We start from the raw sequence: 60,948 nt of genomic DNA on the forward strand, positions 1-60,948 counted from the left end.
AAGAATCCATGAAGGCCTGTCCACAGAGGATTGTCTTGAAACTCCTGCCATCTCCTCTCTAGGTCTTCCTGGAGCCTCTTTATCTTATCCTGGACAATCCCTGACTTTTTAATGTAGAAGCAGCATTTTTCCTGTAAAAACAAATGAAGACCCCCCCCTTTCCACAGTTAGCAGAACTAACCCCCTCCTATTCTGGAGGACTACCTCAGCCAGAGAGTCTAACTGACTTTGCAGGTCAAGAATGGTGCTGGAGATGGCCTTTACATCATCAGTTAACTGAATGGATAATTTTCTGAAAAGATGTGAGGAAGAGGCCTATCCCCACAGCTCCTGTGGCCATGCCTGCAGTTACTCCCAGGCCAACAAGGAGAGGTATCATTTGAATGGCCCTCTCAGACCTTCCTCCAATGTAATCAAAAGAGGGTACTGGAAGAGCTTCATTACCAGGGACCATATCCATGTCTAGGATCAGCATAGCAGGGGCACAAAGGCCTGTCTATGTCCCAGGGAGAAAGCTAAAAGCCATTCCACATACAAAAACCATTGTAGCTAGAGTTTTCCTGCCTGGCCCACAGTCCGGACAAATCTCTCTCCCCTGCCAGTCCCACAGCCGCTCAGACCCAACCAAGTAAACACAGAGACTTGTATTGCTTACAAACTGTATGGCTGTGGCAGGCTTCTTGCTAACTGTTCTTACAGCTTAAATTAATCCATTTCTATTAATCTATACCTTGCCACGTGGCTTGTGGCTTACCGGCATCTTCACATGCTGCTTGTCATGGCGGCGGCTGGCAGTGTCTCCCTCTGCCTTCCTGTTCTCTTAATTCTCCTCTCTGTTAGTCCCACCTATGCTTCCTGTCTGGCTACTGGCCAATCAGTGTTTTATTTATTGACCAATCAGCAACACATTTGACATACAGACCATCCCACAGCAAACCATTCCCATGGCGGGGGGCATACCTGCTTAGAGGGGGGTTAGTGTGGTTGCCAGCACAAAAGAAAGAGGAGACCTGGCCCACATCAACGGTGTTTGTACCATTTCGTGGCAGAGCCCAGAGACAGGAATTAGTGGACAAAACATGGAGGGGCAATTTCAGAAAATGTAAAGTTGGAATGGGAAACATTAACAGGCAATGCCAATGGTCAAGGTGGCCCTGGGCAGAGGCAGAGCCAACAATTCTTAGCAAGGGAGGGGTTAGTCTGATTGAGCATGGAGAGGTGTCTCCAGGACGGCCTGGGTAGCAGCATCGAGGTTCAGATCCCCTTTCTGATCAGGGAGGACTAAGGGGTGGTAGAAGAGCACAGGGAACTCAGCTTTAAGCAGTTGTCCCACTCTCTTTTGGATCTGCATTTCTCACAACTGGTCCTGCACTCCCCCACTGTTGGAGTAACCGATGGGGGCCTCCAATTCCCAGCAATCATGGTCACTGGGGTGGCCAAAACTGGGTTCAGTTCCTGGATGGGTGCCTTCCAAGGCAGAACCAAAAGTACATGAATGGCCAATGCCATTTCTGGTGGCGATCCAGTAGGTCTTATTATCAGTCTTTCTAATGCCTTCACGCACCACAGTGTAGCAGGTGGTATGCATGGATCAGTAAAAGGAGGTGCAGGGGCAGGGCCCAGGTTTGTCATCTGCCTTGGGTACAATCTTAGGCTTTAGCACACATACCCACTTGTTGGACCCAGAAACCTGGGACCCAGAGGTATCAATGAAATTATGACTGACTGATGGGAGACCCGCTTATGTATGAAATCTCAAATGTTTCCCCATCTCAGTCACAGGGCTTCCCCATCATCTGTTTAGGATAGCTCTGGCATCATGTGGGTAACCAAATCCTCCATCATTGGGCTGGACAATTAACATCAGCATCAGGACAAGCAACAGCATCTGCATCTTTGGTCGTTTCTGAGGAAGAAGCAAAAAGACTATCCTCCAGGGTGGAACACTCCCTGGAGCCATCATTATCATTGTCCCCTTGTTGGGGTAAATATTTGAGGTCTCTGGCTGGTACCCAGATGGGTCTCTTTTCATTTTGAGGAAAGACACATCCGAACCCTCTTCCTGCAGTGAGGAGTGGGTCTGGCCCTCTCCAGGCCCCAGTTAAGGGGTCCCTCCACTTGACCCAAATGGTACTGTAGGTAACTGATGAGGACCAATGTTTTTGAAAAGGAGACAAATATTTATCTTCCTTAGAAAAATTTAAAATATTTAAGGTTAATAATGCCTTTCTTAGTTGATCATGTGGGGGTAGAGACTCCACCTTTTGTTTTTGTAATTGGGACTTAAGTGTTTGGTTGAATCTTTCCACCATGGCCTGACCCCTAGCATTATAGGGGATGCCAGTAGAATGAGAAACTTTCCAGGTGTGTGGGAAATTTATAAAGGCTTTGCCAGTAAAGCACGGGCCATTATCTGTTGATTTGGCTGAGTAAACCAAGGGTGGCAAAGCATTGAAGCATATGGCTAAGAGCATGTTTGGATTTTTCCCCGGCGTGGGCTGATGCCCAACAGGCATGGGAGAAAGTATCTATGGAAAGAAAAACATATTTAAGTTTTCCAAATGAAGAATGTGTGACATCAATCTGCCAGAGATGATTGGGGTGAAGTCCTCGGGGATTGCTCCCCACCTTTTGGAGGGGAGGGATCTGAAGGAAGGGCTGACAAGACTTACAGGTCCGGACAATTTTTTTGAGATCTTTAACCGGTACCTGAGGAAACTTATGTTTTAGGCCTCTCCAGTTAACATGGGTAAGTAGGTGGAAATCTTTGGCCTCAGTAACAGAATCACATTGAGGCATAGAAGCCAGATGTCAGCCAGCTGATTTCCTTTGGAAAAAAATCCGGCAAATTTTGGTGGCCTCTGATATGTCATAAATAAATGAGATTGAGTCTATGTTTAAGTAAGGAGCGAGCCTGAATCATACGAGGAGAAATGGGGTTGGAATCTCATTTAATATGGACTTCAACCAGGTTGGGCAAAAGATTTACAACATAAAGGCTATCAGAGGATAGATTAAATGACTCTGGTATGGAATCTAGTACCATAACAACAGCAAACAGTTCCTTAAACAGTGTAGACCCCTCCACCTCGTGGGAGATTGTTTTTATAGGTATAGGTTCCTCTCCTCATCCAAGGATGGCTCCCAAATGTCCCCCATCAGTAAACACTATAAGAAAATCAGGGTTTGGACTCCTCCACTGTTGGTGGATATGCAAACTTATACAACCACTGTGGAAATCAGTATGGCAGTTTCTCAGAAAATTGGGAATCGATCTACCTCAAGACCCAGCCATACCACTCTTGGGCATATACTCAAGGAATGCTCAATCATATCACAAAGATACATGCTAAACTATGTTCATAGCAGCACTATTCATAATAGCCAGAACCTGTAAACAACCTAGATGTCAACTGAAGAATGGATTAAGAAAATATGGTGCATATACACAATGGAGTACTACTCAGCAGAGAAAAACAATGACAGCATGATATTTGCAGGCAAATGGATGGAACTAGAAAATATCATCCTGAGTGAGGTAACCCAGACCCAGAAGGACAAACATGGTATGTACTCACTCATAAGTGGATACTAGATATAAAGCAAAGAACAATCAGACTGCAACCCACAGAACCAGGGAGGCTATATAGCAAAGGGAACCCTAGGATGACTGTGGCTTATAATAAGTTTTGGTTTTACTCAATCACTGGGCAAGCCTCAGTGAAACATTTCACTATTAGGATAAGAATTTATACTGTATCAAGCTGATAATAGAAAAATTAATTAATTAATTAAAAAAGAAAAAAGAAAAATTTGAACTATTAAAACAAACAAACATATTTTAATAAAGTAAAAAAAGGGGGAACTAGGGACTCATCATTCCTCTCCACATTCTATTCTTTCCCTTGTTTTATATATTTTAAATTTTTTATCAGTGGATTCTGCTGGAGTATCCGCTGCAGATAAGCACTGGAGGGCTCCTGTTGTAAATCACCCTCTGGAATGATGGAAGGATCTTTCTACTGGCACTTGGAGGAGACCTGTTCTGGTGTTGGTGTGGGTTCTGTTTAATGTCTTTCCTCAGGACAATGAGGTTCCTTTTTGGATTCCTGAGTGCTGCATGCGCCCTGTGGCTGCTGCTGAAGCCCAACATGGCAGAGACCTATTGGGCCTTCATGAAAAACTCTCCCCTTCTGATGCCAATGGGGATTGAGAGCCCAATATGGCCAGCTTTGGCAAGCATTAACATAAGCCTAGGAACTGTAGCCATGCGGTTGGATTCTCCACAAGGTAATGTATGGTAACTGCTCTTTCAAGTATGTTTGAGAACATGTCATCCAGACACCTTAGAGATTAAGGATAACCCTGAAGGTCACTGACCTCCATTTGTTAACAGTAGCATGCCAGCTGAGCCTTTTCATTTTCACAATCCTCTTCAAGCTCGTGTAGTGCCTACTTTTCAGAAGTGGCTCTGTGCAACATTTATTGGCCTCCTGAAATTCATTTAGCCCCCTTTGAAGATACCTTAAAATTTATGAGCCTGAATGTAGCCATTATGAGACCATTAGTTCTGCTCCTTGTGTGCTGCCTGTCTTTTCTTTATGGTTCTTAGTTGTTCTTTTGCAGAGCTGCCAGCTTAAGTCGTGCTGGGATCAAGAAATATGGGCCTTGGCGGTTCGTGTTCCTGGAGTTGTGTCCATGCCAGTGGATGCCCACACGCTTTATCTGGAGCCACCCTAAAATTATGATCTTTTAAATGGTAAGGCAATTAGTGGTGAGGTCCTGAAGGCCCATCAAAGTGGGTCTTCCTAGAATAATATCATTCATGTAAATATAAAATAAAATGTTGGGGCACCCCATTAGGGAGGAAAAACTATATGACATAAAGTACTGACACATGGCGGGGGGGGGGGGGGGCTGTTAGCCATCCCCTGGGACAAAACTGTTCACTGGAACCTTAAGTCTGGGCCCTGGAAATTGGTAGAGGGCAGGGAGAATGCAAACTTCTCCATATCATCTAGATGTAATGGAATGGAGAAAAAACAATCCTTAATACCAATAATAGTCAGATAATAGGTATTAAGGATGACAGGTATCCAGAGAAGTCTCCTTTAGGGGGTCCCAAATGGGATCATTCTTTTATTGATTTTTCTTAAGTCGTGCAGGAATCTCCAGGAACCATTAGCCTTTTTTATAACAAAAACAGGAGAGTTCCAGGGACTGGTGGATGGCCGAACATGCCCCAAGGACAATTGTTTAACCAGAGTATCAAGCTGTTGTAATTTAAAGGATGGTAGAGGCCACTGCTCAACCCAAACAGGTTCCCCAGGTGTCCACTGAATCTTTGGCACCAGAGGGCGAGCAGTGGCCATTAGGATTATGGGTGAACCCAGGAAAAGTCTCAGCTGAGCTTCTCAAAACAGGGGTCATCCCTACAATTGGGGTGAGTTTCCTGCCCCTCCTCAAACTGCTGTTGGTACTCTTTAGTGTCAAACATGTCCTGATAAGGGGCCTTATGGTCTGTGGTGACAAAGACTTCCCTCAGCTTCCCCAAGGATGTCCTGGCCAAGAAGGTTGTCAGTTACACCAGGAACCACAAGGGAATTGTGGGAGCCTGTTCTCGGGTTCCTCGTGGCTTTACCCAGCAGGTCCACATAGAGGATGATTAGGACCACAGGCCTGAGTGCAGGTGTCTGAGATGGTCTGCACTTGGCTGTGCTGGGGGAGGAGGTCTTTTGCTCCACCCCTTGGCATCTCTATAAAAACCCTGGGGCAGAGACAGTCGGGGCCCATTGGAATAGGTTCCAGGCCCTCTTGAGGCTATCCTTTATTTTCTATCTGTTTATCTCCGTGATATTCTCCACAATAAATCCTTCTATCTAATATTTCCTGCTGCTTGCACTCAAGAAAACTCTGGGGAACTGTGGGGGTGGTGCGTAAACGCCCCACAGGGAATGCGTCTCCCTGTGATTACCATCTGGGCTGGTCCAGGACAACCAATTAGCTGTCTCCCATGACATAGAATAACCCCCCACACCAAGCACGTGGGATCCAGGAACCAGCTGCCGGAGGAGGGGAATTCCTCCTTTCGGATGACCGTGTAGTCAGCCCCAGTGTCTATGATAAAATTAAAGGTTTTTCTTTCAATGGTTAGAGTCATCTTGGGCCTTAATCCGGGCACCAAGGGTACGGTCCAGTGGGCTTTGACCACCTCTTTCCCCTTATTTAACAGGGCTGGGGATCACCCCGGGGGAGTTTAAAGGCACCTCTTGGAGGTTGAATTTAGATTTACAGTCCTCAGCCCAGTTGAATATCTTCTTACATGGAGGGCGGGGGTACGGGGCAGGCCTGAGCCAGATGAGGCCAGCGGAGTGCCCCTGGGTTGGTTAGGGCATTTTCTCTTAAAGTGATCTTCACCTCTGCAACAGAAACATGTATGATTTCCCCCTGCTCTTCAGCAGTACTAGCAGGGACTCCAAGCAGGATTTAGCTCAGAAGAAGACTACCCCATATCTTATGGGGGTACACTCACCCACAGACTGATTGGCCCGTCAGCATTCTTCATCACTCACCAGTCTGTCTGGGGCACCAGTCTGTAGGTCTGACTGACAGGTAGGGCAGAGGCAGGAACGGTCCAGCCAGTCTCTCCCTGGGACTGAGTGGGATGGTGAGTGTCAGACCCCCCCCCCCCCCCCCGCATCCCTCCCCCCACTCCACCGGAGAGAAGCACACTGGGCCAGAAGTCCTGTCAAAGCAGGAACTCCTTTTATTGTATCAGGAGTGAACTTATATAGGTTGGGGTGATGGGGGGGCGGGAAATGGGGTGAGGATAGCGGGCCAATGAGATGATGCCATCTCAGCAGTTACTAGGCACAGGCAATTCTAGGTCGGGTAGTGCTGAGTCACTCGTATGCAGAAGTCATGTCCCAGGACAGGTCGCCAAACTCGAGCTAGGCTCAGGAAGTTACACTGGGCCTCATGCCTGGGCTGAGAGTAGAGATGGCAGCTAATGGAATCTTCTTAAAGGTGATTGGGATGTTCGGGAACCACAGGGTTGTGCAACAGTGTATGTATGATATATGCCACCAAATGAATATTTGAATTAGGGGCTCATGTAGCCCAGGCTGTCCTGGCACTTGTCTGTAGCCCACATTGGCCTTGAACCCCTGATCTTCCTGTCTACACCTTCAGAGTGCTGAGATGACAGGTGTGCAAGGCTATGCTCAATTTAAAAACAGATTTCATATCCTCTGACGTGTGTGTGTGTGTGTGTGTGTGTGTGTGTGGTTTCGAGACAGGGTTTCTCTGTGTAGTTTTGGAGCCTGTCCTAGATCTCTGTAGCCCAGGCTGGCCTTGAACTCACAGAGATCTGCCTGGCTCTGCCTCCCGAGTGCTGGGATTTGAGACTGGCGACACCACCACCAAGCGGTTTGTTTATATTTTGACACAGGGTCTCTCTGTGTAGCCCTGGCTGTCCTGGAACTCGTTCTGTAGCCCAGACTGGCCTCAAACTCGGAGATCTGCCTGCCTCGGCCTCCCGGGTGCTGAGATTAAAGGCGAGCACCACCATTGCCCAGCATCTTCCAAGTCTTACTGTGCACACAAAATGTACAGCACGGGGCTGGAGAGAGACCAGAGGTTCAGAGTACTCGCAGCTCTTGCAGAGGACCAGAGCTCGGTTCCCAGCACTCGCAGCCACTTGTAACTCAACTCTAGGGGATGTGAGCACTCCTCCGGCCTCTGCAGGCACATCCCCACCCAGCCACAGACACTTGAAAAACTCTGACTCAAGCTGGCTTTCTAGTGTACTCTCAAGCACTCCCCTCCCCCCAAACAAAAACAATACACAAAGCTCTTGCTCCACTCTGTCCCCAGAAGCCCATTGTGGTCCCATTCGGGACCTGCCCCCATCCTCAGTTCCAGACCCTTTTAAAACCACCGTCCACTGGGGCCAAGTGCTCAGTGTACGAGTGTGTGTGGGACAGTTCACGGTCAAACTTCTGCCTCTCTGGGGCGAGGGTTCCGTGGTTAGAGAGCCAGATGCTCTTGAAGAGGACCACATCCGCGCTCATAGCCACCTGTAACTCCAGCTCTAGGGGATCCGACGCCCTCTTCTGGCCTCCTTGGGCACTGCACCCACCTCCACAAAGACAAGTATTTTTAAGTATCTTTAAAAAGCTCTCTCAGGTGTTGTCACAGTAGTGGGAAGGAACTCTGCTCATTATTCCTGAGAGCCACGATTGCTTTCACCACAGGACTGCTCCCTTCATGTGCCGTGATGCAGGTCCTTCCTCCAGGCTGGGCCCCAGTGTCTTCCTCCCCCACCCTTCTTTTCCATGAAGGCGTTCTTTAAAACCCCTTGCGGCTTCCGATCTCATTGTGGTCTCCGATGTGGGATGGGAACCAGTGTGCTCCTTGAACACGTAGTCCGGGGGAGGGCGTCTTTCATCTGTCAGCACAGGGAGACGGCCTTTTGGTTCACATTAGGTCTTCTCTCGGTGGACCCCAGCTGCATCGCAGAGGCAAGCTGTTGCAGCCCCCACAGCGTAAGCCAGCCTGCCGTCGTCACCTCCCGTTTTCTTTCTTCCAGGGCTCCATTTGGAGCTTTGCGTGCACTCCCCTTCCAACACGGTCCAGGCTGGGCAGGGAATAACACCCCCACGTCCCACACGGAGACCTTGCTCCGTGGTGTGCAGGTGTGCAGGGTTTTAAAAATCGTCTCCGGGAAGCTGGGTGTGGTGGTGTACACCTGCCATCCCAGTGGAGGCAGGGGTTGGGGTTCAAGGTGTGCGCATACAGGAGCCGCTAACGCCAAAGGGCCTCTGTGGACAGCGCTTCCCTAGTGTGTGAGCAGCCCTGGGTTCTTGCCCAGCCCCCGGTCCATCCAATCAGAGGTCTAGTCCAGGGTATGGGTGTGTTCATCGACCCGGGACTCCTTTGTCCAAATTATTCCAAGGCCAAGTATCTCAGCCTTGCTTCCTAGACACCCCGTAGTGTTCACCAGTGAAGTCCTACTAGCCAAGGGGCAAACCAGCAAACCCCACAGGACCATAGGAGGAGGGCTCAACCCCCTTTGAGTCCCAAGCACTGGAAGGAAACTTGTGTGGGATTTTCCTCCTCTCCTACTTCTCTCCACTTTTTTTTTTTTTTTTGGACAGGGTATCAGCTTGTAGGCCAGGGTGGACTCAGACACTAAGATTGAAGGTGTGCACCATGCCCCCCCCACTTCCGTAGTTGGGTGTCACCGGAGCTAGGCCTGAACTTCTGGCTTCATGTGATCATCTTGCCCAGCCTGTTCGTTTCTATAGCTGCAATATTGCCAAGTCCAAAACAAAGTCCGGACAAATGGCTATCTGTGGTGCCTTGGCACACCAAAGCGCATGCTGGCCTCCAGGCTCAACCCCTACCCTCAACTTCTCTACCTCACGGACTTCCCTTCCCCTAGTATCTCATTCCTAAATAATCCTGCCCCATTTCAACCACTCACTCCGAGACCCCTCTCTGGGTCTCCTTTGCCCACACTCTCTTCTCCCTCTCTCCTCTCATGGCCCAATTCAGTCTGCTGGCCATGTTTAGACTACTCTCTCCCTGCTCTGGAGTCTTTCAGGTGACCCTGGCTAGTCTCCTCATACCTACAGTAAAAACTTTCTCATTGACCTTATATTGGATGGTCCTTCTCACTCTATATATCTGGTGCTGAATTCCCACTTTATATAAATGCAGTGCTAATATGGGGCGGGGTGTGCACTCATGTCATCCCAGCATTTTTGAAGCTGAGGCAGAAGGATCAGATTCCAGGCCAGCCTGGATTTAAGAGAGCTCCGTTTTCATACCAATCAAAGGCAGCAGGAGCTGGGTATGCAGGGAAAGTGAGCCCTGGCAAGGTTGCTGGGGTGCAAAGACCTGCACTCTGCACACTTCACCTTCAGAACCAGGCGGCTCTGACCTCTGGGCCAGGATGTAAACCCACACTGAGCCGGAAGCATGGCTGCCTGCTATCACGACCAGACTGGAAAATATGCTCTGAAGGATTGAGCAATACAGCTCTTCCTAGGTCTTCATTTCCCTGCCTTCGAATGTGGTGGGCAGCTGGCAAGGCAGTGGTCCCCAAGGTGGGAAGAGCAGCAGTGACCAGGAGCCCAGTCCTGGGTCACTCCGTACCCTTGGCCAGTCTCTCTCCTTGCCACCAGCTGTGTGGTCCGAGATACTCCAGCAGGGCCTCAGGATCCAGCAGGGCCAGACACTGTGATGTCAGTGCAGGACTGTATGGACTGTAGGAGGGAGCAGGTAGTTCATGCTTCCCTCTCCCCTCCCCTAAGTGCCCCACTTCAGACAGTAGAGGGCTGGGAGTGGGGCATGGAGCTGGACATTAGGGAGGATGCCCCCGAACTGAGTCTTTATTCTACAGGCTTGGCAAGTGGGGCCAAATTGATGGCAGGGGCATGTGTACTTACTCTGTGTGTGGGAGCACAGGCTTAATCCCAGCACTCATGAGCAGAGGCAGATGGATCTCTGAGTTTGATGTTGGTCTACAGAGACTTCCAGGCCAGCAGAGCGGTGTAGTGAAAACCTATCTCTAAAACCAAACTAAGAGTCTGGAGAGATGGCTGTGATTTAGAGCACTGGCTACTCTTTCAGAGGACCAGGGTTTGATTCCCAGCAATCAACTCTAGTTCCAGGAGATCTTCCAGGAGATATGATGCCCTCTTCTGGTCTCCGCAGGAACCAGGCATGCAGGTGGTACATGTATACATGTAGGCAAAACACTCATATAAACTTTTTAAAAACACAGGATTTTAAGTGGAAAAAAAGTGATGGGCCAGGACAGCCCAGTGGGTAAAGGGGCTTGCTGCTAAGCCTCATGACTCAACGTTTAACCCACGTGCGAGAAAAAAGGGCTTCCCAACCTCCACAAGAATGTGGTGGCATATGCAGCCATATTCACTCACCACACATATCCACATCAATTTCAGTATGAGTATTTTACCTGCATGTATGTCTGTACACTGTGTGTGCCAGAAGAGGGCATCAGATCCCCCGGAACTGGAGTTACAGATGGTGTGCTCTGCCATGTGGGTGCTCAGCTAGTGCTCTTAGCCACTGAGCCAAACACTTCAACTTCAATAAATGGAATTTAAAAGATATTCTCAAGTGGCAACAAAATGGCTGTGAAAGTCTTAAACCTATTGTCCATGCAGCTGTGAATGTCCCCTGGAAGGTCTCTTCTGGCTCCACAATGGCCAACTATTCCCAAGGAAACACTCATGAGCTGCTGGCTGTTCCGTGTTGCTGGGGCTCACATGTCTGCCACTTGACTTTACGGATGTGGGAGGGTACCCTCCTGCTCTATTCTGATTGAATCTAGCTTGTTGAATTGGGGCCTCTGTGTAGGGTCCAGGATTCCCAGGTCAAGGGACCTCCCTGCTTCACTGTCCCAAGCAGTCATGACCGTATGTATGGCCAGAACACACAGCTTGCTATTTGAGTTTCCCTTTTCACGCTTCAGTCTATTGCTTAGACACAGCCTCAGCCTCCCTGGACCATGGAAGCCGAGTGAGGGGTGCAATCTCCTGTACGAACACATTTCATTACCACATGGCCCTACATTCAAAGTCACAGGATATGCTGGATAGTTATATCAACTTGACACAAGCTGGGGTCATCTGAGAGTGGGGAACCTCAATCAAGAAAATTTAATAGCATAGGCTGCTCTCCCAGAGGTCCCATGTTCAATTCCCAGCAACCACATGGTGGCTCACAGCCTCTATAATGAGATCTAATGCCCTCTTCTGGCATGCAGGCAAACATGCAGACAGAACACTGTATATATAAAAAATATAATAAATCTTAGCCGGGCGGTGGTGGTGCACACCTTTAATCCCAGCACTTGGGAGGCAGAGGCAGGCAGATCTCTGTGAGTTCAAGGTCAGCCTGGTCTACAGAGTGAGTTCAAGGACAGTCAGAGTTACACAGAGAAACCCTGTCTCAAAAAACCAACCACACCACACCCCACCCCCACCCCCAGCAAACAAAAAAAAAAAAACAAAAAAAAAAAAACAAAACACCTCCATAAGGAGGTTGCAGGCAGGCCCATAAGGCATTTTCTTAATTAGTGGTCAACGGGGGAGGGCCCAGCTCACTATGGGAAGTACCATCCCTGGCCTGGCGGTCTTGGGTTCTATATAAAGCAGCTGAGCAAGCTCTAAGAAGCCAGCCAGTAAGCAGCACCCCTCCATGCCTTTCGCATCAGCTCCTGCCTGGAGGTGCCTGTCCTGTGAGTTCCTGTCCTGACTTCCATGATGAACAATGCTGTGGAAGTATAAGCCAAATAAACTCTTTCCTTCCCAGCTTGCTTTTTGGTCATGTTGCTTCATCACAGCAATAGAAATCCTTAGACAAGTTGGTACCAGAAGTGGGGTATTACTGTGATAGACCTGACCATGCTTTTGGGAGGACTATGAAACTTAGACCTTTAATCTACAAAGGCCATTCAGAGTTGAGAGCTCTATGGGCTGTTCTGTAGGAGCTTGGACTATAAGAATTCTGAGGGTACAGGAAGCTGAGGCAGGCAGATCTCAGTGAGTTCCAGAGTGCCAGGACAGCCAGGACTGTTACACAGAGAAACCCTGTCTCAAAAAAGAAGGAAAAAAAAAAAAAAAAAAGAACACTGAGGGCAGCCAGGGTGGTGGTGGCACATGCCATTAACCTCAGCACTCAAGGGAGACAAGAGCAAGGCAGATCTCTGTGAGTTCAAGGCCAGCCTGGTCTACACAGTGTTTCAGGACAGCCAGGGCTACACAGAAATTTTCTCCAAAAAAACAAAAATACGTAGAAAAAAGAGAAGAGACCAGCATTTTTGAGGTGAAATCTTCTGGGAAGTACTTCCCGATAGCACATTTAAGCTGTGTTCCAGAGACGGTGGATCTTGCACCCTTGCACCTGCAGGTGAAGTTGGTAGTGTAAGAGAGACCCAGGTTGTACTGGTTCTGAAGACATGAAAGGGTCATGGAAAGCAGCTGAGGCTTGGCACTATGAGAGGCTATTGGTAAAAGTGTAGCCCAGCTGCAGAAGACCCCAGCATTTCAGACATGCCAGTTCCGTAAGACGACCATCACCAGCAGCAGCAGCAGCTATGGAGTGGAGTCAGCACCTAGAAGATGAACTGTGTGTGCTGCAGAGGGCAGAGTGGAAGGAGTCCTTTTGGAAGAGCCTGGAAGATCACGAGTGGACCCAGACATGGGACAATGTGTTGTTTACACAGTTGGGGAGTTTGGTTTTGCTTTGATTTTATTGTGACTGTGCCCTAGTTCTTCTCTCTTGAAGTAAGAAAATACTTTTAATTTTCTGGAGTCTACAGTTGAGACTTTGAATTAATTTTTTTTCATTTCCTTTTTTATTTTTGTCCATTAGTGTTTTGCTTGCATGTGTGTCTGTGTGAGGGTGTCACATCCCCTGGAACTGGAGCTGTAAGCTGCAATGTGGGTGCTGGGAATTGACCCAGAGTCCTCCAGAGGAACAGCCAGTGCCCTTCACTGCTGAGTCCTCTCTCCAGTCCCCAGAGACTTTAGATTTTAATAGAGGCCTGGAGAGCACAGTGGGCCTAGGAAGCAGCCACTGTCTGGCCTGGCGAACTCCATCAGCATGCATAAGAAACAGCCTATCAGGAGGTCTGGGATGCCTGTTACCATGGATGGGGCACTCACTATGAAGGCTGGAGATGTTGTCTAGGGACACTTGTTATTGGCTCTGGGTTGGCAGACTGCTGTCAAGGCCTAGAGATGTGTGCAGTCAGGTCTGGGGACATCTGCAGTGAGGGTTGACCTGGGGATACCTGTCATCAGGGCTCCAAATGCCCTTTACTGTCATTTAGACACCCGTCAGGCCTAGTCTGCACTGTGACCTTCCCTCCTCCTCACAGGACTGACTTTTTGAGACAGTTTCGTTCTGTGGCTCAGGATATCCTTCTACCTCAGTCTCCCTAGTGCTGAGATTACAGACAAGAGTCACTACATCCAACTCATTTCCTGTTCCTCCACATGCGTGACATAACTGGGGCTGACCTCAGACGACCAATGCCTCCCCAGGGGCCTCAGTGACTGCAGTGCAGGCCGGGCAGTGGGTCTGCTCCTCATTTATTCCGAGCACTCGACACGACAACACCATGACATCTCCGAGCCTCACAAACACAACAGCGCCCCAGTGTAACATCACCAGTGTTCTTCTGCGTTTTACCAGGGACCAGAACCAACCTTCGCCAAGAACTTCCAGGAACAGGAGCACGTCAGAGCCACAGCAGGCCAAGCCAGCACAGCTTTTGGAATCCATGGCCCTTGTGGAAGTGACCCTGGAACTAGAATGACAGGAGAAACACTGTGACAGGGACAAGGCCACACGAATGTGCAACAGATGTCCTCCACAGCCCTGCCCACAGAGCAGCTTGGCTGGAGAATAAGGTGGCCTCAGGAGGGTGAAGACAGCAGGGTGTGTGTGAGGAGGGTCACGGCAGCTCGCACGGACTGGTGTGAGGTATGTGCTCCCTCTCCCCTCCACCTGCCCTGTCCCCAGAAGAGCCCAAGAATGTCATTTCTCAGGTTGGGAGGTAGCCCCTGAAGGTCTCAGTTCCAGGAGTGACAGGAGACTTGGCACCAGGGCCATATACCCACAATTCCTTAATCATCTTGAAGACCCAATGGAACAGCACAAAATGCAGATGCCTGGAGAGAAGCTGGAGAGACAAGCGGTTGTGGGCTCCACCTGCGGAGCCCACCACGGACCAGGGTCCCCCTCCAACCCACAGCCAACATGAAAGCTGCTAGAAAAGTGAAAGAAAAGACCAGAGGACGAAGCTGCAGCCTGGGGTCCCTGATCTGTCAGCTCCCACCCTGTAGACTGGCTCAAGGTCAGACTGTGACCCAGTTGCAGTGCAGCATCCCCACAGCTACAAAGACCTGTGGGTTGCCGAGACAACAGAAGAGAGTCAGGTGGGCCTGGGGCTGCACCAGCTATGAAGAAGGGGCACAGTGGGGTAATAGAAGCCGAGGACTAACCAGATCCTCCAGCTATGCTCATGGCTGACACCAGACTTTCCAGACATCTGTAGGCACTGCAAACGCCCACTTGTGGTGGGGAAGCTGGGACCCCAGCAAGAGTGTCTGCACAGATCAGGGGCGGCAGGCACAGGCAGTCCTGGGCACAAGGAGGGCTCCAAGACAGCCATCCATTGCCCCTGAGCAGTGGCCCATCCTTCCAGAGGCCCCAGAAAGACAGTCTATGGGAAGAGCCGAGGAGTGTCACAGCACTGCTCTGCGGGAGCCACCCCAAGGCCAGAGGTGCACGGGTTGGGGTTTCCCTCAGGATACACTCCCCAGGGACAGAGACAGGCATGTGCTGGGCATGTAAGCTCCGCTGTATTAAACTGGGGCTAAGATTCTGAGAAGTCTTCCAAAACAGAGTCCTGCTACACAGCCAGGCTAGACTTTAACTTGCCCTAATCCCCCTGCCTCAGACTGCAGGGCTCTCAGACGTCTGTAGGAGCTGAGATGCCATTGCTCAAAAGCAAGAATCCACACCGCTCCCTCTCCACCAGAGCCTCTGTGTTCCCAGATAAGCTCCAGAGACAGCAGCAGGCAGGGCTGTGTGGAGAACGTGCAGGGAGCCAGGCCCTGGGCACTAAGGCTGAGAAGCCACCCTACAGAAGAGGAACAAGACGACAGACAGAGTCAGGAGCGGGAAGGCAAGCAGCCCGAGAGCGGCCGCTGCAGTGTGCAGTGGCGAGGCCTGCTGGAACCTGACCCGGGGGTGTGGAGCTGGCCGAGTACACACCGAGGCTTAGGCTGCAGGCGTCCGGGGCAGGGTGACGGGAAGGGCAAGGCTGCTTCGAGGCTTATCTCTGTCACCAGTGGCTCTGATCTAGTCAGGAAGAGAACGGCTGTTCAGAACTGAGCATGGAGCATTGTGGGAGGGAAGGTCAAGGACCAAGAATGAGGGCTGGCGATAGGGCTCAGTGGGTAAGGGGGCCTGCTACCAAGCCTGAGGACCCGAGTTCAATCTCAGGGTCCCACATAGTGGAAGAACTGACTCACAAGCTGTCCTCTGCCCTCCACACGGGCACCTCAACACACCTGCTTACACACATACACACAGTAAATATAAAAAAAAAAAAGAACCAAGAGTGGGATGGATGAGGCCTTCACAAGAACAGCACTGAAGGCCCACAGGAAGGAATGTGTAGGTAGGCTGGGCAAGGCCACTAATCATCAAGTCTGTCCTGGCTGCTTGACCCTGCAAGGACTGTCATCTTTAAGAGAAACCTTGAGCAAGAGCAGGCAGGGCCAAGGGTGGCCTGCTCCCATGACAGCATGCTCAAAGCCCAGCAGAGGCATTGGAGGTGAGATGGGAAGCCTGGGACCAGCAGGCGGCCCCTTTATGAGAGGAAGCTTCCTCCTCTGCATGCCTGAACAGGAAGAGGGGGCACATGGCAGCAAAGCCCTTTGCTTCACTCAGATTTTCTTTCTGATGACATCAGGTGCTGGTCCGGGTCCTGGCACGCACCTATTTGCTGGCCCGCTTGTGTCTGTACATCTGCATCATGCGCTGGCGGAAGACGTCAAACGTGTCTTCTTTCTGCTCTGGCCCATCAGCCCCCAGGCCCTCTCCTTCTGAGAGCGTCCCCCTGCAGAGCAGAGGCAACAGTCAAGAGCCAGGGTCAGGGGTCAGCCAGGGTGCACAGGGACATGGGACACAAACATGCAGAGAGCAAAGGGTCACAGGGCTGGGGCATGCTCAATGACAGGGTGCTCGCCACTGCACGGTGAGGCCCAGGGTTCTCTCCTTAGCACAGCAAAAATCAAACAAGGAAAAGACAAGCCCCAAGCCACAGTGGGAAAGAAAACGAAGGCTACTAGCTCATGGGAGCACAGACTACGTGGCCTTTCTGGGTAGTCATGGCACATAACTTGTGTGCTTGAGACACAGCCTTTTATGTAGCCCAAGGTGGCCTGTAACTCACAATTCTCCTGCCTCACTCTCTCCAGAGTTGGGATCACAGAAGAGTGCCAGGCCTGACTGGAGCCCTCTGTGGGTCTGTAGCCTGACCAGAAGAAGATACCTCACACAGTGGTATACTGGGACTGAGGGACATGCCCTCTGGATATATGAACAGGAGCTGAAGATCTGTGTCCCCACCCTGGCTGCTTGTAATGCCTTCTAGAAACATCTGTGCCATAACTACCCAGAAAGGCTGCTTAGTTTCCAGGGCCATGAGCATCAGGGCCAAGAAGCTGTCCAGAGGTCTACAGAGGAAGGAGTCGGCCACATCTGTACAACCGAATGACCCAGCTGTACACTGTGCCTCGCCCCAACAGAAGGCACCCAAGGGTCCCCCAGCCATGCCATACACGCTGACAGGCTCGCGGATGCCCTTCCCAAGGGAGCCCAGGCCGTGGCCTTCCTTCCAGCCCATCTTCTGCAGCATCTGGAAGCCCAGGTTCTTGTCTGTCAGTTTCTGCTGGGCAAACTCCAGGTCCTTGGGTTTCTGAGGAGAGAGAGGTGGGGATGGGTGAACCAGTCTTCTCCAGAGCGCACTGGATCCCCAAGTGCTGTCCTAACCCCAGACACCTGGGATGGTGAGGCCCACTCACCTCCAGCTTCCCTGTAACATCCCTGAGGGTGGGATTTCTTGAGTCCAGGTCCCTTACCCCAGGGTCAGAACTGGCACCTGGCAGTGGGGTGGCATGCTGCTGCCCTGTGCTGAGCCTGCGAGGGAAACCCTGTGAGGAGGGCGAGGCTCAGGCCAAAGGCTCAGCAGGAATGATTGAGCAAGAGACCTGTCAGGACAGTGGCCTCTCCTGTGAGTAGACAAATCACTGCTCTCTTGTGCACTGCACAGTTTATATTGTAGGGTCTGAATGGAGTCTCCAGCTCAGCCTCCTGAAGGCAGGGACATAGGCATGCCCATGCCTGGCTGCTATCTTGGGGATGGGGTCTGCTGTGATACCTAGGCCAGCCTAGAACTCCTACGCATAAGTAACCATCCTGCCTCATCCTGCCTCAGCCTCCTGAACACCTGGGACACAAGTGCAGGCTCCATACCCAACTCTGCAAAGTGCCTGAAGGCTCATCTTAAGCAGCAGCAAGTGTACCATTCTGATCGTGCACCTGCAAGGGTCGGGGGTGTCACTATGTAGTCACACACACCTTCTTTTTGGCTATGGGACGACCCCGAGGCCTGTCGTAGGCGATTCGAACTGGTTCATGGACTAGAAGACAAAAGGGAGAGATCTGTCCACACTGCACATTTGCCCCATGTCCATAGAGACAGACAGAAATGCTGCCTGGTGAAGACACAGTCCACACCTGGCAGCTGCTGGCAGCCGCTGGCTCCCCTCCCCTCTCCAGCTCTCCAATAGTCTGTCTGCTGCGCTGGGCTGTGAATGGCTGTGATGGAGCCAACAGCACTGTCTGTGCTAAGGGCATCACTCAACTGGAAAGTACTGCCCTGTACAGGGATCTGCTGCTTGGGCTGCTTCCTGTGGCCACAGGCAAGCCACAGCAGTACTGCACCCTCCTAGTTCCATCAAGAGCACATCAGAGGGACAGTTCCGGGAACCCTAACTATCAGTCAAGAACTCAACAACTCAGGAGAGCACCGAGCGCTCATCATCATGGAAGTCACTGAAGACAATGGCAGGGCTGTCTCACTGATGCCCAAGGCACCAAGGCATCCGACTGAGGTAAGACAGACATGCGCCTCCCTGCAAGAAGCATGGTTCGGCTCCCCTGTGCCCCAGGATACAGGACACAAGGGTCACAGCTGGGCCAACGGCCGTCCACTGCAGTGCTAAGGACACATACCCAAGGACTGTGGGGACGGTGTCACACAGGCCTGCAAGCCCCAACGGCTGCTCTGTCCCTTCTTCACTACAGTGTGGGATTTCTGGGGACTCAGAAGCTGCGTGTGCTTCAAGATCAAAGGTGGGAGGTGGAGGGAGACTGTCTAGCAGGGCCCAGTGGTGACAGAGCCCAGCAGATGAGAAGGGGCCCCTTGTAAGAAGGGCAGCTCCCCTTACTAGACATGTGGGTCTTGTGCTAACAACTGGGAGTGCAGTGCACATCGGTTAAAAATACTTTTGAGCCAAGCACAGGCCCAGGGCCCTGCAGCACTGGCTTACCTGGGCTCCCCTGCCAGCACCACACACCAAGGAGAACCTGGTCATGGTGGCACACCTACAGTCTCACCCTGAGGAGCTGGGCAGGAGCATTACTGTGTAACGCCAGCACAGGTCACACAGGCATGTTCTGTCTCAAAGAAAACCAAAACAAAACCCAAAAAGACACTCAAATCCTAAGTCCTAGGAGCAGAGAATCCTGTGCACTGTGCCAGGCACTTGGGGTCCATCTGCACACACAAGGCCAGCAGGTGCCAGAAGGCAGGGTGACTGGCTGTGGCAGGTACATCTGGGATGGCTACTGAGTGTGCTTCCTCCCTCCCCCTCCCCAGGACTCTGGGGGCACTCACCCTTTGACTCCTGGATGAGACACACCCTCTTGGGGGCAGGGATCATGCCAACTTTCAGTGACTTGCTGCTGATTCTCTTCCTGGGGAAGCAGCTGCCGGAGGAGGTCTGTGACAGGCCAGGGGTGCCAGCCTGGTCCTCCCTGGACCCCTCTCCAGGGATGCTGTCAGTCGGGGAGCTGCCCTCGGAGCCTGGACACTTGGCAGCTCCTACCTGTGGCCTGAGGGTGCAGGTCTCCTCTCCGCCCTCATCCTCCTCGTCCTCCTCCTCCTCATCTTCCTCCTCCTCAGGCAGCACCTCAGGGCCCTCCAGTGTAGCCTCCTGCTGGGGACGCCCCTCCTCTGGCTCACCCTCACCCTCCTTCCGGGCTGTGGGGCTCTGCACTGAGTCCCCCGCCTCACCAGTGGACTGGAAGGAGATGGATGGGCACAGTTCCAGCACCTTCTCTCGGTAGAACTTGAAAGCTGAGCTGCTCTGGTCGTGCAGGAACCTGAGGATGACATGCACTGCTGAGCTGCAAGAGTGTGAGCTCCTGACTTGGCCCAGAACACAGGCAACAGCAGGATATGACCTCCGCATTGCCCTGCTATGGCTTCACAGCCCAGCTAATGAGACAGAGCGTTCAGAACTTAGACTGGCTGAATCTAATAATCTTCCCTGGATGGGAGAAGATGACCCTGAAGTTCATCAAGACCAGATGCTCATGCAACATGCACGACCCCGCCCCCGATTCCATCCCTAGAACCCTAAAAGAAAAGTCTTCGAGGCAGCTCAGCTAGTAAAAACACTTGCTGCACATGCCTGAGAACGGAATTTGGTTCCCAGAGCCAACAGTCCGCTCAGACTGTTTCCACTGACCTCCACAAATGCCCACAGCGTGCGTGCGCGCGCGCGCACACACACACACACACACACTTAAAAAAGATAAATCTTAAAAATCAAACAAAACCTAAGGTGGAAAGGCAATTGGGGAAGGACATCCCAGTGTCAACCTCCGGCTTCCTTGTGTGTCCTCCATACAGGCAAGTGCACCAACACTCATGGACATACCCATCTGATACCACACAGGCACACACAAACACCAAAGTTCTAGCAAGTACAAAGTGACTGACAGTGACGAACTGCTGCCTGGGGATGTAAGAGCTGGCAGGCAGAAGCGGTAGGAAGGCACACAGGGTGATGACGGTCAGCTTGGCTGGTACAAGGGGATTTGGGGGGGTTTGGGGAGCAGAGCTGAGTGGCTGTGGGGCAGCAGGTGGGGAAGCCTGCCGCACACTGAGTGCATCTCCACCCAATGGGAACTCAGATGGAGCAGAGGGAGGAGAAGGAAGCCCGCTGGTAGTACACACAGGCTGTTCTGCTCCCTGGCCTCCAGAGGTCTGCTGTGCCTCTCGGCCTTGTCTCTAACTGGGAGAAATGAAGCCAGATTCATCACAAACTGAGACCTCAGAAGCCACGAGCCCAAATCAACCATCCTTCTTGCACGTTGTTTGTGCAGTTTTCTGACCCAGGAGAGGGGCAGGACCTACGGAGGTCCTGAGGTCCCCTTCACGAGCACAAAGAGACACCGTCACTGGACAGCACTGTAAAGGAGCATCATGAACGACACTGTAGGCTGGTGGGGACTCAAAGCCAGTCAGGAGGACAGATGCACAGGTGGGAAAAGGAAAGGCCTGGAAACATTTTTTGCAGTGCTGGGTTAGAGCAGCCGAGAGAGTGCTTGGCACTGGGCTATGCAAAGGGACAATGAAAGACACGCACACACGATGGCTTCCGGCTGCTGAGAAGCGTCAGTGGGAAAGCCAGACTTCTCTATGTCATTTTTACTTTAGAACAAAACTGAATTAAAAATTCCAGCTGGGTTGCTGAGCCATGGTGCTGCACACCTTTAATCTCAGGACTGGGGAGGCAGAGACAGGTGGATCTCTAAGTTCGAGGCTAGCTTGGTCTACAGAGTGAGTTCCAGGACAGCCAGGACTACACAGAGAAACCCTGTCTCAAAAACCCAAAAACCGAAAACAAAACAAAACAAACAAAAAAATGCAGCTGGGCATGATGGAGCACGCCTTTAATCCCAGTACTCAGGAGGCAGATGGACCTCTGTGATTTCGAGGCCAGCCTGGTCTACTAGTGAGTTCCAAGCCAGCTAGGGCTGCACAGTAAGACCCTGTCTCAAGAGTAAAACTCACATTTTTCCCACCACCCTCTCCCCTACAAATTCAAATACGGGGACCATCAAGATGGCTCAGTGGATAGAGACACTGCCTGCCTCCAGGCTGACAACCTGAATCTGGTCCCTCGACCTCCACGGCAGGAGGAGAGACAACTCCTCAAGTTGTCCTCTGACCTCTACACTTACACTGTGGCATGCACACGGCTGCCACAGATTAAATAAACAATGTAAAAGTAAACACATCCCACTGGGGTCTGTGTATATGGCTCAGTGGATAGAAGTGTTTGCTGTGCAGGAGCTGGAGTGCCAGAACAGCAAGCTTTCTTTTTAAACTGTAATCTTCACTGAATTGGAAAAAAAGCCCACTTAAGGGCCTGATATGAAGCATCTTCCAGCACAGGCCCAGGAGGCCTACGACAGCATCCCTGACAGTATGTGTGGGCAGAAGCAGGATGTGGCTCAGAGTACGGCACCCCGGGGAGCGGGAGTCAGCCTAGGCAGGTCAGTCAAGAGCCAGGACTGAGGAGTGCAGGACACAGCATGCACCCACCAGGCCCAGGCAGTAGAGCAGCATGCTTTGTTTGCACTGGACCCATAAGTTCTTTAAGACATGTAAGCCAGGGCTGGAGAGATGGCTCAGAGGTTAGAAGCACTGGCTGTTCTTCCAGAGGTCCTGAGAGTTCAAATCTCAGCAACCACATGGTGGCTCACAATCATCTGTAATGAGATCTGGTGCCCTCTTCTGGCCTACAGGGACACATGCAGGCAGAACACTGTATATGTAATAAATAAATGTTTTTAAAAAAAAAAAAAAAAAAAAAGACATGTAAACCAGCCTGTCTGCCTTCTGTTCATCCTGCCTACTTTCCATCCTTCCCTTCTGTGCTTTTTGAAGCAGGACCTCAAATTCCCTGTGGAGCAAGCATGACCTTGAACTTCCTGCCTCCACCTTCCAAGTGCTAACAAGACTGGTGTGTGACACCATGTAGCTAGCTCATGTGGTGTTGGGGACAGACACCAGGGCTCTGCATACCAGGCAAGAAGTCTACAAACTGAGCTCCAGCTCTGGTCCAAATGTGTACATTTCCAACTGTACTCCACTGCAGGAGTGGAGTGGAACAAGAACAGACCCAGGTCTCCAGCACCCAGCAAACATTCAACTGCATTTTCAGTCAGACCATGACACAGTTCTCCAGCAAGCAGGAGGAAGCCCAACAGTGCCAGGCTTGGTCCTAGGAACACATGGGAGATCTCACATGGCCTCTGGAACAGGCCAGGAGCGCACCATAGAGGCCTTCTACCACAGGATAGAGTTCCCTCAGCAGCTGGGGCTCTTCGGGGCTGGTTTCTGGGCTTTTCTCAGACAACTTGTGAGGCACATGCCAAAATGTTGTTGGTGTACCCAGTCTTTGTGTGAGGGCCAATGGAAAAGAGGGCGAGGCTTTCCTGATCTAGGTGAAGGCTTACCCAAAGGAACCCATCCTGCCTGCTCAGTGTGTGGCTATGGGGTGTGGGGGGGCCAAGGCACGTACCACAGGTCAGGGTTGTCGGTGCTGTTCTCTATGCTGAACTGCTCAATTTCGGGGCCCACCTGAGCCACAAATTTGGCCAGCTTCTCAGCGGTCTCCATGGTCTTCAGATCCACTACAAAACACAAAGCAGTGGTTGGGGCTCTTTAGACTGACTCAAGCTGCTTAACCTTGGTCCTCTCCTTGTTCTCATTAGTCAATAGGCAGACGGTGGCAGAAGCACCAACAGTCCCATGGACGCCTGGGCTGGCTGCCAGGGGAACAGGCACATGGCTGTCACCCTCATCACATCAGCCAAGAGGCTGCCAACCTGCTGCTCAGACTCTCACAACTCAGGTCAGCAGATACCCTGCCAGCAGCTCAGGAGCCAAGAAACATGGCTTGGGCACTGTGGAGTCTGCGCATGTTGCCGCTGCAAGCTACATGGGCGCACTGGGCAGAGCGACACAGAAGGCATCCAAGGAAACGCCACGTGGGCTCGGCTGCACGGACCCTGCACCTGTAGATTCGTCCAGGCCAGGCTGAAAACACCTGCAACGGCCTTGGCGTACAGCTTGGGGGTGAGTGAGTGCCTAGTAGGCCTGTGGCCCTGCAGTCAATGGCCAGCACTGCTGAACCCAGACAGACCAATGAAGCCACTTAAAAAGCAACTGCCTCTGTCCATACTTTACATTCTCAACACCCCCTAAATAATACACGAATAAATATTCCTGCAGATCTATTGTTGTTGATATTATTATTATTGTAACAGACATGGTCTTATATAGGTGAGGGTGACCTTGAAGCCCAGGTCCTCCTGCCTCTACCTTCCAAGTGTTGGGGAGACAGGTGTACTCCACATCAGCCAGCTTCATGTAGCACGGGTGTTGTGTTAGATGCTGTAAGCTATCCAAACAAGATGAAAATGTAGTAGAGGCAGGCACAGGGACAAGGACGGAGCAGGTCAGTGGCTCTAAGTTCCAGGCTAGCCCCAGCTATACAATGTGTGCCAGGACAACCAGGGCTAGAGAGCAAGACCCTATTATCTCGAACAAAATAAGCTCTTGCAGGCCATGGTGGCGCACGCCTTTAATCTCAGCACTTGAAAGCAGAGCAGGCAGACCTCTGTGAGTTTGAGGCCAGCCTGGTCTACATAGTGAGGTCCAGACCTGTATGGAGAGATCCTGTCTCAAACCTCTCATAACCACACCCAGAAGACAAGCAAAGCATCAAGAAGGCATGTGCAGGTTCTCTGAAAACTGTCCTTCTCCACAAGATTTCTGCCTCAGTGGATTCTGGCACATGTGAGGGTAAGGGTGGTAGGACGGAGGCCCAGCAAGGACCCGGGTCAGCTGGATCATCAAGAGTGGGGGGCTCAGGAGGAACATGAAGGACAGTGTGGCCATGTACCCATCCTATCCAAGTTCTTTTGGCTACTCCAGCCTGCCACCTGGCCTAGACTGCTGAGCACCTGGCACCCCGACTCCCACCACCTCAAAGGACCCAAATGAGCATGGTGACAGGAGAGTTAGTGGTGAGCACCTACCATCAGCAGAAGGGCAGGGAGAAGAGGCTGGCAGGGCTTCTGAGTCATCCCCTGTTGTTGGCCGAGGAGACGGGCCCAAGGCTCCAGGGCTGGAGGACTGAGGACAGGGTTTGGCAGGCTCTGGTGGGCAGTCCTGAGCAGCATCACTTGAGTCCCTTGGTGGTGGCTTTACCTGCAAGGAGCCTGCAGCCTGGCGGCCATGGTGTCTCTGCCGAGTGCTTGAGGACAGGGATGTGTGCTGGGCAGTGGCAGCTTTCTTGGCCTTCAGACCTCGAGGACCCTGGGAGCGCAGCAGCCGCCTGCGCTGCCATGGGAGGAGCCTGCGCTTGAGACTGCGCACAGCTTGTGCATACAGCATGGCACGCACTGCACACTGTGCTGGCGTTGGCCTCCGCTCCACAGTGGGCCAGCTGTGGTTCAGCCGCTGTGACTCTGCCAACTTCAGCTTGTAGTATTTATACTCCAGGCTGCTCTCATCAGACAGAAACCTGCCAAGCAGACACAAGGCAGGGCACTGGGAGAGCAGCACTGTGCTCTGCAAGACAGAGCTGCCCTCCTAAGTGAGGCACCCACTGCCCTCTGCTTTCCAGGTGCCCAAGAAAGTCAGGAGCTTTGATCCAGCTGGGTAGGGAAGCTTATTCTTAATCCTAACGATGGGGAGGTTGGAGCAGGAGGACTGCAGAGAATTGGAGGCCAGCCTAGACTACAAAAGGAGCCATTATCTTTTTATTTGTCTGTAGCCCTGGCTGGCCTGGAACTCACTATGTAGAAAAGGCTGGCCTCAAACTCACAGAGATCCACCATCCTCTGCCTCTAGAGCGTTGGGATTAAAGGTGTGCAACCAAGAATTGGTTGGATTCTTTGTCAGCTTTGGTCACAGGTGCTGAGAGTTCTGCATCCTGATCCGCAGGCAACAGGAAGAGACAGCCACTGGGACTGGCTCGGGATTTTGAAACCTCAAAGCCCACCCTAGTGACATACCTCCTCCGACAAATCCACACCTCCTAATCCTTCTCAGGCAGTGCCACTCCCTGCTGACTAAGCATTTTTCTTTCTATAGTGTAACACTGGGATAGGACCCGTGGTGGCCTGACATGCTGGGCAAATGAGCCACACTCAAGCTTGGTATTTTGTTTTGTTGACAGACTCCCCCTCTCCCCAAGGCTGGTTCAGACGTACAGTGCAGCCAGAGCTGGCCTTACAGTCTGGCTGTCCTCCTGCTTTAGCCTCCCTAGTGCTGGGGGGTTGGGGGCAGGTGAGAAGCACACACAGGTGTCTAGCCCATGCTTCTCTTTCTTGGCGGCTCTTTCTCCAGCACCATGTCTGTCTACATGCCACCATGCTTCCTGTCGTGACAACAATGGACTAAACCCCTGAAACTTTAAGCCAGCCCCAAGTAAATGTTTTCTTTTATAAAAGTTGGCATGGTCATAGTGTCTCTCCACAGCAACAGAACACTAAGATAGAAGTTGGTACCAGGAGTGGAGTATTGATGTGACAGCCTGGTGATGCTGCCTGTTGGTGGAACAAGGACTTTGGGACTTTGGAAAACAACTGAATGCTTTTAAGTGGGATTTAATGAGCCATACTAGTAGAAGCATAGAAGACAGTGGTGTTAACAGCAATGTAGATTACCAAGGTCTGGCTCAAGTGGTTTCAGAGGAGAAGAATATACTTAGTAAGTGGCCTAGAGACTGTTCTTGTGATATTTTGGTGAAGAATGTGGTTGTTTTCTGCCCTTGTCAAAAAATCTGCCTGACAGAGCCAGGCAGATCTCTGTGAGATCGAGGTCAGCCTGGTCTACAGAGTGAGATCCAGGACAGGCTCCAAAGCTACACAGAGAGCTGGGCAGTGGTGGCACATGCCTTTAATCCCAGCACTCGGGAGGCAGAGGCAGGCAGATCACTGTGAGTTCGAGGCCAGCCTGGGCTACAGAGTGAGTTCCAGGAAAGGCACAAAGCTACACAGAGAAACCCTATCTGGGGGGAGGGGGGGTTCTGCCTGAGGCTAAATTGAAGAGTTTTGGATTAATGGCTTTGGCAGAGGAGATTTCAAGATAGCCTAGTATTGACTGTGGTGTGTGGTCACTCTTATGCAGATCTATAATGAAAATGAGTAATCTGAGCAAGGAAAAAATGTAAACTGTACAGTTTGAGAAGAAAAGGAGCACCAGGAAGTGTAACAGAGCTAAGTCCTGTGTTCAAAGGGAATGGTGACCTCAGGGTAAGACCTGACCCAGCTAAGCTTCCAATTTGTGACACAGAATTGAAGAAAAGTTTAGGTTTGGTTATAATGTTGCTCACCTTTAATCCCAGGAAGGCAGAGGCAGGTGGATCTCTGAGTTTGAGGCCAGCCTGATCTACAGAGTGAGCCAGGGCAGCCACATATAGGCAGTGAAGGAAACCAACTTATCAAAAGGAATTAAAGAAAAGTTTAAGCGCTGGAGGACACCACTGAAAACAGAAAGCCGAGGAAAAACGTATTTGAACCAGGGAGCCATGCCCCAGTTCCAGCAAGCAGAACTTGGCAGTTTAAGCCACATGGTTCTGGCTTTAAAGTCAAGGATACACGAAAGGGATTGTGGAATCTCCCACCACAGCTAGGGAAAGCCACTGAGGCCAGGCCATGTGTCAGGGGTGTTCCTAATGTAGGTCCAGAGAGGTCACTGAGTGACTTGGTTCTGGGCCAGCAGCAGCAGTTCCTGCCTCATGGTTCCAGTGCTTTCTCCACTTGAGAGCACCCACTGTGCATGCACAGACCTACACTAAATTTCCTCTCATCACCCTGCTTGTCGAGATGGGTACCTCACCTTCACAGTGGCTCCCCTAAATCTTAGCTTTCTCAATCAATGCCTATTTCTGATCTTCCATTTGACCCTGTCCTCCAGCATACACACCACCAACAATGGATTCTCTAGTGGTGACCATCAGCTGCTAGGCTAGGCCCAGTGTCCACGTGGCAGAGGCAGTCCTCTCAGGACCATGTCCCTCCAGGGAAATCACCCCTAGGCCTCTATACCTGGATGCCGTCTTACCATGTGGTCTCAGCTTCCCTCACCAGTCTAAGACGGTGTGGCCTCCTGCCCTGCTTAGCACTGGCTGAAGCTGGAGGCCCTGCATTTGATTTCTGCTCCAGCTCATTTCAGCTGTGCATCCTGCAAGCACAATGCTTCTATATGTAAAGCAAGGACGGCCACAGACCAGCTCACAGGCAGCAGCCAGTGTAGAGTCAACAGCATGCTCAAAATCCCACTGAGCATTCAGACAGCAACCAGGCTGTGGCAGGATCCATCCAGCCCAGGAATCTGGGCAGGGCTCAGGCCAAAACGTAAGACCCCACCTCTTACAAATGACAAACAAAATCGGGGAGTGGGTGGGGGTGGAGAGATGGTTAAGAGCACTTGTTGTTCTTGCAGTAGACCAGGTTAGATTCCCAGCAACCATAGTGGCTCACAACCATATACGACTCCAGTTCCCGGGGATCCAATGCTGCTTTCTGACCTCTTCAGGCATCAGGCATGCGGTACGTAGGCACACATGCAGGCAAAACACTCTTGAGCCTCTTGCTTTGTTTTTACAGAGAGTTCTGTAGTCCAGGCTGGCTGCCAGTTCTGATCTTCCTGCCTCCCAGGGCTGTGGTACTCCTTTAGTACCATACGCCCTTGGGGCGCTGTCTCTTTGCACCCTAGGACAATCTATCAGGGAAGGTGAGTGGTGCTCAAGAGCTCTTGCAAAATATAAAATAAAGGCTCCAGAGATAGCTCAGCTGTACTTGCTGTTCTTCTAGAGGACCCAGCTTCAATTCCCAGCATACAATTCAAAATGGCAATTTAAAACTGTCTCTGACTCCATTTCCTTGGTATCTGACATTCCTCTGGCCTCCTCAGACATTGGATGAACATGGTATACAGATATACGTGCAGGCAAAACACTCATACACATAATACAATTATTTTTTTAAATAAGAACACGTCATTTAAAAAAAGACAAAATAAGCATGCTCACCAGTAAGCAGGGTCCTGCAGGAGGAGTGTTCTCTCTCTGGGAGACAGCCTGCCTTGGATGACACGCATGACAAGCTGATCAATAGTGTCCACCACCCTGTGATCCGCCCGCTGGGGGACTGCTGTGATACACAGAATGGATACTGTGAAAATCAGTGGACCTCAAAGGCCTGGAGACCAGGACAGTGAACTGGAGGGCAGCATAAAACCCCAAGCCATCAGCAACTGGAACAATCATGGGACACTGATGTTAAAGAGGGAAACCTGGTTGAAACAGAAAATGTCCTTGTGAGATGTCCCACCTCAGCTGTAAGCAGTGAGAGTCACGTGGCTGCACAGAGAACTAGATATAGACTCAGAAAGGAGCTGGTAAGTGTCGATCCACGACCACTGCACACAAGCTGCTTCAAGCCTGACTGCCCGAGTATTAACCCAGAAAACCGGTGCGCGTGAGACGCGGCTAGAGGCAGAGGTGGCACTGCGTCCCTGCAGTCACAGCTTCTCAGGAGTCAAGCAGGAAGACTGTCTGACCCGAGAGTTTCCAAACAGCCTGGGCAACATAGTAAGACTGTTTCAAAGCCAACTAACCAACCAACAACAACAACAAAAACAAACTCTGGGGTCAGAGAGACCCAAGTTCATATCCCCAACAGACAGTTACAGAGCTGGGTGTGATGGCGAGCGAGTGCCGAGAACCCAGTGCTGTGGGAGGTGGCAACCGGGGAAGGGCTGGGGCTTGCTGGCCGCCAACCTAATTCCAGGTTCAGTGAGAGAGCCTGCCTCAAGGGAGTAAGATGGAGGGTGATAGACAGGACACCTGACACCCTCCTCTGGCCTGTACATTCACACATACACCCCACACTCACACCTATGTGAACACACACACAAAACACCCAAGCCCACACAAACAAAAAACTCAACAAAATATCCCAAAACATGAAATATAAAAACCACCACTGATGGGGCTGAAGAGATGGCTCAGAGTTGAGAGCGCTTCTGCACAATCATGAGGATCCCCGCACCCATGGATAACTTGGTGTGGTCTTGTGCTTGCCTATCACCCAGCACCAGCTATGTATGTGCATGTAAATATCTGTGGTGTGTGGACACATATGCCCACATGTGGAGGCCAGAGGATGCTGGATGTCCTGTCCTGTCACTCTTCACCTTTTTCCTTGACATGGGGTCGTTCACTGAACCTGGAGCTAGGCTGGTGCCAGTGGCCATGTCAGAGGAGCAGCAGATGGCAACTGACTTCAGGGGATTGGCCCACCAGGAAACAAAACCCTGATGGGTGGATCTCGGATAGGCAAGGCCCCAAGAGCCCGGGCCCCAGAGTGTCTCTTGCTACTGCTGTGTCTGTGCGTGTTTGCTGCTGCCATTTTCCCCTGGTATCTGGCATGGTGTGAATGGTGTGGTGTGAATGGTGTGGTGTGAATGGGCATGGGGAGAATCCCCCTGCCCTGAGTACAGTATGATCATCTCTTGGAAATATCCTGTTCTACTGGGCACTTTTACCTGGGGATTATTATGAAGATGACTTCCTCCTAAGCTGTACTGTTTAACTAAAGCAATGATTTTATACAATAATAGTGTTAGTTTAAATAGAATTTTGATGATTGAGGATTTTTAATAAATACAGTAAGGGATTATGATAGAGGTTCATTTAGTGGAAAAATTAACATAGGTAAACGTAGGATAAAATGTTGCCCCTGCCTCTGATAAAGCAGAGGCTGCAGAGGATAAAAAAAAAAAAAAAAAAACAAGGAAGTGTCAGAGCTAGAACACATGAGTTTCTATGGAGGAGCTGTGTAGACTGTAGCTTAGGTTACAATTAAGAAAAACTATTGAGTCCCAGTAGCCCAGCTAGTTTCGATTCTTTTAATCTTTTTTTTTTTTTTTTTGGTTTTCCAAGACAAGGTTTCTCTATATAATATCCCTGGCTGTCCTGGAACTCCTTCTGTAGACCAGGCTGGCCTTGAACTCACAGAGATCTGCCTGCCTCCTGAGTGCTGGGATTGTGCACTACCACTGCCCGGCAATTCTTTTCATCTTCATGTTGGGAGATGTGTTCACAGGTTTCAGAGTGCATCATCACAGCTGAAACAAAACTTTAGAATGACTTCAGGTTAGATGAAGATGTTGTGATAACAGCTTCGAGATGGAAAACCCCAGAAAACAATCTAAAGTTCACAAGGACACATACCATAGCTGAGGGACTCGTTAAGGTCAGGGATCAAAGACAAAGCAGCTCAATCAATTATTATTAGCTGATGTGCTTTCCTTGCTAGGATTGGTTGGTTATCAAAGATGATGATTAATTCCTTGTACCCATTTCTGTCCTCAATCTCCTGCCATAAAAAAAGCTGATGGGTGGGTATGCACCCTAAAGATTTAAAGTAGAGTTGACTGATTATTTTTCATATATATGAAAGCTTAGGTTTGTGATTCTTCTAAGATTTTCTTATAAGATTTCCTTTTGAGATAAATAATAAAATGATTGGTCCTTTCTTTGTAACTACAAAATGCAGCCTTCCAGCAAAAGAACTGGCTGAGAAAAATACCTTGCTTGCTCACACTCTGTTAATCTATAACAAGTTGCTTGGACATGAATGTATGTGGGTTTTGGGACAACTTGTTTTTCACTTGTAATACATAAAATGTTTACTCATGTAAGGGGTGTGGAAACGTGCTGTTTTTACTTGTATTCATTGTAATCATTCACTTGAAAAATAGAATGTAACCACATTGAAATTTTTATATTGTTTGAAAGATTCTACTGAGGTATATAAGTTGTAAGGGAAAAAATAAAGTTAGTTAGAAGGAAAACATCAAGAATGAGAGAGTTAGAAGGAGAACATCAAGAGAGACAGAAGGGACATTTCTGGACAAAGGTAAGAAAAGAAATAAAGAAAAAGCCAGAAGGAAACCATCGAGAGAGAGTGTGTCTTTTCCCTTACCCTCTCAGATAGAAAGCCTGAGAGCGCTGACTCCGACTTGGTGGATCACCTTTGAGCCCTGCCCTGCTGGAGGCTGGCCCCCAGGCAGTGGTAGGCTGGTAGCTAGCAAGCCTACAGGGGCCTCCTGTCTCTGGCCTCACAGAACTAGGGTTATGCATGGGCATGGTCACAAGTTTTAGGTGGTTACTGGGATCTGAATTCAGGTCCTCAGGCTCTTACCCACTGAGCCGTTTCCCCAGTCATTCTTTTTTTTTTTTTTAAATTAATTTACTAAAGAGGCAGAAGCAGGAGGACCTCTGTGAATCTGAGGCCAGCCTGGTCTACAGAGTGAGTTCAAGGACAGGCTCTAAAGCTACAGAGAAACCCTGTCTTGAAAAAACAAAAAACAAACAAAAAAAAATTTAGGTTGTCAGCAAGTGCCTTTACCTGAAGATCCATCTTGCCGGCTCCTCTTCTTTTTAATTTTATGTTTATGGGTGCATTGTCTACATGTATGTCTCTGTACTACTTGTGTATCTGATACCATGGAGGCCTGGATATTGGGCACCCTGAACTGGAGTTACAGTTGTGAGCTACCATGTGGTTCCTCTGGAAGAACAGCCAGTGCTCTTAACTGCTGAACCATCTCTTCAGTATCCCCTCTTATTTCCTGAGTTTCCCCTTGCTACACACACAGTGCACAGGCTAGCCTCAAGTTTGTAGCAATCTTGTCTGTCTTGGCCTCCCAGGTTAGGGCGACAGGCCTGTGCCACCATGCCAGGACACATGCCCAGCTCTGCTTCAGAAGCCTCTGCGACAAGGGAGTGAAAGGGAGTGAAAGCCCCTGAGGGCAAAGCAAATTTACACATGGTGGGTGACATGATGTAGTGAGTTTCTGTAGAAACTCAGGAAAGCTGCGAAATCAGGCCTCCCAGCATACAGGGAAGCTGAGGTAGGGAACTGAAAGCTTGAGGCCAGCTAGCCTAGGTTACATATCAAGACCCCGTCTTAAAAAAAAAAAAAAAGGGGTCCGGGCGGTGGTGGCGCACGCCTTTAATCCCAGCACTCGGGAGGCAGAGCCAGGCGGATCTCTGTGAGTTCCAGGCCAGCCTGGGCTACCAAGTGAGTTCCAGGAAAGGCGCAAAGCTACACAGAGAAACCCTGTCTCGAAAAACCAAAAAAAAAAAAAAAAAGGGGGGGGGGATGGCTACAGAAGTTAATGGTGCTTGCTGGTACTCACGAGGACCAGAGCTTGGATCCCAGCACCCAAGCAATAAGCCAGTCTCCTCGCACACCTGTAACCTCAGTTCAATGATTTGATACCCACTTTGGCTTCTGTTCTCATACAGTCAGACATACAGACACACAAATAAAAAATTAAATCTTTCTGGGTAGGGTTGCACACATCTTTGAACCAGCACAGAGGCAGGGGCAGGTGGATCTCTCTGAATTTGAGACCAGCCTGGTTACACAGTGAGTTCCAGGTCAGTTGGGGCCACATAAAAGACTCTTAAAAAAACAACAAGCAGGCAGTGGTGCTGCACACCTTTAATCAGAGGGGAGGCAGAAGCAGGTGGATCTCTGAGTTCCAGGCCAGCCTACAAAGAGAATTCTAGGACAGTCATGGCTACACAGAGAAACACTGTCTTGAAAAACCACAAAACAAACCAACAACCACCTAAAGAGAGAGGAGAGCAGGCAGCTGCCCTCTGAGGTCAGCATGCCTGCTGCTGCAGTGCCTGGGTCCCTGGCTGGAGGGGAGCTCAAGGCCTTGGCCCCTTCCTCCTCTACCCACAGCACCCAGCCCTTGCTACCCTCACTCCCTCTGGCACTAGGGCCCAGGGAGGAAATGCACTCAGCCTGCTGCTGGAAGAACCCTTCTTACAAGTAGCTGTGGCCAGTCATCAGTGCTGGGACACGTGCTGCTGGCCTGGTGCAATGAGGCCTCCACCGCAGGAGGGAAGGAGGGAGGGCAGCAGGTAAAAGTGACACTCCCTGGACTAGAGGAACTGGGAAGGCTGGGTGTGAGAGTCAGCATGCATGCTGGGAGCACGGGAGAGGGAGACCAAGCAGCTTCCCATCCCTACTTCTGGCCAAGGCCAGAGCAGCTGCTGACTGTGAATCAGGTGAAAGGTACCAGCACACCCGGAATGACTCGCCTGGTCCTTGACACCCATCAGTACTCTGACCACCCTTCCCATCCCCTGGGCACAGGATCAACTAGGTCTTGGTGTCCCGTTTTCTCTGCCTTTGGTGACACCTAGTGACAAGGTACTTCAGAACACGGCATCCTAACCTTGATCCTATGGTGAAAGGGGTCGTTCACTGTTCCTAGTGAGGGCCAGCTCTCCCATCTGATTCCCAAAGAATCCTAAGGCTGGGAACTGGGGCTCAGTGGGTACAGTACTTGGCTAGCAGGCACAAAGCCCTGGGCTCCATCCCCAGGACCTCAGAAAGCAGGGGAGGTAAGTACACACTTGTCATCTTGGCACTCAAAAGTGGAGGCAGAAAGACCAGAAGTTCAAGGCCAGCCTGGGCTACATGAGACTCTGACTCAAAAACGAGGGTAAAAATTGGGTCTTTGAGTTCCAGTCTCTAGAGAGGGGCTGGAGCCATGGCTTAGCAGTTAAGAACACATGCTGCTCTTGCAAAAGACTGAGTTCTGTTCCCAGTACCCATGTTGTGCAGCACCAGCACCTTCTTCTGACCTCTACCAGTTCCTGCACATATAGTGTGCATATTCAGGTGCGCGCGCGCACACACACACACACATTAAATCACAAAGAGAGGTTCTAGATGGACAACATCTGTTCCCTTAAAACAATGAGGACCTGTGTTTGATCTCAGGTCTGATATAAAATGCCATGTGTGGTGATATATGCATATGCCAGAAACAGGAAGGTGGAAAGGGCCCTCTGGGCCTTGCTGGCCAGCCTGTCTAGCCTAATTAGTAAACTTCAGGTTCAGTGAGACCCTGTCTGAAAGGTGGTAGATAGTCTTCCTGAAGAACACCTGAGGCTGTCTCCTAGTCTTTAAACACACACACACATGCACCTGCACACACATATATGCACACACATTTTTAAAAAAACCTCAGGACAGCAAGATGGTTCAGTGGGTCCAAGTGCTTAAAGCCAGGCCTGCTGACTGAAGTTCCATCCCTAGGATCCATGTGGTAGAAGGAAAGAACTGATTCCCACAAGCTGTCCTCTGATGACCTCTAAACATGTGCCCTGACACTCATGTATCCGTCCACCCAAACACATACATACACACACTGAACAAAAATACTTTAACAATGGTAATGATGACACTGTTTAAAAAAAGGAATCTTACCTTGGCTCAGAGTGCTTGCAGCCCAGGGCTGAGATGCGGTTTTCTGTTCTCTGGGCTCTGCAGGCACAGCCCTCTTGACCTGGAGGGGATAGCCGCTGGCCATGAGCCAGGCCTTCAGGTGGTCTATGTATTCCCTTCCAAACAAAGTGGAGTCCTCAAAGTTTGGGAAGGAAGCAGGAGATGGAGCAATGTCTTGGAGGCCCACAGCCTCTAGGATCTTCTCCTGCCTGAAGGAGGAGGCCAAGGAGAAGGTCTGGCCTAAGAGCGCCAGGGACTTCCTACACAGAGAATTGGTGGTCTCCAGGGCCACAGCCAGGTCCAACGGGCTAGTGAGGGTCTTCATCTTGACGCTCAGCTCGTAGGCGTTACAGGCCATGAGCAGGGGCGTGACGCCCTTCAGCAGCCTGTCCTGGAGCCGCATGATGTACTTGTCGAAGGGCTTGATGATCTCGAAGAAGCAGTTTTTGGTCTTCACAGCACCTTTGTCTAAAAGCATGTTTAAAAACTCATTATCGACTCGGGGTGTTTTCAGAGCAGAGTGCTTTAAAAACTTGATAGTAAAAAAGCAGAAATCTCTGTGCTCCGGTTTCAAGGAGCATTTGAAGGAGGCCAACATCTTGGCACAGGTCTCAGTTTCCAGTTCAAACAGAGTCTGGAAGAGCTGGGAGAACTTGAGGTCATCCTTAATGGTGTGGAACCCCGCCCACTTGATGATTTCTATGCCAAACCTTGAGAACACATCTGCCTTGTCCATGGCATCAAAGCCCAGCTTCCTTCTGGGGAAGCTGAGGGTCCTCAGGTCCAGGCCCAAGGGGATCTTTAGAGCAGCAAACTGGATTTCATCCAGCCCTGGATTCGTTCCGAGGGTCACATCAGGACTTGGGGTGGCTTTCTGGATTTGGTTAGTGCCCTGAGGTTTGGAAGTAATACGACCGACAACAGGTATTTTCTTCGTGGTCATGCTTTTCAGTGTGATAAGCTTCCCGACACCCTTTGTTGCAAGCAGGCCCTGAGTGTCCCCCTTTCCTAGGAGAGTGCCTTCCTGGTCAGCCATGTTAAGAGACCGGCCTCTGGCCAGGACTTGCCCACTGCCTCTAGACACAGCGTCCACCTCGCCATGATGGTCCAGGTCATAATCCCGACTCTCCTTCTCCAACCGCCTGGAGGAGGCCAAGTCCCCCAACACTGAAGACCCAAAACCATATTCCTGTGACCAGGAGGATTCTTGAGAAACTGGGTGGCCCAAGTCTTGCTCCCAAGAGCCACGGAGTGCAAGCTTCCAGTCCTGAGAAGGAAAATGTCCCAGTTTTCGGTGGCCAAAACTCTGGTCCCGGGAGTCAGTATGGGCCGCTTCCAGATCCCGGCCACATTCTTTTCGAAGATAGCTGTCCTCACCAACGGACTGGTTGCTGGATCTGAAGGTGGGTCCCGCAAACATGTCACCTCTCAGGCTCTCTCTTCCCAAGTCTAGTGAGTACACTCCAGATCCACTGGAGGAGTACCTGCTATCACTGTGAATATCCTCATAGACATCTGCTCTGGCTCTTGAGCCTGTCCTTAAGAGATCTGAAATAGATGGCCACAGACAGACAGAAGGCAACTTTAGAACATGGGCTGCAAGGAAATGGCCCCCACACTAGCCAACACAAGTGCTTTATACTCCCAAGTGTGAGGTGCAAACTCCTTCTGCTGCTAACATTGTTTAAAAAGGTAAAGAGGCATCAGGATGGCTTAGTGAATAAAGCGCTTGCCATGCAAGTGTGAGGACATGAAACCAGATCCCCAGAATCCACAGTAAAACCAAGCAGGCATGGTTGCCTGAAATCCCCCATGTTCAGGAGGTGGAGACATGGGATCCCCAAGGCAAGCTAGCCAGTTAGAGCTGAAATCAGTGACTCCAGGTTCAGCAAGAAACCCGAAAGTGGAGAATGAGTGGGGAAGACACCTGCACACACTGCACACAGGGAACACAGATGCACTCAGGCACACACACACACACACACACACACACACACACACACACACACACACACACACACACACACACACACACACTAAAGGAAATGTGTGTGGTGCTGTCTCCAGCCCTCTACCAGCCGGTCTGCACTGGCCCACTGAGAACTGCCGCCAGGCATTCAACCAAGTAAGAGTAGCAGCACCTGGAAAACCTGCACCTGCGCTCCCCTGCAGCTTCCCAGCATTCCTCCTTCTACAACAGCATGGAGACTGCTGCCACAATGCTCAGTGCTTAGCTGCATTTGGGGGGATTCGAAATGCATGGAAGATGTGCACACCTCCCGCTGTGCAGACACCACCATGCCATCACACAAAAGGGAGCACTGTCCGAGCTTGCAATATATAGGGCAGGAACCTCACGTCCTAGGGGCACTGAGAGGTGATCACAGTTACCAGGCTTGTGCTTGCCCTTGTGACCATCAGCCAAGGCAGGGTAGTGGATTACCCAACAGGCACACATTAGCATCAGACACAGGCTCCCCAACTCACCACCAGACACTACCCTCACCATCACTCCACCTACCCCTTAGAGAAGGGGCTTAGTTTCTATGCAGTCACACCCAGCCCACTTCAGGGTTTCCACTTCTGTCCACTTCTGCCACTCTCACTGCCTCCTGGCGGACTTCATGTCCCACACTGCAACTGGGAGGCAGCCGCCTTGGCCCATGCCACACATACCACAGCTGAGCAGGCAACAACCTGGCACCTGACCCCAGTGTGGTAGAAAGGCCCGAGTGGTCATTAGAGCTGTCTCTAGGGCTGAACCAGAGACAGAGCAGGTAGGAGTAGAAGAAGCTACACTAAGTGGGGCTATGGCAGAGAGTAGAGTGTCATCAGGATGGGAGGAGGTGCACAGATATTGTTTCAGTTCCTTTTGTACACATACGCTGCAAGAAGCTGCCCACAGACGCCATCTATGGCAGCAGCAGGCCTCGGGCAGCTTTCTCACAGTTGGATTTTTAAACAAAATCTACAAAAAAGGGGGGAATCTGACAAAAAGAGACTCAGGTCTGGTAACAAACACCGAGAACACCAGCATTCAGTAGATGAGGGAGGAGGACTAAGAGTTCAAGGCCAGCCTGGACAGTGAGTTTGAGGCCAGTCTGGGTTACAGAATGAGACTTTGATGGGAAGAAGCTAGGGAGATGTGCGCAATGTGCTTGTTGCACAAACAAGAACTGAGTCACATCCCAGGACCCACATTAACCCATCAGTACAAGACCATAAACCCAGGCTGGGGAGGTAGAGACAGGACGGTCTCAGGGCCCACCGGCCAGCTAATCTAACCACATGAGCAAGCTCCAAATGTCTCAAAAAGCAAGATGAGGCTGGAGAGATGGCTCAGTGGTAAGAGCACTTGCTGCTTTTGCAGAAGACCTGGGTTCAGGTCCTAGAATCCACATTAGGTAGCTCACGACTATCTGCAACTCCAGCTAAAGAAAGCTGATGCCCTCTTCTGGCACTCAGAGTGACTCACTTGTCCCTCAGGTGCACATACCTACACACAGACCCACAAACATGTAATTTAAAAATAAAATAAATATTTAAAAAATAAAGCTAAGTGGAAAGTGATTAAGGAAGACACCAGATGTCAACCTTTGGTCATCATACATGCCTGTGAATTCCCACACACAAATATGAACACCTGCACACAACACCACCAACCCACAAAAAAAAAAAAGGGGGGGACAAGAAAAGGGACAGGTACCAAGAAGCAGAAAAACGGAAGAAAACACAAAAATCCACACTCCTGGACAAATACAAGTTCCCCTCTACAGCAAAGACTTACTGAGCACCTACTTTGTACACACTGGGCACTGTCATTACTGAGGGGAAGGAGATAGATCAGTAGCAGAGCCCTTGTTTCACACATTTCTGGCCCTGGGTTTAGGAAAACAACACACACATACCCACCACCCCACCCCACCCCATGCACATCCATAGACACACTGGGGGAAGGTGGGTTCCAACAAGGGCAATACAATGGGCAGGAACACAAACACAGTGGGAAATGCCATCCTCACAGACTCTCACCATATGTGAAGCGTCAGCACCTGGTGCTCAAGGGCTGCCGCTAAGGAGAGTGTGGGGAGTGGGGGTGGGGGGCAGACATGAATTTCCACCAGCAAGAAACAAACTGGAATCCCTTGGCCCTGACTGTGGTCCTGGTGCAGTCAAGGTGGCAGAGCTAAGAGGCAGGAACGATGGCTGTATCATACATTTCCCATGCCCTGGTTTATAGAAAAGAGAAATGTACAGTACAGAGCAGAAGCCTAAGGACAACTGAGAGACCATACAGCTTTGTTCCAGAACCACCCAGATGCTGTAAGGTTCACTGTTTCTCTGCTAATCAATTTTTCTTTCTGTTTCTTTTTGAGGCAGGGTCTCCTTATATAGCCCAAACTGGCCTCAAACTCACAGGAATCCTGCCTCAGGCTCCTTCCTCAGTATGTACCACAACACAATGCCCCACTAGTCTTCTTGAGGAAATTACAATGTGATGTGTGGAGGCTGGGGAGATGATTCAGTGGGTAAGAATGCTTGCAGTACAAGCAAGAGGACCCAAGTTCAAGTTCCTACCACCCACAAAAGCCAGGTGTGGCTGTACATAGCTGCAACCCCAGCACTGAGAGACAGAGCCTTGAAAGGGGGGACAGTCTTAAAATCTACAAAGCTTACATTAGAGAACTAATCAACCTAAAATCTCCTCTGTTTTTGTAACAATGACAACGCTTAACGTTTTCAGTAAGTTTATGAGTTTGTGTTGGATTACATCTATAGTGATCCATGAGTTGTGGTTTAGATATGCCTGCAAGAACTAAGATTCCAGTCCCAGCCAATTTGCTGGCGATGAGGCAGAGTCTTAAAAGGGGGACAGCTGTTGAGATGGCTCAGTGAGTAAAGGCACTTGCCCCAAGCCTGAATGATAACTGAGTTTGACCCCTGGAACCCACAGTCAACTTTTGTAAGCTGTCCTCTGACCTCTGAGTGCAAATGTATGTGTATACACACACACACACACACACACACACACACACACACACATGCAGGAACCCTTCTGTAGAAGCTAGGGTGTAGTTAGTGGCAGAGTATGTACATGAGTAAGGCCTGGGTTATCCCCAACACCAAAACACTCTCAAAGTCTTTCATGGCAGGGCATCTGGCTGACGTGCTCCACCGAAAACAGCACATCCTGCACAATGATTTAACTGGCAGGTGGGCCACAAGAAAATGTAATCTCCCCCGACAAATCCAGCAAAGATCAGAGTTGCTTGTCTTGCACCCAGAGCACTATAATCCAATGTGGCCCTCCTGAGCATCTTAACTTACCTTGAGCTTTAAGCTGGAGAGCTTCGCCAACAGCTTCAGAATCCCCATACCGTTTAGATTTCTCCTGTAATACGGTGTCCAAAGAGTCCTGTGCCATCCGCCTTGCCGCCATGTTTCTCTCTCCTACAGTGAGAGAAGCCACACTAATCAAGACAGCTTGCCCCAGGGCAAAACCACTACCAAAAACAGGGTAACAGAACTGGAAGAATGGCCTAGAAAAAAGGTATTTGGGAAAAGTGTGACCACCCAGACTTCAGTTTGGAAAAGGGCTTCCCAGAGCTCACTTTACCCTGAGAACCCTCTGGATGAGTGAATGACATTTTCACAAGGGGACAATGAGCTACAACTGTGCCCTCTGAGCTAGTCTTAGTAGAAGAGCTCTTTGGCTTCTTTCAACACATACCCGAGAGCCTTGTCCTTACAGCACAGGAGGAGCTGGGTGTGGTCCTGCAGGCCACTGATGCCAGCACTTACGAGGCTGAGGCAATGGGGTGTCCAGGCCAGCCACGACTACATAGTGAGAACCCGAAAAAAGGGCTGAGGGACTGGAGAGGTGGCTCTGTGGGCACCTAACAGTTACCTACAACTCCAGGTCTAGGGGATCTGACAACTTCTTTTGGCTTCCAACTACCCACTTGCCTCTACCCAGCCCAATAAATAAAATCTTTTCAAAAGTTGGGGGAGGGGTGGAACTGAGATGGTTCAGTAAGGGGCCAAGCCTGATGGCCTGGGTGCAACCTGCCATCTGACAAGTTGTCTTCCGATTTCTACCCATGTGCTCTGGCAAACATGTACCCAGAAATACACAAAACTAAGGAGAAAAAAGTGGGGCACAAGGACACATGTACCTGTAATCTCAGTGCTGAGTTAGAGGAGTAAGGAGGATCTCTGGTGCTCGGTGGCCAGCCAGACTAGTCAATCCATATCCAGACATCAATTTCTGCCCTCCCCCAAGAAAGGACCTGGTGGTATGCATGTGTAACCCCCAATATTTAGAGGGCCGCGCAACAGGATCGCAAGTTTGAAGCCTGTGTGGGCCACCTGTTCCAGGCCAGCACATTCTACACAGCAAAACCCAGTTTTGTGTGTGCATGGTTTTCTTTTTTTGCTACTACATGAGAGTAGTCCATGCTGGCACTGGCACTGAACTCTGATCCTCCTGCTTCTGCCAAGTACTAGGATACTGGTGTGCATTGCTGTGGAGACCCTGTCTTTTTATCTTTATTTATTTTTTACTTTTTTTTTTTGTGGCAGGGTAGAGTAGAAGGGATCCAGATATGATCTACCCACATATTCTCTAACTGGTCTCAAACTTGACATGTAAACTAGGCTGGCATCAAAAGTGAGTTTCCTCCTGTCTCTGCCTCCTGAGCACTGGGATTACAGGTGAGCCGTCACACCCAGCTTGAGACCCTGCCTTTAATTTAAAAAAAAAAAGAAAAAAAAAAAAGGAAGAAAGAAAAAGACGTTAGGAGAAAAGCAGACTTCAAGAAGCGAACTTCAAGAAGCGAACCAACCAAGGTCAGGTACCTTGGTCTTGAACCAACAGAGCACTCACTGGGAATGAGGACACATTCTATAAGTGCGGAAAAAATAGGCAGCATTTGTATCAGTAACAGCCTGCGTCACGACACTTCCAAATTCAAGAGACAAACCTGCCTTCTGGTCGTTTCTATAACGATCATCCAGTTTCCCCACGCCCCAGAAAAACGACAGGGCGGCCCTTGTTCTCGGTTGGTTAGGAGCAGGGTCTCCGGGTCAGGTGGTCCTGAGATCTAATCAAGGTACCTAATCTGTCTGCACCTCAGTTTTCCCATCCATGGGATGGGCAGCCACGGAGGGGGCAGCGGCTCCCAGCAGCTGGAGGCCCGACGCAAACCCCGTTCGCCGTTACGCCCAGCTCGCCCGGCCGGCTGCGAGCTCCAGCAGAATGAATGGACGCAAGCCGGGCCCGAGAAACGCGCTCGCCCTGGGGCCATCCGGAGTCCGCCCTACCCCGGGGCCCGCCCTCCCTAGTCGCCAGGGCCCAGGCCTCACCCCGAGCGGTGCCGCCCCCGCCGCAGCCTCAGGCTCCTTACCCGCCGCCTCGCGAGGCGGGGAGATGCAAATAAGCCAACGGTTTCCGCAGCGCCGAGTTGCGCAGGCGCAAGCCGCCGCCTCGCCTTGGTGCGCAAGCGCTGGCTGCCACCGCCTAGGCCCTCATGCGCAGGCGTCGACAGCAGCCATCTTGGCTCTCTCGCGCAGGCGCGCTGCTCGCTTCTTAGGGCGGATTCTACCGAGGTGAAAACTATCCCTTTTGAGGGGAAGCGATAGGTAGAAGCAGCGCGGAAAAAGCGGTGAGGGCTCCAGACCCACGTGTACTCCGTGGCTCCCTTCGCTTTACCTGTGTTCGTGGTCGCCCTTGTTGCTCCGGGAGGGAGCTTCTCGGTGGAGGGACGCCGAGGCGAGGCGGCGCCTCTGCGCTTGCGCGCATACGGTGGCCGGAAGGCGCCAAAGGCGGAGCCTCGGGCGGCAACCGCGAGCCCCACCCTTCCCCCCCACGTGGCTGTGTAGACCCGGTGAGGAACGCCGGCCGCCCGGTCCTGCGGTGGGCGCAGAGGGGAGTGGGCGTCGCGGGGTCGGGCTGGTGGTGTCTGCGCGACCCTCAGGGACTTGGTTTGGTGGAAGGAGAGAATCGTACTAAAGATTCTTGGGGACCGAATGCCTCGCCTCTCTGGGGTGCACGTTCTTTTCTTTGATACTGTTCATTGGTGCTGCAGCTGTGTGCTGGGTACCTGCTGCGTGTTCAGTTGCATTCTAGGCAGTAGAGCAAGGAGGACAGGGCGTGCAAGACTGTCAGTGTGGCTCTGGGTTCGGGGGACGAAGGTCCTGCTGTGGATATAATGATGATGGAGCAGGCGTGGTTGGTGCATCTGTCATTCCTGTTCTAGGGAGGCAGAGGCAGTACTGCTGTGAGTTCGAGACCGGCCTCGGCTACGTAGCCAGACCGACTTTTAGAATAAAAACGACCAAACGAAACAGCAAGAACAGGCGTTGTGGTGAGCTCGAGAAGCGGAGGCAGGAAGATTCCTGCGAGTTCCATACCAGTTTGGGCTGTGTAGCCAGACCCTGCCTCAATAACAACAGCTAAACCAGGGGTTTGTTGAAAGAGTCTGGAGGATCAGGAGTTCAAATATAGCTTTAGCTACAAAGCAAGTTAGAAGACAGCTCTACATGAGGCCCTATCTTATAGAAAACAAAACGGAAGACATAATTGAATGGGAGAGTGGGGCTGCTTGAACCAGTGTGTTTTTAATATTTTTTAAGTTGTTTTTGTTTGTTTGTTTCTTGTTTTTGAGACAGTGTCTTACTATGTAGATCAGGCTGGTCTGGAATTCACAGAGGTCCACCACTTCTGCCTCCAGTGTGCTGGAATTAGGTTGGCTTGTTTGTTTGGTTTTTGTTGTTATTTTTCAAGACATGGTTTCTCTGTAGCCCTGGCTGTCCTGGAACTTGCTCTGTAGCCCAAGCTGGCCTGGAGCTTGCAGTCCTCCTGCCTCAGCCTCCTCTGTGCTTGGATCACAGGCTTGTACCGTGAGGCCCAGCTAACCACACATACCAGAGTGTATGTGTGAATTTCAAAGTTTATTTTCATACATTTACTTACTGTGTGTGTGTCATATGCACTGAGACCCACATGTAGAGATGAGAGGACTTGTGGGTGGGCTTTTGTTGTTTTCTGAGACAGCCTCTTGTAGCCCAGGCTGAGCTTGAACTCTGACCCCACAGAGTCAGTGCTGAGATGACAGGTGTCCCACCACACTGACTGATGATTCTAGAGTGAATGGGCAGATGTCAGTTGTTACAGAGAACAGGACCGGGAAGGCTTGGTAACACTGATGTGGACTGTGTGTTAGGGAACAGCGTTCGGGCCAGGGGGGTGGCTGTCAGGTTAGGGTGCTGCCCGCCAAACCGAGTGACCCGAGTTCAGTCCTCAGGACCCCGTGTGGGAGAGGACCGACAAGTTGTTCTCTGGCCTCTGCATGTGCACACAGCAAATGCAAGCCAGCACTTACACATGGATAAAATGCAGTTTTTAAAATTTTGAATTAACTAGTATTAGAGAACAGTCAGGCTTGGTGGGGGAACATGTTAGCATGCATGAGACCCTGGCCACCATTCCCAGCACTGCCAAATAACATTGTCATCTGTTGTAGTTTGTTTACGCCTTGATGTATAAGTGAATGCCTTTCCCCCCATCTTTGGTGGATTGTTTATTGAGGTCAGGTTTCATGTAGCCTAGGTTAGCCTGGAACTCACTGTGTAGCCCAGGCTGGTCTTGAACTCCAGGCCCTCCTACCTCAGCATTTCATGTGAGGCCTCCTTAGTGTAAGCTACTGTATAATGCTGTCTTTGTGCACAGTTACATAGAAAATTGTACTTAACTCTGGGATAGGATGAGATTCAGGGGCCAGTGAGATGGCACAGTGGGTGAAGGAGCTTGCTGCTCAGCCTGCCAACCTGAGTTCAAGCTCCAGAACCCACATCTGTGCCAGGGGTTATACATGCCCTCCCCCACACAAATAATGTCATAAGAAACAGACAGAATAATTTTCTTTCTCTCTTTTTTTTCTTTTTTTAAGGGAAGGGGGATTTAGTTTAGCTGAAAGCCAAGTTTGTTTTGAGATAGGGTCTCACTGTGTAGCCCCAGCAGGCCTGGACCTCTGTATGTGGACAAGGCTGTCCTGGAACTCCCAGAGATCCACCTCCCTGTGCTTCCCAAGTGCTAGGGTGACAGCCTGAGTTCTTCTGCACTTTTAGAAGCTCTGAGGAGCCGGGCGGTGGTGGCGCACGCCTTTAGTCCCAGCACTCGGGAGGCAGAGGCAGGCGGATCTCTGAGTTTGAGACCAGCCTGGTCTACAGAGTGAGTTCTGGGACAGCCAGGGCTACACAGAGGAACCCTGTCTCGGAAATCAAGGAAAGAAGCTCTGAGGAGAGGAGAGGGTGGTGTAGATGAGAAGAGCGTTTTCATGGTTGTCATTGTGGCCTGGCAGCTGCCTCAAGTGGCCTTTTCTTCCTTTTTCTTTTATGTTTTATTCATTTTATTTTGTATGTGTGGGCCTGCAAATGCCATGGCCTGGAAAACAAGTCAGAGGACAGCTTTGGGAGTCCGTTCTCTCTTCCATGTTGGTTCTTAGGATCGGGCTTAGGTCTTCAGACTTGAGAGCAAGGTCCTTTGCCCGCTGAGTCATCTTACCACCGGGTCTTCTCTTTCTCTTTTTGGCTTTTTGAGAGAGGGTCTCACTGTATAGCCTCCCAGGTTGGCCTCCCACTGGCCAGGACCTTCCGTCTCTGCCTCTCGAGTACCATGATCCAGGCGTGCCCAAGTGGTATTTTCACCACTAGGGTAGCCAGCCCCTCCGTTGCCTGCTGTCTCCTGACCAGATGTTCCTTCCCACTCAGCATGCAGGGATGGCTGCCAAGCGCATCACACAGGAAACCTTTGATGCAGCAGTGCAGGAGAACATTGAGGAGTTTGAGATGGGCGCTGAGGAGGCTGTTCGAGAAGCTGTGGAGCAGTTTGAATCACAAGGTGAGGTGGTGGGCTCAGTACTGGCTCTTAGAGGCCACAGCCCTCAGCCTGACGTAACAGGGGGGTGCTACTGACCCCATCCCTGCCTGTGTCCATGTATCACCAGCACCCCACCTCACCTTAGAACCGCATGGAGCCAGTTGTGAGTCATGGAGGGGATAGCGTGGTAGGGCTACAGGGTGACGGTGGCGGTGCTGGTAGGGTTTGGAGACTGAACCACATGGCAAGGAGCAGAGGTTCAAGGTGAGTGTGACCACGTGTGTGCCGGGCCGCTGGTGGAGGCTGGGTGCTAGGCATGAGCACACCCCATTTCCTCTTATCTCCAGTCTCAGTCTTGCTCTCTATTGGACCAGGGGGGTCAGCCAGAAGTTAAGAAAGAATGTCTGCTCCAGAGCACAGAGATGGGGTGCCCTGTGGGCAATGAGGTAAACACTGGGAGCATGGCTGGAGCAGCTACTCACTCGCTGACTGAGTCTGTCCCCAGAACCCACGTCAAAAGAACCATGATAGGGTGTGTTTGTTTTTGTTTTTCGGGGTGGGGAGGGGGCTAGGTTTTTTGTTTATTTGGTTTTTGGTTTGGTTTGGTTTGGTTTTTGAGACAGGATTTTTCTCTCTGTAGCCTAGCTGTTCTGGAACTCACTCAGTAGACCAGGCTGGCCTGGAACTCACAGAGGTCCACTTGTATCTGCCTCCTGAGTGCCAGGATTTAAGTCATGCACACCATACCACACCCACCTTCACAGCCCCACCATGGGGTGTGTTTGTAATCCAGCACTGAGAGGTGGAGACAGGTGGATCTCTGGGGCTTGCTGGCCAGCCAGTTTAGCCTAATTGGTGAGCTCCAGGTTCAGTGAGACCCTGTCTCTAAAAGAAGGATTACAGCTCCTGAGGAATGATGCCTGACTTTGACCCTGGGCCTCCATGACCCTTGCACAGGAACACCCCCCCTATATGACCATACACCCACACCCCACATGACCATCTACACACAAACACACACCCTCCACATGACCACCTACACACAAACACACACCCTCCACATGACCACCTACACACAAACACACACCCTCCACATGACCACCTACACACAAACACACACCCTCCACATGACCATCTACACACACAGAACACCCCCCACATGACCATCTACACCCCCCATGACCATCTACACACATGAACACCCCCACATGACCATCTACACACATGAACACCCCCCATGACCATCTATACACATATGAACACCCCCACATGACCATCTACACACATGAATACCCCCCATGACCATCTACACACATATGAACACCCCCATGACCATCTACACACATATGAACACCCCCCATGACCATCTACACACATATGAACACCCCCACATGACCATCTACACACATAAGAACACCCCCCATGACCATCTACACACATATGAACACCCCCCATGACCATCTACACACATATGAACACCCCCACATGACCATCTACACACATATGAACACCCCCCATGACCATCTACACACATGAACACCCCCCATGACCATCTACACACATATGAACACCCCCATGACCATCTACACACATATGAACACCCCCCATGACCATCTACACACATATGAACACCCCCCATGACCATCTACACACGTATGAACACCCCCCATGACCATCTACACACATATGAACACCCCCACATGACCATCTACACACACATGAACACCCCCATGACCATCTACACACATGAACACATGCATACACCAACACATGCACACACACAAACACCCATACAGTTTTCAACAAAACACAGCATGGTGGTACATGTCTGTGATCCCAGCTCTTCCTTATCTTTATTATTGTTTAGTTTTTTTTTTTTTTTAAGACTGATTCATGTAGCCTAGGCTAGCCTCTTACTCATGTAGGTAAGGCTAGCTTAAACACTGATCCTCCTGCCTCCATTTTCCAGTGTGGGGATAACAAGTGTGCACCACTACTGCCAGCTCACTTCAGTGCTGGGGAGCTGAGGTCAGTCTGGGCTACATGACAAGATACGACCTCAAAACACTTACCCTCTGGCTGATGTAGTGACACACTCTCTTAATCCCAGCATTTGGGAGATAGAAGAATGTAGACCTCTGAGTTTGAGGCTAGCCTAGTATATATAGTAAGACTCTATCTCAAAAACAAACAAAAAAACCTCCTAAACCACACACACACACACACACACACAGGCAAGAAGTGCCTACCACAGAAGGGACGCCTTTGGGGCCTCAGGAGGCTGAGGTGCAGATGGGACCAGTAGGGGAGAGTTCAAAGGGAGAGGCTCTATAGGGTCCCTCCCCATCCGTCTGCCAGGCAGAATCTACCACCTTACTTCCCACGTGTAGCGTAGCCTTACTTAGCAATGGCACACACATGGTCTGCGGTCTGTGGCTGGCCTGTGCAGCGGAGGGACTATTGGGAAGAACCCTGGAAGCAAGCGTTCAGCAGGGACCTCCTAACCTGAGGGACTGGAGGGTAGGTGTCACCTGTCTCCAGCAGCCCCATCTTCCCCTCTGCAGGGGTTGATCTGAGCAACATCGTGAAGACCGCACCGAAGGCGTCCTTGGACAGCCTCCAGGAGCCCACACACGATGTCCTGCAGGTAGGAGCAGCTGTCCCCCTCATCACTGGGATGGTCTGGAGGGTCTCTTCCCCATGTTCCGTATGGCAGAAATCAGGGTCTGAATGTTAGTGGTCTTGTGTCTGCTGGTTCATCTTGTGACCAGGAGAGTCTACAGTCATGTGTCCCAAGTCCATGTGAGGGCTGCCCAGCCTCTGGGGACAGCTGAGCTACTTTGAGGATATATTGGAGACACACAGTGCATGTGTGATTTCATTGCCCAAGGGTCTCTGGCCAGCTTCGTGTGGGTTCTGGGGATCTGAACTCAGATCCTTGCTCTTGCTCAACAAGTGCTCTCCCCCCTTCCCCACCCTCCACCCCCCAGCCATCTCCCAGTCCTTGAGTTTTATTTTAAAAAACTCAGGGCCACATAATACAATCCTGTTTCCACAACAGCAGCAAAATTCTTTGGTTTTTCAAGACAGGGTTTCTCTGTTGTCCTGGAACTCGCTCTGTAGACCAGACTGGCCTCAAACTCGTAGAGATCCTCCTGCCTCTGCCTCCCGAGTGCTGGGATTAAAGGCGTGCGCCACCACCACTTGGTTTACAGCAGAATTCTTATGGGGGAAGCACACATGCTGAGATGCACGTCTGGAGGTCAGAGAATAACTTTCAGCAGTTTGTTGTCTCCTTCTGCTCTGTGGGTCCTGAGCTTTGAACCCAGGATTAGGCTTGCATAGGAAGCACCTTTACTCACTGAGACTGAGCCACCTCACTGGCCCCTTGGCTGTTTCAATCGTCTGTTCCATGTAATGTGCTCTGCCAAGGTTCCTAAGGCCAGCTTGGGCAGGACTGCCGACTTGTGTCTCTGCTTGTCATGGTAGCTGAATTCAAACCAAATCCTCTGGGCTGCTGGTTTCGGCTGAGCCTCCCTTTCATGGACATGTTGCCAGCAACCTCAGGAGCACTGGGCACGTCGACTTAGCCTTGGCTCATATTGTGGTGCATCCTGAGGTCATGCCAGTTGCCACTCAGACCGGCTAGCTCTGTGTTTGTTGTTTTTCTCATAATTCCCCAGATGGTGTAGAACTGCATCTGAGAAATCTGTGTGTGATGTGGCTTCACTGGGAGTGGATGAGAGGGAGCGGTCCAGATGGGCAGGTTCTCCTTCCCCAAAAGCTCTCTGGTCAGTTACCCTCTGCAGCAGCCCTTGCAGTGTTTCTAATGGCTTTCCACCTGCTGCTCTGACTGGGACTTCTTGGTGGCGTCCCAGTTAACTCCAGTGTGTCTGCTCACGAGCACAGCTGCTTAGCAGGGCCGCTGAGGTGGCTGGCACTTCTGTGTGGTGTGTGACCCGTGGTACACAGGGCTTCTAAAACTACAGGTGTGGAACAGTGATAGAGCACATGTCTAGCATGCAGGCCCTGGGTTCTAGCCTCAGCTCTATTGGGAAAAGAGTCAAGAGGGCTCAACGGGAAAAGGTATTTGCCGCCGTGTCTGATGACCCGAGTTCGATCCCTGGAACTGACCTGATGGAGGAGGGCCCTGATTCCCGTGAGTTGTTCTCTGCTGACTGCATGCATGCTGTGGGGTATGTGGGTGTGTTTGACATATAAGTAAAGTTTCTTTAACAAAAAATTAAAAAATAAAAATTGAGGGCTGGAGATGTCTGTAACTCAGTGGTAGAGCATATGCCGCTGTGTGAAGCCTTACACTCAGTCCCCAGTTCTTAAAAAAAGCACGCCGGGTGGCGCACGCCTTTTAATCCCAGCACTCGGGAGGCAGAGCCAGGTGGATCTCTGTGAGTTTGAGGCCAGCCTGGTCTACACAGCGAGATCCAGGAAAGGCGCAAAGCTACACAGAGAAACCCTGTCTCAAAAAACCAAAAATAAAAGCAGGAGCAGGAGGACTGGAGAGCTGGCTCTGCAGTTAAGCTGCTCTTACAGAGGACCCAGGTTTAGTTCCTAGCCCCCCACATGGCAGCTCACATCCATCTGTAATTCCATTTCCAGGGGATGTGACATCCTTTTCCGCCATCCTCGAGCATCAAGCACATAAGTGGTACACAGACAGACGTGCAGGCAGAATACCCATAGTACCTAAAATAACAATCAAAGATTTTTTTTCATTTTAGTATGGTGGCTCATATCCGGGATCCCAGCATTCAGGAAGTTGTTGCAGGAGGTTTCCTGTGAGTTCACGGCAAGGTTAAACAACGTAATTTCAAGGCCAGCCTGGGCTATATATCAAGACATTGTCTTGGCACTGAAGAGATGGCTCAGCAGTTTTTTTACAGAGGACCCGGGTTCAGTTCCCAGCACCCACATGGTGTGGCTCTCAACAGCCTGTAACTCCAGCTCCGAGGGATCCTATTTTCTGTTCTGACTTCTGAGAGTATTCACACACACACACACACACACACACACATACACACACACACACACACACACACACACAGATCCTGTCTTAAAATGGCAGTGTAGGTATAGAAATTTCCAGATGGATCTAGCCATCCTGGGCCCAGATTCTGGGGGTGAGGTTCACTGAGGTTCAGAGCCTAGTGGCAGCAGGCTAACCCTGTGACCTTCTCTGCAGGCTCTCAGTGATCTGCAGGAGTCCCTGACTGGGTCTCGGCCCCAGGAGGTATCAGCCCACCTTGCCCGCTTCTGTGACCAGTGCAGGCAGCAGAAGGCCAGCCGCTACCTGGCAGCCCAGAAGGGGGCCTACCCAGTCCTGCTGGCTGCCTGGCAGCTCGCTGCCACGAGCGACCAGGGCCTTCTGCTCCAGGCTCTCAGTGCTCTGGCTGTGCTGACTGATGGCCAGCCTGATCTCCTAGACGCCCAGGGCCTGCAGCTGCTCGTGGCCACGCTGGCACAGAATGCTGCCAACACCGAACTCACCTGCTGTGGGCTCCGCTGCGTGCGCCATGCCTGCCTGAAACATGAACAGAATCGGCAGGGTCTGGTGAAAGCTGGAGTGTTGCCCCTGCTGACGGCTGCTATCACACAGCATGGCCAGCATGCTGATGTGGTCAGGGAGGCCTGCTGGGCCTTGCGGGTCATGACCTTCGATGATGATATCCGAGTGCCCTTTGGCCATGCCCATGAGCATGCCAAGATGATTGTTCAGGAGAACAGAGGCCTGAAGGTGCTCATTGAGGCTGCCAGAGGTAAGAGCAGCATTGGTAAGAGTGGGGTGGGTGTGCTGAGAGGGTGGCCCAATTATAGAGCCCCTGCCTAAAATCCCCCAGTGAGGGGCTGGGGGCGTGGCTCAGGGGTGGAGCCCCGCCTAGAATCCCCAGTGAGGGGCTGGGGGCGTGGCTCAGGGGTGGAGCCCCGCCTAAAATCCTCCAGTGAGGGGCTGGGGGAGTGGCTCAGGGGTGGAGCTCCTGCCTAGAATCCCCCAGTGAGGGGCTGGGGGCGTGGCTCAGGGGTGGAGCTCCTGCCTAGGATCCCCAGTGAGGGGCTGTAATTGTGGCTCAGGGGTGGAGCCTCTGCCTAGGATCTCCCAGTGAGGGGCTGGGGGCGTGGCTCAGAGACATACCTGGGTCCATCCTCAGCACTGTAAAATTAACAAAGCTGTCCTACACTTTTATCTATCCTCATGTATAAGTACTTTGGCACATACATATGTCCAGCTCCAGGGGGCTGCTGAGTCAGCTGTGGGCAGTCACGATGTTGTTCTTCATGCCTTAAATCTACTATCTTCCAGCCTGCTACCCTTCATCCATTTGCAATGTCTGAAAGAGCTGCCTGTAGTGCACCATGGTGACACATGCCTTTAATCTCAGCACTTGAGAGACAGAGACAGGTGAATTTGAGTCCATCCCAGTCTAGGCCAGCCAAAGCTCCATAGTCTCAAAACAACAAAACCTGCCTGAAAATTGGAGCACAGGGGTGCTAAAAAGGATCAGTTCCTGCCTATCCCGTGACTGTAGCTCCATGGCTAGGCCTGTGTGTGGTGTTCTCACTCTGAGGGACAGGAAGTGCTGTCGCAGTCCCTGTTCACGCCTCCAGAGAGGCTGAGAAATGGAGCTTGACCATCTGCAAAGTCAGTCAGCTTCTTGAAGAATTGTTTGCGTCTTCCGTGCTTGTGTGTAGCAGCTTGGATTAGGCTAGTTAGAGACAGTCCAGGAGGATGGATGTGGGAGCACGTCAGCCTTGTCTCTGGCTCCACAGTGCTGTGGTGGAGCCCAGGGCCTTGCTAACATTAGTTCAGCACAAACCACTCTCTGCTAAGCCCAGGCCCCACCTCTAAGCTGCACCCCAGCTCCCAGGTATAGAAAGGACAGCTCACATTCTGGTAGTCTGAAGGCCCCAGGGAAGACCATAGACTCCCAGCAGCCTCAGGCAGAGTCTTTGTCCACTGAGAAGCCTCAGTTTCCCACTTACCAAAACCTTTACCTGATTGGATAAGCCCCACCCATTGTACCACACTCCTTCCTTTACTTAAAGCAAATAGTATGGCAGGTTTGGCGGCGCCCGCTTTTAATTCCAGCACTCAGGAGGCCAAGGCAGGCAGATCTCTGAGTTCAAGGCCAGCCTGGTCTACAGAGTGAGTTCCAGGACAGCCAGGGCTACACAGAGAAACCCTGTCTTGGAAAACCAAAAATAAAAAGGAAATGGTGTGGTTGATGACCATGTCCATAGTCCACTCAGATCAGCCTCTGGAGACGGTAGGAGTCCTAGGTGGGGCATAGGCAGCAAGTGCCACAGAGACCCCTGTAGATGATAACGGTTGAGCCATCACCATCGTCGGGTAAGTTTGTCTGCACCTGTTCCTCTCCAACTTCCTGTTGTGTTTTCAAAGTCATTTCCAGCTGGGTGGTGGCACACATCTTTAATCCCAGCACTCGGGAGGCGGAGGCAGGCAGATCTTTGTTCTAGGCCAGCCTGGTCTACAGAGTGAGTTTCAGAACAGCCAGGGCTACACAGAGAAACCTTGTCTTGAGGGAAAAAAAAGAAAAAGAAAAGTCATTCCCAGCTAGGGACCTCAAGGTCACATTGATAGTTTGACTGGCTTTCTTCTTTTTCTCCCTCCCTCCCTTCCTTCCTTCTTGTTTTGCTATGAAGCCCTGGTACTAGCTATGTTGACCAGGCTATCCTGGAACTCACAGAGATCCTTCTGCCCCTGCCCCTGCCTCAAGTGCAGGGGTTAAGGTGTGTGCCATGCGCAGCCCTGGGCTTCTTAGAGGATGCCAGGAGCAGGTCTGGCAGTTATTTGCCTCACTGTGATGGAGCAATTTCAATAGCTGCCAGCAGGGGGCAGGGCAGGCCTAGCCAGGAGCCAGTTCTCCCCTGGGAATGTTGGATGACCCCAGCCAGTCTGTGAAGTGGGGAGTTTTCTCCCAGGACTAACAAGCTCCTTTCTACACATCCGTTTGTCCCTGGTCCCTCCCATCTCCAACTCTCACTTCCTGCCTCTGCACAGCGTTCCCTGACAACCCGGGCGTCCTGAGCGAACTCTGCAGCACCCTGTCCCGCCTGGCTGTGCGGAATGAGTTCTGTCAGGAGGTCATCGACCTCGGAGGCCTTGGCATCCTTGTGACCCTGCTGGCTGACTGCAGTGACCACCAGGTGGAGCCCAAAGTTTTCCTTCTTCCCCAGGGCTCCTGCCCCTGAGGCCACAGCTGGCCAGACCAATCCCAGGGAGGAGAGGGCAGGGGTGAAAGTTCAGGTGCAGAAGGTCCACTCTCACTCTCAGGGTTCTGGTTCCATTCTTCCCCTTTTTTCTTGTTTGCCTATACTGGTGAGACTTTGAGCCTCCTGCATGCTAGCCCTCTGCCACCAAGTCATACCACGGCCCTTTTTACTCTATTTTGAGACTGGTCTTGATATTGCAATCCTTCTGCTTCAGCCTTCCAAGTACTGGGGTGACAGACTGTGTGTGTGCATGCATGTGCGCATGTGTGTATGAGTGAGAGAGAGACAGAGTGAGGCAGGGTCACAAGGTCCCATGTAGTCCCAGCTGGCCTTGAATTTGATCCATGTATGCTACCTTGCCCAGGCTCAATGTGGTTGGTATGGGTGCTAGAACTCAGGGCCTTGTGCATGGGGGGCAAATACACTACCAGCTGAGCCACTGCCCAGGTCCCACTTGCACATTCTCTACAGTGAGCAGGAGTGAGGAAATGGTAATACCGTCCTCAGTTCCGGCTGTTCAGTGCTCTCCCTGGGTCACATCTCATGCCCTACCATATGAGTTGGATTAGGCAGATCACCCACAAGACCCAGACTGCCCTTTCTCTGTATGATGGGTCATGATCCTGTTGTCACAGACTGGCCTGTGACCCTAGGACCATGTATTCAAACAGAAACAGCCATAGAAATTTTTTCCGCACCCCTCCCACCATCCAGCAAGCCTCCTGTTTGCAGCTGGCACACATGCCAGGGTGACCTCACCTTGCTGTCCACACAGGACCTCGTGAAACAAGTACTCAGCGCCCTGAGAGCTATCGCAGGCAACGACGATGTGAAGGACGCCATTGTCCGTGCAGGCGGTACAGAGTCCATTGTGACTGCCATGACCCGGCACCTGGCCAGCCCCCAGGTACCCACCTCAGACACACATGGGCAGCATCTCCAGGGATTGCCACCTGACTGTCAGCAAGACTGGGTGAAGGGCTGCAGTGCTTCTGGTAGGCTGCACCCCATCAGGTTCTCTTGGGGTCAGTGCCCTCACCACCCCTGGGCACCCAGCCCGCCGCTGCTGTGACACAAGCCAGAAGAGGCCCACTGAGGGGAGCTGCAGAGTATCAGGGTGGTTGGCCAGTCATGCTAGCACAGGGAGGTGGAAACCTGTGTGTCCGTCACACACTGCCTGTCCCACACTCAGGTCTGTGAGCAGAGCTGCGCGGCACTCTGCGTTCTTGCCCTGCGAAAGCCCGAGAACAGCCGGGTCATTGTGGAGGGTGGTGGAGCGCTGGCGGCACTGCAGGCCATGAAGGCGCACCCGCGGGAGGCCGGCGTCCAGGTGAGCCAGGAGCCCGGGACTACAGCGGGCTCCTCCCTGTCCTCGTTGTCTGAGCACGGTGGGCCAGGCGTGTAGCTATGATCCCAGTCCCCAAGGCGCAGGAGGATTACCACAAATCCAAGACCTGCCTGCCTTACAGTGAGTTCCAAGACAGCCTGGGCACTGCGGTACACGTGCGCACACAGCTCCGCCTGGGGCTCTCCGTTTCTGTGCTTATCTCCTTTCGTCTGTTTGTTTGTTTGTTTCTGTTGTTTTTTTCTTGAGACAGGATCTAATGTAACCCAGACTGGCCTCCAACTTTATTGACTACAAAAACGACTTTCACCTCCTGATCTTCCTGCCTTCCCTGCTAAATGCTGTAGTGACAGGACTGGGCCCCAACACTCCTTTTGAGAACAGACCCCAGGGCCCATTTGTTGCATGCAAGGCAAGCACTCCACCAGCTGATCCCACCTGCTTTTCCTTTGGAACAGGCCATGGCTCTGTAGCTGCCAGCGGCCTGGTGTGGCAGGATCGCCCATCTGTCTGTCATGTCATGTCACTCCTAAATCCCGTGACCGTGCTCGCGGCGTCCCTGCTGGGTGTCTGAGCCACCCAGCCGTAAGGACAGTCTATGGCAGCAACTGGTCCTCTGCAGACCCCGCTGTGGCATATGGTGCCTGTGCATCAGGGATTTTAAGATCCACGAAGGTTCCTGAGACCAACCCAGATGGGGGACTCATCGAGAAATGAACTTTGGCACCCCTTTACCCATGGCCTCAATGTAGCATCTCCAGGGCCTGCCTCGGGATTATGGGTAGCTGTTTGCCCTGAAATCATAGTCTCCACCCCAGATACTGTCTTGAGCGCTCACCTAGGAGATGTGGGAGATGGGGCTGAGAAGGTCATGTGAGAACATGGGGCTAGCCTGGCCCAGCGTAGCTGTCTGCTGAATGTCTCATGCTCTGAGGAGTACACTAAGGTCAGAGTGGACCCCAACCAAGGCCTGTCCCCCTGATCACAGCCCATCTCTCTTCCAGAAACAGGCTTGCATGCTGATCCGAAACCTGGTGTCCCGCAGCCAGGTCTTCTCGAAGCCCATCTTGGACCTGGGGGCGGAGGAGCTCATTTTGAAAGCCCGAGCTGCCCACCCGGACTGTGAGGATGTGGCCAAGGCTGCATTGCGAGACCTGGGCTGCCGAGTGGAGCTTCGTGAACTGTGGACGGGAAAGAGGGGCGACCTGGCACCGTGACCCTGTCTCAGCGAGCTCTGACTCTTGAACATGGGAACACTGTGCCCTGTCACTCTGTCCCACCCATGCTACCCAGAGCAAAAGTGTGCACAGCAGGTCATTGGTGGGGGAAGGGCAGAAGCAGCCCTTGGAGCCTGTGTCCCCACGGGCAGCAGTGATGACCTAGTGGCCCACCCCTTCCAGTGCCTTTCCCGCCCACAGTTTTTCTCAGCAGTTCTGGGGCAAAGGGCGCATGGAACTGCAATATTCTGTTGGAGTTTGGGGCCCCTGCAAGCCGGAGTCCTGACAGGTTGGCCACAGGGCTGCAGTTCAGGCACCATGGGAGAGGCGCTTCCACCAAAGGAGGCTCCCCAAGCCCCACATGGGGGAGGGGAGTGACTCCTGCAGATTGTCCACTGAACTCCATTTGTGCGCTGTGGTGCGCGTGCGTGCACATAATAAATAAGTGTAATTTAAAAACCCTGCTCCTCATTTTTCTTACATGTAAAATGGATCCAGAACTCCTGGTGCTGCTGGCCCAGTCAGAGTTCAGACTCGTCCATCAGAGTCTGCCCAGGTCCCTCATAATGCAGCCTGCCATTGCAGGCTTAGAGGGTCTCCTCACAGCTCTGTGGTGGCTGTGACTACAGCTTCAGAGAGAACAGGGCACTGGACACCTCAGGTTGCTGCAGGTACTAGAGGTATTTGGGACACAGCCTAGACTACATAGCCACTGAGTCTGGGTCAGGGCCACTGCGCTGGGGAGCAGACACTAAGCTCAGCCCCAGCCAAGCTGTGGTTGTGAGCAGGTAGTCTGACTTGTGGGAGCCTTGCTGTTTTTCCGCACATTGGGGTGTGTTGGGAGGGAGACAAGGCATCATTGGCTCCAGTACCTTCACCCCAGAAAGGGTGAGACACAAGCCCTACCCTGTCACCCCTTACCGAGTGTCTTAAGCAGCCCACTTCCCTCTGAGTCTCAGTTTCCCCATACGTGAAATGCACACTGTTGTTGCCATCTCAGATTCCCGCACCCCAACAATCTACAGGTTCCTAAGCAGCTGAAATCAAAGTGGAAGTCACAGCATGGTCACCAAGCTGCTCCTGAACCTGTGGGGCCCATGGGGTTCAGAGTGGCCTCAGAACCTCATACCCATATTCATAGGCTTCCCTTCCCCCTCTCATAGCTCTGGACCTGGTGTGCCTTTCCCAGAAGGCTCTTGGTTTCCATGGAAACCAGCTATTGCTGCTGGCTGCTTTCATGTGTTGGGGAGGGGGTTATCCCAGCTCAGCCACCCAAATATCCAAACCTCCCCCACTGGACAGGGAGAGGCCCTGCCAGCTCAAAGACAGACATGAACCTTGGACCAGGTCACCCCGCCCTTCTCCACACTCGGGACCTGCCAGGATGTAGGTGAAGGGTCTTCTTAGTCTCATATTGCCTAGACTGGGTGACTTGGTGCCTGGGTCAGTGATGTGTGTGACCATGGGCAGGCTTCAAACCAGGGATACCCAAAGGCTGGCCCTGTGATTCTCATCCCATCACACTCCCAGTCTACCCCAGACTTCCTTTTGTTCTCCATTCAAAGGCAATTTGCACCCCACAGACCACCTCCACTTCCCACCATTTCCCTCACAGCTTCCTGCTTATTTTCCAGCCACCCCAGCCTTCTTTTGTTTTAATGTTTATGTGTATGTGTATCAGGAGGCATGGAGGCCAGAAGAGGACATTGAATCGCATGGAGCTGGAGTTACAGGCGATTGGTCAGTTCCAAGGAGCAGAGGTCACCTTGCTTGTAACTTCACATGTCTCTCCGACTGTCTGTGCACCCCTTGAGGGTGGATCCTGTCCCGTGAGGAGCCCCCGGCCTCACACATTCAGCACAGCGGAGGCCAGAATCCACCCTCAGCTCCAGCATCCTTTGGGCAGCCAGCTCCACGGGACACTCGCCCTGGAGTGGGACCAGGAACTGAGTAACTTTAGGCCTAGTGGGGCCTCAGCAAGAGCTGAAGACATCCCCCCTCATCTCATTGTTCCCATCCGCACTGGGCCACCTCAGGCCTGTCACCACCCCACCTCAGCTCCCAGTGACTCCTCAGAGGATGCCCCTCACAAGGTGTCCCCTCCTTTAAGGAGGCCCTTCTGCTCCTTAGTACTTGATGTCCTTTGTAGTAATGCTGGAGAAATGGACTGAGAGAGACTCAGAGCCTGTTTGTGTGTGTGTGTGTCCTGCCCTCTACTGCTGTGTGTTCCTGGGTAAGTGGACTGACTTCTCTGGGACTCAGAATGAGTGAAATCACCTCTTTCTCAGTCTGGATTTAAAGTCACCCTGGCTGTGTTCAGGATGCTTGCAGCAAGGGATCCATCTAGGGTCCAGGGATCAGAACAACATTGCCAATTTGTGGGGTTTTATTTTATTTCTTTGTTTGTTTGTATATTGAGGCAAAGTCTCACCATGTTGCCCTGGCTGGCCTGGGACTTGCTGTGTTGATCAGGATAACCCAAATTCAAAGAGATCCACTTGCCTCTGCCTCTCAAGTGCTGGATTAAATGTGTGTGCCATCATGCCCAGTTGTTTTTGTTTTGATTTTTAAGATAGGATTTTTATTATTTTTAATTATGTGCATATGTGTAGGTAAGTGCGTGTGTGTGCAAATACCTGTGGAGGCCAAAGGCATCATCAGATCCTCTGTAGCTGGAGATATAGTCAAGGGTGAGCCACCTGATGTGGGTACTGGGTCCTCTGGAAGACCTATATGTACTCTCAACTACTTAGCCTTTTTTTTTTTTTTTAACAAAGTCTCTCACATAGCAGAGAATAGCCTTGAACTACTGATCGTCCTGCCTCTGCCCCCCAGTACCAGGATCCCAAGTATTCCCCATCATGCTCTGCTGTTAATGCCTTTTCATTGTTTGCAAATCTCTGACTCCAGGACTATGACCCCATTTTCCAGATGAGACATGGAGTTCACCCATTTCAGAGGCCACATTGCATTGAGGCCCTGGGTCCCTCTCATGCCCCATCCCTCTCCTTTAACCAACCTTGCCTTCCCTAATCTTGGGCAGGTGACTTTTTGGCTTTAGTTGACCCTGGGCCCTGACCTACAGTTGACTGAAGACATAACCCTGGGATTCCCAGAGGGAGAGGAGACAGGGAGAAGGAGAGACAGTGTCTTGCCTGGGGCCAAGCAGAGAGGCTGAGATCCTGCCAAGTGCTCTCCACTGTGGGGCCACAATAGAGTGTCAGCTGCAGCTGCTGCCAAACCCAGGCCCAGCCAGTGCCTCTGGCACCATTGGCAGAGGCAGCTCAGTGCTGGACCACTGCCTGACCCTTGCCTCAGTTGGCATTGTCGGTAGGGAGCCATGAGGCCTTCCAGGAGCTTGCCTCCCTCCCTCCCTCCCTCCCTCCCTCAGTCCCTCCCTCCCATCTCACAGCCTGGTAAGACCACAGTAAGTCTCTTATTCTCTGGATGGGGACACCACCCTCTTTGTGTGGCCATCTAACCCTATTGTTGCTGGAGCTGTTAGGGGTGGAGTCTGAACTCTGCTGGCCCTAATAGGTCAGGCTGAGCCATTCATCCTCAGTGGTTCGATTAAACACCCCAAGTAGGTCTTGGGCCGGACCTCTGTTGCCTGAGTGCCCCAGGTATGGTAGCATACACTTGACATCCCAGCAATCAGGAGGTCAAGGCAGGAGAATCGGGAGTTCAAGGTCATCCTTCGGTACAAAACAAGTCTGAGTACAGTGTAGGCTACATGAGGCCCTGTATCAACAATTAAACATGGGAGGCATGGCATGGCGGCACATGCCTTTAAATCTCAGCACTGAGGAGGCAGAGGCAGGTGAGTCTGAATTTCTGGCAAACCTGGTCTACATGGTGAGCTCCAGGCCAGCCAGGGCTACATAGTAACACAGTGTTACATCAAAGCTGTGGTACTGAGACAGATGGGTGAGTGGCTAAGAGACGGCTTGCTCTGCTATGAAAACACAAGGTTTGGAATCTCCATTCCCAGAACCCACATAAAAGAGTTGGGCATGGCCACACATGCTTGTTACCCCAAGGCTGGACCAGGTGGGCAGAAACAGGAGGATGTCTGGGGCTTGCTGACTGTCAGGACAGTCTGGAGATCCAGGTTCAGGGAGAGGCAGAGAGCAAGTGTACAGCCAGTGTGCAGCAAGACACTGGCTTCCTGCACAGCAGTGCACACACTCACAAACAGTAGTGAAGGGCCACATTGCAGAGGA

The 60,948-nt window shown here is 51.4% G+C and overlaps 2 protein-coding genes across 11 annotated transcripts; one reads left to right on the forward strand and one right to left on the reverse strand.

The window, feature by feature from the left end:
* Positions 1–14,115: 14,115 nt before the first annotated feature.
* Sugp2 (SURP and G-patch domain containing 2) lies at positions 14,116–42,915 on the reverse strand. 6 transcript variants are annotated; one of them, XR_008221502.1, is made up of 12 exons: positions 42,403–42,513; positions 40,366–40,488; positions 35,020–36,585; positions 28,746–28,866; positions 24,742–25,229; positions 23,220–23,331; positions 19,517–20,004; positions 18,196–18,257; positions 17,397–17,533; positions 16,552–16,672; positions 15,823–15,909; positions 14,116–14,350 (listed from the first exon to the last, which is right to left on the reverse strand). XR_008221502.1 is itself a non-coding variant. In XM_052752665.1 (11 exons), the coding sequence occupies exons 2-10, from the start codon at positions 40,475–40,477 to the stop codon at positions 16,552–16,554; spliced, it is 3,207 nt and encodes a 1,068-aa protein (XP_052608625.1). In that variant the 5' UTR covers positions 40,478–40,488; positions 42,749–42,915; the 3' UTR covers positions 14,116–14,350. The 6 variants fall into 6 exon arrangements, 5 of the variants coding, with proteins under 5 accessions (XP_052608625.1, XP_052608622.1, XP_052608621.1 ...); XM_052752665.1 differs by lacking the exons at positions 15,823–15,909; positions 42,403–42,513 and adding an exon at positions 42,749–42,915; XM_052752662.1 differs by lacking the exon at positions 15,823–15,909 and having other exon boundaries at positions 42,444–42,557.
* Positions 42,587–57,187, forward strand: Armc6 (armadillo repeat containing 6). Of its 5 annotated transcripts, none has more exons than XM_052752669.1 (8): positions 42,587–42,701; positions 45,808–45,937; positions 48,481–48,563; positions 51,117–51,690; positions 53,952–54,097; positions 54,939–55,070; positions 55,356–55,493; positions 56,513–57,187. In XM_052752669.1, the coding sequence occupies exons 2-8, from the start codon at positions 45,817–45,819 to the stop codon at positions 56,723–56,725; spliced, it is 1,407 nt and encodes a 468-aa protein (XP_052608629.1). In that variant the 5' UTR covers positions 42,587–42,701; positions 45,808–45,816; the 3' UTR covers positions 56,726–57,187. The 5 variants fall into 5 exon arrangements, with proteins under 5 accessions (XP_052608629.1, XP_052608628.1, XP_052608630.1 ...); XM_052752668.1 differs by lacking the exon at positions 42,587–42,701 and adding an exon at positions 42,815–42,923; XM_052752670.1 differs by lacking the exon at positions 42,587–42,701 and adding an exon at positions 42,935–42,952.
* The last annotated feature ends 3,761 nt before the right edge of the window (positions 57,188–60,948 follow it).

This window comes from Peromyscus californicus, unplaced genomic scaffold (assembly GCF_007827085.1).
Source record: "Peromyscus californicus insignis strain IS unplaced genomic scaffold, ASM782708v3 Scaffold_23__1_contigs__length_62951481, whole genome shotgun sequence".
Lineage (NCBI taxonomy): Eukaryota > Metazoa > Chordata > Mammalia > Rodentia > Cricetidae > Peromyscus > Peromyscus californicus.

Coding starts and splice junctions, on each gene's coding strand:
- Armc6 (XM_052752667.1), top strand. Junction 54,098..54,938: donor CTGACTGCAGTGACCACCAG/GTGGAGCCCAAA, acceptor CTGTCCACACAG/GACCTCGTGAAACAAGTACT. Junction 55,494..56,512: donor CGCGGGAGGCCGGCGTCCAG/GTGAGCCAGGAG, acceptor TCTCTCTTCCAG/AAACAGGCTTGCATGCTGAT.
- Sugp2 (XM_052752665.1), bottom strand. CDS start 40,477: ATGGCGGCAAGGCGGATGGCACAGGACTCTTTGGACACCGTATTACAG. Junction 36,586..40,365: donor TCTCCAGCTTAAAGCTCAAG/GTAAGTTAAGAT, acceptor CATCTATTTCAG/ATCTCTTAAGGACAGGCTCA. Junction 20,005..23,219: donor ACCGACAACCCTGACCTGTG/GTACGTGCCTTG, acceptor TGTCATCCTCAG/GTTCCTGCACGACCAGAGCA.